The 72,089-nt window shown below is 35.3% G+C and overlaps 2 protein-coding genes across 2 annotated transcripts; one reads left to right on the top strand and one right to left on the bottom strand.

The window, feature by feature from the left end:
• Positions 1-24,950: 24,950 nt before the first annotated feature.
• Positions 24,951-54,568, bottom strand: LOC144439677 (beta-secretase 1-like). Its single transcript, XM_078128912.1, has 10 exons — positions 53,995-54,568; positions 40,984-41,072; positions 40,126-40,342; positions 38,649-38,774; positions 37,706-37,840; positions 35,806-35,907; positions 34,769-34,915; positions 34,074-34,245; positions 33,244-33,294; positions 24,951-32,773 (listed from the first exon to the last, which is right to left on the bottom strand). Exons 1-10 carry the CDS (start codon positions 54,256-54,258, stop codon positions 32,592-32,594), a joined length of 1,485 nt encoding a protein of 494 aa, XP_077985038.1. The 5' UTR covers positions 54,259-54,568; the 3' UTR covers positions 24,951-32,591.
• Positions 54,569-57,379: 2,811 nt separating this feature from the next.
• LOC144439814 (uncharacterized) lies at positions 57,380-61,416 on the top strand. The gene is made up of 5 exons (XM_078129047.1): positions 57,380-57,512; positions 57,895-58,059; positions 58,907-59,059; positions 60,168-60,416; positions 61,061-61,416. The coding sequence occupies exons 1-5, from the start codon at positions 57,380-57,382 to the stop codon at positions 61,348-61,350; spliced, it is 990 nt and encodes a 329-aa protein (XP_077985173.1). The 3' UTR covers positions 61,351-61,416.
• The last annotated feature ends 10,673 nt before the right edge of the window (positions 61,417-72,089 follow it).

The following is a 72,089-nucleotide window of genomic DNA, read 5'->3' as shown; positions in this document are numbered from 1 at the left end:
ACACAATTCTTACAAAACCCGTTTATACGTGTAACTATTTTGTCGTTTTTTTGACGGGATTAAGGAGTACTCCAAATCATTTGTTAGATAAGACGTAATAGCAGAAATGTCCACCCAACTTTCGCGATGCATACGAGTTTGTGTAGTTGGAAAAGTAGTACGCTTAAGTTTTGAGTGCAAACCCTGCAAGAAATTCTTTAAAAAATCAAAATAGAATGCTATCATTATTGCGGCTATCTTTATACGTACTATTTGAAGTAATATGTTGAGTAAACAGGTGGTCTGCTTTTTATCTATTTTAATTGGCCGATCAATGTACGCATTTAATCACTAAAATGAGCAGCAGATACAATTAATTTAGTCACTTCAGGGTTAAATACTCACGGCATTACCGATTTCTTTGTTTTGGGTTTATTTGCCCCAGGCGAAGTCGTTTTAATTTTTTAATCGCGCCACGGCCATAGGCACATTACGTTTGTGCCTATTACTGCAAATCATAATAAATACTTTGAGAGAGAGAGAGAGAGAGAGAGAGAGAGAGAGAGAGAGAGAGAGAGAGAGAGAGAGAGAGAGAGAGAGAGAGAGAGAGAGAGAGAGAGAGAGACAGACAGACAGACAGACAGACAGACAGACAGACTTACCTAATCTCGTTGGTGTCACGTGCAGTACTGTTCAGTAATTTCGACTCTGCTAGTTTATGTTTTGGTTGTCTGACGCATACAAAGAACACAATATGCAAATCTTTATGACAGGGTTGAAAGATAGGTTAACGAGGACAACGCTCTATTTTACGAGAGTGTGACTACAAATGTCAATCCAGCCTTGTGTGTAACTTTAAAGTGGGCAAATGCGTGGTATATGTGAAAGAAATGCTAAATGAAATACTGGCAACATGTGACATGGCAGCAGATGGTGGAACCCTGGGCCAGAAGCTGTCTTTGAATGATACCAGGACCAAGCCCGTGCACCTCGTTTCGTCACACTTCTGGCTGGGATGACGCAACTGTCCTAAAACCTTCTGGAGGAGCAGCTGATTACGCCAGTGCAGGAAAGAGGAATCGACCGAGTTGGTCTTATCAAGAATGCGTGGATAATTGGGACATGGAATGTTACATCAATGCACAAAGGCAAGTTGGAAATTATCACGAAGGAGATACACAGGCTGAATGTCAGCTAGCTTGTTAGGCATAGCGGTGCTGGAAAGACAAAGGGCATGCAGCGTTACTTGATGGCTACAACATTTTCTACTCGGAAAGTACTACAAAGAAAAATGGTGTTGCATCGATGCTAAACCTACCAATTTGTCGATTATTCAAGTTTATGCTCCAACCACAGCAGCAAGCGATGACGAAATAGACGTGTTCTACGGACAACTACAGGAAACGTACGATCAGATCTCGAAACAATGGGTAAGCTCACAAAAAATCTGGAGAAGCCATGACATCTGCAAAGTCAGGAGAAAAACTCCTGATACGTACACTAGTCTTCTCCATCGTTTTATACGGAGCTGAAGCTTGGACCCTGAAAGTGAAATCAAGAAAGCGCATTGAATCATGCGAATTATGGGCCTGGTGACGGATGCTCAATATCAGCCAGACGAACGAACGAAAGCATCCTCGAGGATATAGACCGACCACCCACCCTTTTAAATATGATACATAAAGCGCAGCTGACATATTTCGGGAATATCGCCAGAAGAGATGCGGAGAATTTAGAAAAAATAGTGCTGTTTGGAAAGACGGAAGGTGTTTGCAGAAGAGAAAGGCCATCAAACAAATGGTTCAATAACATCAAAGGCCTGACCAATATGAGCCTTCACGATGCCTACCAATTCAAGTGGCGCAAATTCGTGCAACATGGAAGTCACAAGCAGCCGAATCGGGTGAATGAACGACGACGAAGCCAGATTTGGACAGTTATGACGTCACTCCAGGAAAACAATTGGCTTCTTCAGTGTACATGGAAAATCGCTACTTCCGAGTCAGAAGGTCAACTTTACAACAGGTTTTCGACAGAATTCTATGTTAACTATTCAGCAGATACCTCAAGCATAGAGGAATAATGTCCAACTTTAACATATGGTGCTGTAATTCAATCATATTCCTTTGAACCAGACACTAGCAGTAATGATAGTTCGTCTGGTGGTGAATCGAGTGAGGAAGATGATGGTCAACAAAGACTGAATGATACTGCCTGATATTTTTTTTCTATGTAGATTGCACAAAAAATGTATTAATGGTTAGTATAAACTATATGTACTAATGGTATACCTGTGTTTAAATGTCCAAGTTTAATGTTAGTTTTCTGACTATGCCTTTCTCAGTCTTGTACGTCAACCTTGACCATTCAGCGTATTGTTTACGTCCTTGGACAGGTATTGTTTACGTAAAGACATAATTATTCAATGCCTTGGTGAGAGTGGCAAACAGCTCCCACAGACTGTTACTGTTACAACAACACAAAAACTGAATAACAGGACTTTGTATTTTTTATTGCATGAATGTAATTGTCAGTGTAAATTGCAGGTGACAATAACGTTAGTTGTAACATATACTTGTATTAAGTTTTGTTACTTTTGTGCGCAGGGCTTGGGAATCCCATGTGATATGTTATGCTCCTCAATAAGTGAAAGCGCGAAATTGTACATTATTGACACAGTTTTATATATTTCAGAAATATGTGTAGGGTGATCGTGTCATTCACTGCAGGTGCTGCTGCACCCACCGACAAAACAAAGAAGAACCATTGTTGCAGGACTGAGATGGTTAAAATTAAAATCGAAAGCGGTAATGTTTTTACACGTAAATCCCCAAAGTTGACAGCTAAAGCCCCAATGAATCACAATAGAAAGTCTGATGAAGGGATAAGTTAATTGTGTTTACTAAGAAATACAACGATCCGCAAAAGGAATGTTGAAACCTGAATGTATTGTTGCAAATTTTTATTGTCTCTCCAGACTAATAAAGACATTATAACAAAGTATCGGTGTTTATAAATGTTACACAATTTCCAAGTTGAATGTATTTGGTGATCGAAATCAATATAAAACAATAGTTTCGTTCGTTTATAAGCCCAAGGGGATATGCCAGAAGTAAATAGATGGACCAATGTAATGAGTGAGACGCATGTCTACTGCATGTCAATACTTCTAATACATGATATGTGTTGTAATGACAACACTTTGACCAGGACCCGTCATTTGTAAGTCATACCAAGAGACACCGGTCTTAAGAACAAGAGAAGAAAATAGACCAACACTTTCACTCATAAACAATCAAACAAATTGTAAAAACAAACTCTTCACACACACACACACACACACACACACACACATACACACACATACATACATACATACATACATACATCCATCCATCCATCCATACATACATACATCCATACATACATACATACATACATACATCCATCCATACATTCATACATACATACATACATACATACATACATACATACATACAGACAGACAGACAGACAGACAGACAGACAGACAGACAGACAATGACAGCACCTCTAAATTTATTACGAGAATAAACACCGAACATAACATTTCACTATATCAAAATTCGCAATGCTCTTATTCTTTTGTATGTCACCATGGCAACTAGAAAGTGTTATAGAAGAGTGTTTTTCTTGCATATAAAATCTATAATTAACCTAGTTTGTAAGGTACGCCGTGACGGGACGCCCTCAAACATCTAGCAACCCATGCCAGAGGAGACCGGTGAGGGCGACACGTCACGACGTAGCTTACAGTCTATCTATAACCTTGAGTACTCTGATACTTTCGGAAATATTTCCCTACCATGATATTTAAATCAACCAATGAAAGTTAAGTTAATAAGACAAAATAACAAAAATTGTGTTTTTCAGTATCGTAACATTGTTCGGTTATTCTTGTGCATTTTACACTCTTGGTCCTAAGACCCTTTGTTTTGCAAGCCTCGAGTGACCAGTTACCAGTTGGGGGAATTTTGCGTATGTTTCTTTTACGCTAGTCATCGATCTGCTACGTCTGCTGTGTCACATTTGTTCTACGGGATTTTCCTGCATCAGATACGAACAAAGCAGTAACTTTTTTTTCAATTCAAACCAGTTATAGGTAAAAAGTGTTTTTGTTAAGAATCATCCTTTGAAAAACTCTAAAAAAAAAAAAACCTATTGTAAATTAGTATAAATCAAATTCACAGATACCACCCAATGAAAACATGGTTTTGATCATTGCATTTCAAATTCACAGACACCACCCAATGAAAACATCGTTTGATCATTGCATTTCATTAAAATTCAATTACTAAGATATAAAGATCAAATGAAATAAAAACAACAGAGAAAATGTTAGAACAAACTCTAAAATTTCTGTCTGTAATACATTATTTACTGAAAGAAATATTGACATACACCTTGTATAATGCACGAGTAAGTTACCTATGCAAACTCTGCAAATATTTTTCCTTTTGTCGGTAATAAATATCCCTAGCAATATCATAGAGTAAAAAATCCCATATATTTCGACGACGTAACTCGTTGTATTCAAATTCTGTTAAGTCGTATATATGGTTATTTGCATTGGCATGTATTTGGTTCTTCTGTAAGCGTATTCCAAAAAGACGACTCAGCATGTCTTGTGACGTCTTGAAATCTTCAGTCAGGCCAACGAATGCCATGTTCTCTTCCAGATTTCTCTTGGCTACTAGGAAGTGTTTTTCTTCTATTGGAGGTATGTTTGTTGCGTTTTTAAGGCCAACTCCACCAACTTTGACGCCATCTTCGAATGTGAAATCGATTTCCGGATAATCTCCAAATTGTAGAAGTCGTGAGTAGTGATTATTCATGTCTTGGAAATGGATATTTTTAGTTTTCATGAGGTAGTCCGTAATATTGGAACTTCTAGCGACGTATTTGACGCATATCTCATGAACACCAGCACACTTCCTTTTCTTGTTATAAAAATATGACGAAACAAGACGTTTGATTGGATCCCGAAACCAGGTGACATAAGCAAATGGTCTTTCCGGATCCGCGTAATCGTGGATGCCATAAACCCTCTTTGAGTAAAAGAACTGTCGTTGTTTATTGTTTCTCATTGCTTTTCCAGTTTTGTAGAGTTCTGTACAATGACTTACAATAATCCTTCTCATCTTGTTCTTCTTTGCCATTTCTTTGAGCAAGTTATCTACTGATGTACCACCTGACTTAGGTAAATGTACATGGGCAATGTTTGCTGCACGATACTCGTTGTAATCCGAGGAATCACTCGCATTTCTGGTGAGATAAAAATTTGGAAGTGGATTTCTTCCCACCTTTACGTCATTTTGACAAAATCTTAGCGCAGTCATCAGTATTTCGCATGATATTGTATTATTAATGCTCGTTTGATTTATAGCTTCGCAAAAGGAAGGTGGAGGAGTTAATGTTAGAGCTTTTGAAACACTGAATCGTGAGGTCTTTTGAAGTTGATCTGTAGCCGTTCCATGATAGTAGTATAATATGTTATCTGTTCTTACTATGTAGACAAGAAGTGACGTCATACTAATAACAGAGATCATCAGTGTGATGAGTACCAATAATTTACGATTTGTCACAAGTTTCAACATCTCCATTATTGGACTTTCACGTTCACAAGGATAGCCGCTAGCAGTTTTTTCTACATAATGAAGAAAAATCACGAAGTTTATTAATGTATCTGCAAATTATGCACATAATACACACAGATTTCTCTAATATTGTCGTGTACTGGTAAATGCATGAAGTAAAAATTATCATCAAGTACTTTTTCATTTTTTTCGTTTCAAATTCCTCTTTGGATATGAATTTTTAAAATTAACAATTTTCGTTTTTCGATACTTATGTTCACAGATTTCACACGAAAATAGATAAGCTCAGGACACGACCACAAAGAAAACGTGTATGAAATAATATCTCATTTCAAGCAACCGTTTTTGTCAGTCGAGTAACAAGGATGATGATGATGATGATGATGATGATGATGATAATGATGATGATGATGATGATAGGGGTGGTGGTGGTGGTTATTGTAACGATGGTGCTGGTAATGGAGGTGGTGGGTGGTGATATATGATGGTGATGATGATGGTGGAGGTGATAGTGGTGCTGGTGGTTGGTGGTGCTGGTGGTAATGAAATGTGATGGTGATGGTGGTGGCGACTCAAAGTTATACTGAAGTCATGCATCTCGTTCGATTCTTCTACTGCTAGTAATTATTCATCATTCAACTGATCTATATATCAAAATACAGTCTTTACTTTGTAGCTATTTTGTATGTACAGTTACGGTTGATTGCGATTCACTTCGTCCCAATTTCAACTCGCCCCATTTTCAACTCGCATCAACTTTTAACTTTCTTTCATTTCACTGAATCGTATACACACCCATGTAGATACCTGTACATTTTCCTTCAACGGGATGATGTAATAATGTTGGAGAAAATAACAGCTCTGTTTTGCGAGAATGGTGAGTCTAGGCAACCAAGACTAACATATACGTTGCATCAATGGTCATTGAAAGTTGGCACAACAAATCAGGTCAGGTGATGGGTACATTCTATGCTTTGTAATTTCCATCATTGGGTGTGCATCTAACCATTTATACTCACTTCTTGTGTATTAAATGTAACAAACAGGCCAAATGATTTCTACTTGCCTACTACACACCCTATGACACATCTAAATGCGCATGCTCCATGTGAGCAATATTTAAAATTGACAATTAAGGGTCCAGTTATCAAGAGAGATATTGCTTGAGCAGTTCCGGGTATTTATCATAGATGTTTTCAACAGAAGGTGAACATATTCGAGTAGCATTTATAAAAGAGGTAAATTTTACCATTAAAACTAATATATATTGGAAATAAAAACAGATGACGGCGCTTTGGATCCGAATGTGAATGTGAATACAAAAAAATCTGTCTTTACCTGGCCTGGCCTGTATCTGTTTTATGTACCCCGACCGACTGTAACTATGGAATTTGTCATTCTGATCAAAAGCTCAATGCTAAAAAACGCTGAACGACTTCATGCTGTGTTATAACCACTGTAAATCATTTGATCTACCAAGCCGATGAACATTTTTGGTCATTTAGAGTATAATCCGATTAGAAAGGTGCTAATGGAAAAGTACAGAAACGTCAACCTCATAAACTTAATAGTACAGAATTGAACTCAACCTGAAATAAAGTTCCGAAACTGTCTTTTTTGGAACTTTTCTTGCTACTAGTGAGAGAAAGAGCGTGCACACTTATCTAAGCTCTTGGTGATACGTGCAGTAATGTTCGACTGTGCTAGTTTACGTTGTCGGTCTGACGGATAAATATAACACAATATGCAAATCACTTTGACAGGGTTGAAAGAAGGGTCCTATTTTACGACGTGCTGGCGTTGTCTAAAACGAGTATTCCAAAAAAAAATTAAATGTTATCTTCCCTGTGTTACTTAAATGAGGACAAATGCGTAATATATGTGAATGAACTGACAAATAGTACACCAGTCATAGCAACCGTTTGTTGATACGTATACAGAATGCATATCTATTATTTGCCTACATAATAGACACAGCTTTGGAATTTCACCTTTCTAACCTTTTGACTTTCTTTCATTTCACTCGACCATATACACACCAACGTAGATACCACGAGATGATGTAATAATGTTGGGTAGTTTGTTGGTGTTACTTGACATTATTAAACACAGTGCATTTGTCATATCAGGCCATTTTTTAATACACTGTTTACATCATTCTAACAGTTTGTGTTTACTTGTTTGTATGGACACATGTACAGTTTGGTTCATGATTTCTCAATGAGCTAAACGGGGAGACGAAATTCGAAGCCATGGATAGCAACCATACAATCATTTATGAAATCTGAATTTTACTGAAAAACAAGAAAAACCTGCTTTGCTCTGAGTTTCCATGCCACGGTAGCAGCTAAAGCAAAATATTATGGTTAAGTCACGATTTGAGGTGAATTGAGTGAATTATATCTACTGGATTGAATACAAACCGATGATGCATGTCTACCTTAGTAGTTTCCTTTTAGTACCAGTCATACTGTCGTCAAATTTTTTGTCACAAATCAATCGAACTTATTCATGTTGTTCAACACCCATGTCTCAGAAGACATGTATAATAATACATAATGATTTCCTGTCGTTGATGGCGTAGTACCAGGGTTCCAGTTGAGATGATTGTGTGGGCTTTTGATGTTACATGCATTAAATCAGGATTAAAATCTAAATGACCAAAAATGTTCATCGGCTTGGTGGATCATATGATTTCCGCTGGTTATAACACAGCATGAAGTCGTTCAGCGTTGTTCTTGCATTGAGCTTTTGATCAGAATGACAAATTCCATAGCTACAGCCGGGCGGTACATAAAACAGGTAAAAGGCCAGGCCAGGTAAAGATAGATTTTCACTTTTCTTGCTACTAGTGAGATAAAGAGCATGCACACTTACCTAAGCTCTTGGTGATACGTGCAGTGATATTTCGACTGTGTTAGTTTACGTTGTCGGTCTGACGGGTTGAAATAAGTTATCGAGCATCAGAGTCGAGTCAAATGTGAAATGCATTAGAATACTTTTCAGTAGGCTAGAGGTACCGTTGTATCATGACCCGGAAATACATCAGACGGTATGCATACCACTCAAAAACCATACGTTGCTGCTCGAGAGTATCAAAAATCTCAATATACAAGATACATCGTTATTATCCATATTTATATCAATAATCAGATATCGATCTGTGGAATATCCTAGAGGCATACAATCAATTTGTGTCAGGATGGGTGAAAGAAGTGTTTACCTTAGTATGTCCAGAATGAACTACGACTCGTACGACTAATACGAGTATGCGAGGCACTGTCACAGGTAGGATTTTCGCCTATGTTTTCAATTGAAAACTAATTTGAAGTGCAGTGGTTATATTTACATAAGCTATAGAATGTATATACTATTCCTCATATATGTAGCATCATTTCACAATGTCAACGAAGGTGCTGACACCATTTTTTTAAGGACCACCCTTCTCCACCTTCCCACGCCACATCCCAATCAAGTGTTATGGTAAATTTACATGTGACTGACATAATCACATTGTGCCAGCAGTTTTGAAGTTGAAAGAAGCATCATTGCTATGTAGCACACATTTATTTAACGAACTCACTTAGTTGTTGTATCACACTGTTGTTTATCATTTAAAAAAACACACAGCATTGTTGATAAGATACATGTATACACAAACAGCTGGCACTGATTCAAAACACACTCATACATCCCATAATGATCACATCACTTTTTAATATTGAGGATAAAGCAGTTGTCCCTAATCTTGATTTTGAGATTCTCGTCCTAGAAATTATGAGGTAAAACAAACTGAGATTCACTGTGCCAGGTGTTTTCATGTGAAACAGAAATAAACATGCCATAGATGAATAGAAACAATATTTTACCATAGCTTGTTTTGATAAAGGCATAAAATATCTAATCAGTATTTTAGTAACCTGCTAACAAAATATCTATTTATTTTAGGTCCTGTATTGTCAGTACTTGATAAAGAAACCATTTGAATCCATGAGTGATTGTTGGGATTGGTGGAAAGATAGTAGCAGCTCACTGATGACATGGCTGGTCTTGGTGTATGTTGTGCTCATGGTGTTAAACGAGCCTTAGATGGACCAAAATTAATTAATTGCTTGATTAACTGCAACCACAGTTGCAGTTAATCAAGGTACAGACAATATTGCCATGGTCACAGTTACTCAGTCCACAGACAATCTTACCATGCCATGGTTACACATACTCAGTCTACAGACAATCTCACCAGGGTTGCAGTTACTCAGTGTACAGACAATTTTCAAGTTTTGCAATTCCAAAGTTTTATCGTTTTCTAGCTCACCGTTTTCAGTACCTTTCTGCCATTTTTCACTGTAACAGAAAGGTGGAGTGCTTTGTTTAATCAGTGCACTTACTTCTGATCTTGCTGGTTATTAAAGCACCCCATTTTGATGCAAAACCAGACATGTCTGTGACTTGTGTTTTGCATATTTTTGTGTGGTGATTATTTGTAAGAAGTTCTGTTTTTTGTGTGTAACAATTTAGCTGCACTATTATTTTAGCTTCAATTGAGGCATCTGTGAATATCAAAGACAGCTACATTTGTAGACTGCAACTGAGGACAAAGCCTACTGGTTACTTTATTAGTGACTCAGTGCAAGTCAGACAGTCACTGAACAATCATTGAAACTTAGTGTATGTCAGTCTCTGAATCCCAGTCTATGAATCCAGTTAAAAGAGTATGTGTTAGTTAATCAATGAAAATCGGTGTAAGACGGTTGCTGTATCCATTATGTAAAGAGTATATATTATAGTCAGTCATTGATAATCATTGAAACTCTACACATGTCAGTCACTGAACTGGATTAAAATGGCAATATGGATATGAGGATTGGTTATTTATTTTGGATTTTAAATATATAAAACAATGTGAAACAACATATGTTAAATCCTTGTTTGTAACTCAATAAATTGTGAAAGATTAATAAATGTATAACATGTTTGTTATTGTATGTACAATATCAAACTTTTTACACATTTTTTTTAGCTTTTTGCAATGTAATGACTTACGTAGACTTGGTCAGTATTATTTCACATTGAAGGAAGCCATGATAACATTGTTTTATAAATAAAAAAATCAAACTAAATCCTCATCCATGTATGGCCACTTTAAGGTAGTGTGCATTATAGTCAGTTAATGATTATAGACAAAAATAGCTTGACAGAAGAATTGAAGAGTCCTTTCTTGTGTATTTTAGACACATCACTATAAGGCTGATATGTGTGTATGCTTCTCTTTAGTGCAATCATACCGTTTCCATGCTATAAACAGTCTAGCATGTTGAAGGTAGTGGTAATCTGCTGTATTCTAAGAATTCTATAAGAAGAACCTATGGAAATCAAGATGGTGGACAATTTGAATTCATATGATTTATCCTTGATTAGTGTGAGCAGCACATTCTGCATTGTTGTTACAGTACTTTACTTGAGGATCTGTAGACTGAAAGATCCAGTCTTGTGTAAACTCCTTCAGCGTTTACTCACTTGCCTACCAGATGATGTTATTTGACCAAAATATACTGCCATTTGGCTGTTGCTAAGGGCGTGGTCATGGTTGCTAGGGCCAATTGAGTCAAAATATTTCGACCTAAGGAAAAGAACTTATTAGTTTATGAATGATCGAATGTTTGTCCAATGTGATAATCTCCCAGCAGATGAGAGATAAAGCAAACTGTAATTAATGTAAGTGATCTCTCGCCAATTATAAGATTAGGAATGTTTTAATTTAGATAAGATGGTAAGAATGGACAAGGCGTCTTTATTTAGTCAATAAAGAAAAGAGAGAATGACATACAGCCTCAGACTGCTAGTGGTCTGAGATATAGCTGAGAGCCAAGTAACAAGGGAAGAAAAAGAGATAGTTTTAAAACTCAATGAATGAATTGATCAATATCACACACAAAATAAGCTATATTGCACCACAAAAATTGATCATTCAATTGATCAATCATTCAAGCAAATAATAATCAATCAATCAATAAATCAACCGATCGATCGATCGATCAATCAGCTGCCCCCTGTGATGAAAAAGGATACTTTGCACAAACCATTCTAATTGTGCTTTAAGCTAATTGAAAGTTCAAGCCAAGTTTTGTCATTGCCAACAAATACTTATTGAAATTTAGTAAATACTGTACATGTCTCTATTAAAGAGATACCTTTCAACCAGACTATATAATACAGTCATTATTGTCGTGAAATTTAAGTCCGGTATAAAACTTCACCTTTTCATTATTAGCATCAAATGGTTTAGTAAAAACAGTAAACTGTTCCTGATCCTGTTGAGTCTGTCTCGGTGCATTTCTCAAATTGTTAATCTCTATATATAAAGTCTCATTATCTCTGCATGAGAAATATCTGTACCACTGCACTGTCTGTGTTGAAATGGTGCGATGTCCCTCTTTCAAAGTCTCGGTGTCTATTAAACTCGCTACTGAATCAGCTGGTTTAATTTTAATGCTGGAAAATATGTAGAAGGAACCTCCCTGATATCCACTGAGTTTTTTCTGACCTCTGCATGGTTTGTTCATATCTTTCCATTGTGCCTGTGGATGGGGATTGTGACACTGTATGTCTCATGTGTAGGGAAGGAACTCTGCCTGGATTTGTCCAGTTAGATAAAACTTTGAAGGCTGACCTGTCAACATAAACATCAAACAGAACAATGTTGAATCATAATTTTTAATCTCAAAATGAACATGAAAAAAACACTCAACATAGGAACCAATAGTAGACATTTGTGACAATAGCTATGTAATAGAGCCCTAAGAAATTACAAGGTGGTGGTGGTGGTAGTGGTGGTGGGTGGGTGGGGGGGGGGTTATTTTTTCAAATGGGTCCTCAAGGAGGGCCATATTTTAGAAAATGGAAATTGGTGTGAGGAGCAGAGTGGGTCTCACAGTAGTAATGGGGGAACAACAGCTGTAATGCTAGACTATAGTTGACCTTACATGACCTCATTAATTATTCATATAATACAGATACGCAGTTACGTTCATACACGTTGTCGTTGTCAGTGTCTCTTCTTTATCCACACATCCACTACACATCGAACCCCAACTCATTACATGGTGTCAGAAGCGGGATCGAAGTTAGACAACTCGGCAGTAACTTCAGGTGTGTATTTTACAGTGGATGATCGACACCAGGCCGGTGTTGTTTTGGTTCGTCTGAGAAAGTGTGTACGTGCAGACTGACAAGTTCAAGATGGCGGAACTCGCTGGCTTACCCGTCCCAACCATGGACTGGCACTCGAGTGATGCAGTGCAAGCCCTAAAGAAATTCAAACAAATGTGTGAGTTATACTTTAATGGCCCACTCACAGCCAAGACAGAGGCGGAGAAATGCAACTATCTCCAAATCTGGTCCGGTGAAGTTGGAATTGACATCGTCACCACATGGAATCTAACCACTGAGGAAAAGACAAAACTCGCTACATATTGGAACAAATTCGAGGAGTACGTCGCTCCTAAAAGCAACTTTCGTCTGGCAAGATACAAGCTACGCACACTAAAGCAACAGCCAGGTGAGCCTGTAGACACATTTTTAAAGAACATTAGAACAATTGTAGCTGAATGCAAGTATACCAACCCAAACGAGCATATTATTGATACTCTTATCTTTGGATCAAGTAACCAACGCGTGCAGTCGAAGCTCCTAGAACACGATGACACACTCACACTAGATAAAGCTGTCGACATCGCACGTACATTAGAGGCCACATGTACCCAACTAAGTGCCATACGTAACACTGTAGATAGCAGTACTGTCCATGCTATGCGATACACTTCACGTAATAGGCAGAGTGCACATACTAAAACTGGTAAATGTGGAAATTGTGGCACAGTACATGACCAATCTGACCGGTCCTCCTGCCCAGCACACGGATCTGAATGCAGAGCATGTGGCAAGCCAAATCACTGGAAGCGTGTATGCCGCTCACGTAAGGCTAAACCCGGTTCCAACCCAAGAACACAACAACAAGATAGGAGTAAACAGAAACCCAGTAAACAAGGTATGCATTCACTAGCAGTAAATGATACCAGAACCAGCTACAGCAACAGTGCAGCCAAACCTATACATGTCACTGATACAGAGGATACACAGATGTATTTTCATACAATCCACATAGACACCTTGAGAGCCAGCAAACAGGCCATGATACAAGTATATGTTGATGCAGAGAATGACTGTGTACCCCTAACATGTAAGGTAGACACTGGTGCTGAAGGAAATGTTATGACTGTAAGCACATATAAGCAGCTATTTCCATCCAAACCATGTAACACTGATGGTGTTCCCCAGGGATTATCTAAGTCTAATACTACCATCACAGCATATGGTGGACAGACTTTACATCACTATGGATGTTGTGTGTTGACACTCACACATCATGGAGAGTCCAAGTCGTGCTCATTTTTCGTTGTACAATGTGATGGTCCAACAATACTAGGCCTGCCTACTTGCCAGGATATGGGACTTGTTACTGTGAATTACAGCATCACTCAACATGATATATCGCCTTCCAAAGGTGACCCTGCAGCTAAAGAACAGATAATGCATGACTACAAGCAGTGCTTTGAAGGCATTGGCTGTTTCCAAGGAGAGTACCACATCACTCTCGACCCAAGTGTACCCCCAGTTGTGCACCCACCACGACGTGTACCACAGGCACTAAGTGAACCACTGAAACAGGAACTGAACTCGTTGGTAACCCAGGGCATTATTGCTAAAGTGGATGAGCCCACAGATTGGGTTAATTCCTTAGTATGTGCCACACGCAAAAATGTCAGTCTTCGATTATGCCTAGATCAAAAGGACCTTAATCATGCCATTAAAAGACCACACCACTGCACTCCCACAGTTGAAGAGATTCTTCCTAAACTCAGTGGAGCAAAGTACTTTTCCATTGTCGACGCACGTAGCGGATACTGGAACATCAAGCTTGATTATGAAAGCTCACTATACACAACCTTCAACTCACCCCATGGCAGATACAGATTTCTACGGCTTCCATTTGGCCTTATCTGCGCACAAGATGTATTTCAGAAGAAGGTTGATGAGACCTTTGGTCACCTCCCAGGTGTCACTGGTATTGCTGACGATATCATCGTATATGGCAGCACAACTGAGCAACATGACAGTAACCTTAAGGCAGTAATGGAACGCGCTAAGGAGACTGGCCTACGTTTCAATGCAGACAAGTGCAAAATACAATGCACAGAGATCTCTTTCTTCGGACACATCATTAGCGCTGACGGGCTCCGACCAGACCCATGCAAGGTACAAGCTATTAATGAAATGGATCCATCTTCAAGTCTGGAGGATCTACAAACATTCCTAGGCATGGTACAATTTCTTAGCAGGTATACTCCCAACCTTGCTTCACTATCAGCAAATTTGTGGGATCTGACCAAGAAAACAAGTGCATTTGTTTGGGGACCTGAGCACCAAGCTGCAGTTAACAAGATCAGGTACACGATCACATCACCTCAAACACTGCAGTACTTCGACAGTACCAAACCAGTCATAATTCAAGTCGACGCATCACAACGCGGACTAGGAGCTACCCTACTACAGGACAAAGGCCCAGTTGAATATCGCAGTAAGTTACTCACAGACACTGAAAGTCGATACTCCAACATTGAGAGAGAAATGCTGGCAATCGTACACGGTCTAGAGAAATTTCACTACTATGCATATGGTCGTCATGTCACAGTAGAGACAGACCACAAACCACTAGAGGCTATATTTAAGAAACACTTAGCCAGTGCACCACCTCGTATTGCCAGAATGATGCTTCGTATTCAGAAGTATGACATTAGCATCAAGTACGTACCAGGAAAGGACATTCCACTGGCAGATGCTCTTTCCAGAGTTACACCACGTCCAGGTGACGCCATTGAAGGCCTTGACGTATCTATTCACGAATTCCACCTACACATGAATGCAAGCACCACCCGCATCGAGCAGATCAAGAGCGAAACAGCAAAAGACGAAACTCTGAGTTTGCTCAAATCAGTGGTTATGCAAGGATGGCCCGACAGCAGGTCACAGTGCCCAAGGGACCTACTCTCATATTGGAATTACCGTGATGAATTAACCATTGCTGATGGTGTAGTACTGAAGGGAACACGTATCATCATCCCGAAAACCCTACAGTCAGCAGTGCTAGAGCAAATTCACTATGCTCACCAAGGTGCAGAGAAAAGCAAACTTCGAGCCAAGGGATCAGTATTTTGGCCCAACATAAACCGCGACATAGAGGAGATGGTGAAATCATGCGCCCCGTGTCAACACAACCAGAAGGCGAATGTTAAAGAACCACTCATGCCGCACGACGTACCATCAAGACCATGGCACACACTAGCAGCTGATCTATTTTTCTGGAACAATACACCATACCTGTTAGTATCAGACTACTACAGTAAGTTCCCCATTGTGAGAAGATTGAACAACATCCAGTCTAACACTACGATTGCACACATGAAGTCAATCTTCGAGGAACTTGGCATTCCTAGTAAGCTAGTGACAGGACATGGCACTCAGTTTACCTCCGCACAATTCCAGAAATTCAGTGCTATATACGGATTCGAACATGTGACAACCAGTCCTTACTATTCACAGGCTAACGGTCTTATAGAAAGAACTGTTCAAACTGTCAAGAACTTGCTACAGAAGTGCAAGGAGTCCGGTACAGACCCACACCTTGCAATGCTATGCTTGAGAAGCACACCACTAGATCACAACTTACCTTCTCCAGCAGAGCTTCTCAACTCAAGAGCCTACCAGACCAACCTGCCAACTATCAGGAAGCCTGACATTACAACACAAGCTGACGGTGATGTCAATGTAAAGCTTCAACACAGACAGGACACCCAAAAGTCATACTATGACAGACATGCAAGACCTCTTCCTAGCTTGAACACCGGTGAATCCACACGTGTCTACAACCATCAGAACTGTACGTGGGAACCTGGTGTAATTAAGACCATCCAACAGGAACCGCGTGCTTTCACTGTTCAGAAGGAGAATGGAAGCACACTTAGACGGAACAGACGTCATTTCAGGCGCACAGGTGAAAACTTCAATACCTCGCAATCTGTGGAAATGGATATGACCCCAGAAGGAAAGGTTACGTCTACACCCGAGACATCTACACCCTCTCCAATTGAGGATCCACCTCGTATACTCAGGAGATCAACCAGAAATGTGAAACCACCAGATAGATTGGACTTGTGAACTTTGAACCATATATACACTTGTTGAACTGTATAAGTATATTCATATGGACTGTGTTATCAGACTGTTAATGTTAGTCACATGGACTGTTTAAACTACCATGAACTATTTGAAGTGTTTCACTGTTAACTCTTATTCATACTGTGTTATTACCGCGAACTGTTATTCGTAACTATTTGGACACAAACTCTTTGATTTGCATGAACCGTTCAATTACTGTTAATTGTTGTTCTCAATCACAAACTGTTAAGATTGACTCGCTTAACTTTGAAAAGAGAGGGATGTCATGAGTTGTAATGCTAGACTATAGTTGACCTTACATGACCTCATTAATTATTCATATAATACAGATACGCAGTTACGTTCATACACGTTGTCGTTGTCAGTGTCTCTTCTTTATCCACACATCCACTACACATCGAACCCCAACTCATTTTGATCAGAATGACAAATTCCATAGCTACAGCCGGGCGGTACATAAAACAGGTAAAAGGCCGGGCCAGGTAAAGATAGATTTTCACTTTTCTTGCTACTAGTGAGAGAAAGAGCATGCACACTTACCTAAGCTCTTGGTGATACGTGTAGTGATATTCCGACTGTGTTAGTTTACGTTGTCGGTCTGACGGGTTGAAATAAGTTATCGAGCATCAGAAAAAGGAGTCGAGTCAAATGTGAAATGCATTAGAATACTTTTCAGTAGGCTAGAGGTACCGTTGTATCATGACCCGGAAATACATCAGACGGTATGCATACCACTCAAAAACCATACGTTGCTGCTCGAGAGTATCAAAAATCTCAATATACAAGATACATCGTTATTATCCATATTTATATCAATAATCAGATATCGATCTGTGGAATATCCTAGAGGCATACAATCAATTTGTGTCAGGATGGGTGAAAGAAGTGTTTACCTTAGTATGTCCAGAATGAACTACGACTCGTACGACTAATACGAGTATGCGAGGCACTGTCACAGGTAGGATTTTCGCCTATGTTTTCAATTGAAAACTAATTTGAAGTGCAGTGGTTATATTTACATAAGCTATAGAATGTATATACTATTCCTCATATATGTAGCATCATTTCACAATGTCAACGAAGGTGCTGACACCATTTTTTTAAGGACCACCCTTCTCCACCTTCCCACGCCACATCCCAATCAAGTGTTATGGTAAATTTACATGTGACTGACATAATCACATTGTGCCAGCAGTTTTGAAGTTGAAAGAAGCATCATTGCTATGTAGCACACATTTATTTAACGAACTCACTTAGTTGTTGTATCACACTGTTGTTTATCATTTAAAAAACACACAGCATTGTTGATAAGATACATGTATACACAAACAGCTGGCACTGATTCAAAACACACTCATACATCCCATAATGATCACATCACTTTTTAATATTGAGGATAAAGCAGTTGTCCCTAATCTTGATTTTGAGATTCTCGTCCTAGAAATTATGAGGTAAAACAAACTGAGATTCACTGTGCCAGGTGTTTTCATGTGAAACAGAAATAAACATGCCATAGATGAATAGAAACAATATTTTACCATAGCTTATTTTGATAAAGGCATAAAATATCTAATCAGTATTTTAGTAACCTGCTAACAAAATATCTATTTATTTTAGGTCCTGTATTGTCAGTACTTGATAAAGAAACCATTTGAATCCATGAGTGATTGTTGGGATTGGTGGAAAGATAGTAGCAGCTCACTGATTACATGGCTGGTCTTGGTGTATGCTGTGCTCATGGTGTTAAACGAGCCTTAGATGGACCAAAATTAATTAATTGCTTGATTAACTGCAACCACAGTTGCAGTTAATCAAGGTACAGACAATATTGCCATGGTCACAGTTACTCAGTCCACAGACAATCTTACCATGCCATGGTTACACATACTCAGTCTACAGACAATCTCACCAGGGTTGCAGTTACTCAGTGTACAGACAATTTTCAAGTTTTGCAATTCCAAAGTTTTATCGTTTTCTAGCTCACCGTTTTCAGTACCTTTCTGCCATTTTTCACTGTAACAGAAAGGTGGAGTGCTTTGTTTAATCAGTGCACTTACTTCTGATCTTGCTGGTTATTAAAGCACCCCATTTTGATGCAAAACCAGACATGTCTGTGACTTGTGTTTTGCATATTTTTGTGTGGTGATTATTTGTAAGAAGTTCTGTTTTTTGTGTGTAACAATTTAGCTGCACTATTATTTTAGCTTCAATTGAGGCATCTGTGAATATCAAAGACAGCTACATTTGTAGACTGCAACTGAGGACAAAGCCTACTGGTTACTTTATTAGTGACTCAGTGCAAGTCAGACAGTCACTGAACAATCATTGAAACTTAGTGTATGTCAGTCTCTGAATCCCAGTCTATGAATCCAGTTAAAAGAGTATGTGTTAGTTAATCAATGAAAATCGGTGTAAGACGGTTGCTGTATCCATTATGTAAAGAGTATATATTATAGTCAGTCATTGATAATCATTGAAACTCTACACATGTCAGTCACTGAACTGGATTAAAATGGCAATATGGATATGAGGATTGGTTATTTATTTTGGATTTTAAATATATAAAACAATGTGAAACAACATATGTTAAATCCTTGTTTGTAACTCAATAAATTGTGAAAGATTAATAAATGTATAACATGTTTGTTATTGTATGTACAATATCAAACTTTTTACACATTTTTTTTAGCTTTTTGCAATGTAATGACTTACGTAGACTTGGTCAGTATTATTTCACATTGAAGGAAGCCATGATAACATTGTTTTATAAATAAAAAAATCAAACTAAATCCTCATCCATGTATGGCCACTTTAAGGTAGTGTGCATTATAGTCAGTTAATGATTATAGACAAAAATAGCTTGACAGAAGAATTGAAGAGTCCTTTCTTGTGTATTTTAGACACATCACTATAAGGCTGATATGTGTGTATGCTTCTCTTTAGTGCAATCATACCGTTTCCATGCTATAAACAGTCTAGCATGTTGAAGGTAGTGGTAATCTGCTGTATTCTAAGAATTCTATAAGAAGAACCTATGGAAATCAAGATGGTGGACAATTTGAATTCATATGATTTATCCTTGATTAGTGTGAGCAGCACATTCTGCATTGTTGTTACAGTACTTTACTTGAGGATCTGTAGACTGAAAGATCCAGTCTTGTGTAAACTCCTTCAGCGTTTACTCACTTGCCTACCAGATGATGTTATTTGACCAAAATATACTGCCATTTGGCTGTTGCTAAGGGCGTGGTCATGGTTGCTAGGGCCAATTGAGTCAAAATATTTCGACCTAAGGAAAAGAACTTATTAGTTTATGAATGATCGAATGTTTGTCCAATGTGATAATCTCCCAGCAGATGAGAGATAAAGCAAACTGTAATTAATGTAAGTGATCTCTCGCCAATTATAAGATTAGGAATGTTTTAATTTAGATAAGATGGTAAGAATGGACAAGGCGTCTTTATTTAGTCAATAAAGAAAAGAGAGAATGACATACAACCTCAGACTGCTAGTGGTCTGAGATATAGCTGAGAGCCAAGTAACAAGGGAAGAAAAAGAGATAGTTTTAAAACTCAATGAATGAATTGATCAATATCACACACAAAATAAGCTATATTGCACCACAAAAATTGATCATTCAATTGATCAATCATTCAAGCAAATAATAATCAATCAATCAATAAATCAACCGATCGATCGATCGATCAATCAGCTGCCCCCTGTGATGAAAAAGGATACTTTGCACAAACCATTCTAATTGTGCTTTAAGCTAATTGAAAGTTCAAGCCAAGTTTTGTCATTGCCAACAAATACTTATTGAAATTTAGTAAATACTGTACATGTCTCTATTAAAGAGATACCTTTCAACCAGACTATATAATACAGTCATTATTGTCGTGAAATTTAAGTCCGGTATAAAACTTCACCTTTTCATTATTAGCATCAAATGGTTTAGTAAAAACAGTAAACTGTTCCTGATCCTGTTGAGTCTGTCTCGGTGCATTTCTCAAATTGTTAATCTCTATATATAAAGTCTCATTATCTCTGCATGAGAAATATCTGTACCACTGCACTGTCTGTGTTGAAATGGTGCGATGTCCCTCTTTCAAAGTCTCGGTGTCTATTAAACTCGCTACTGAATCAGCTGGTTTAATTTTAATGCTGGAAAATATGTAGAAGGAACCTCCCTGATATCCACTGAGTTTTTTCTGACCTCTGCATGGTTTGTTCATATCTTTCCATTGTGCCTGTGGATGGGGATTGTGACACTGTATGTCTCATGTGTAGGGAAGGAACTCTGCCTGGATTTGTCCAGTTAGATAAAACTTTGAAGGCTGACCTGTCAACATAAACATCAAACAGAACAATGTTGAATCATAATTTTTAATCTCAAAATGAACATGAAAAAAACACTCAACATAGGAACCAATAGTAGACATTTGTGACAATAGCTATGTAATAGAGCCCTAAGAAATTACAAGGTGGTGGTGGTGGTAGTGGTGGTGGGTGGGTGGGGGGGGGTTATTTTTTCAAATGGGTCCTCAAGGAGGGCCATATTTTAGAAAATGGAAATTGGTGTGAGGAGCAGAGTGGGTCTCACAGTAGTAATGGGGGAACAACATTACAAGATATTATATTGGTAATAATGTGGTGGAGTGGAGAGGTTGACCAATCAGCCCTGGGCCGGGTCGGGTTGTCAGTTGTGCACTCCATCTAGGCTTTGGCAGGCATTGATACAAACACAAACTCACTGTGATGCCTTTAAAAATTACCAATGTGGTGGGATCTTACTACAGAAAAATTATCTGTTTCTAGTGGGATTGAACCCAGGACCTCCTGACTACTAATCTTGAGCTCTAACAACTATACAACAGGGAGGCAGTTAAACATATTTTTCATTAAAATCTTTTTACAGGGCATGGTCATTTGTTAGAGAAAGGAAATTAGGGAGGGTCACTTTTTAACACCCTCCCCCCACCCCTGGCTAAAACGAACATAAGCAGAACCACATGTTTCTCACTTTGACAAATTTCAGTTTGGATATTATTGCTTGCATTAACCTGCAATGAATGTAAAAAAATTTGGATTTGAAAAATAAAAATAAACACTACTACAACTTTACACTCTACATAATGGAATGGGAAATAACAACTCCAGGTGTGTGACAATATATACAACATTGGCATTTATCACTCATCATCATCATGTCCCTGTAAACAGATTCACTTGGCAGCTCAGTATTGCATGTATTACGTTTTCACAGCTCGTTATCTGGGGACATGACCTTAAAAGTTCAAAAGGGTCAAGACTGATTTCAAAATTATTGGTTTCATGTATTAAAACTGAGTAAACGAAAAAACAAAAACTTCCAAACACTATTCCACTTTCAGTCACTGATGACATTTATCATAATAAAAGAAATATAAATAATATAAATAAAATAATTTGTGTTATTTATCACTCAAACGTTTGCCACTATTGCACTCTGTACTGAGCCTCAGTATAATACTCGTGTAATTACACTAAAGTATGTGCAGACTATTCAACCAGTTAGCTTGAAATCTCACCCAAAACATTCTGAACAATTATGGGAAAATTGTTGGGGCTAAAAACTAACAGTTAAACAAAACACACAATTTAGTCGACATCAGGAATGTGCTAAAGATTTAAGTCGCTTGTGAGCTTAATCCTATTCAAGAATGGTGATGGGTCATAAGTATTGGTGTTATTTGGTATTTACGATACTAGTATTCAAAACTATCGTCAATGCTGATGGTATATTTTGAATATGACCATGCTAACAAGTGACACTGACTGTGTTGTGTCACCGTGAACGTTCACGGAACGATCGTCAGACAGTAGTAATGGACAAGATCACAACAAATACATTAAATAATAAATATCTTATTGAATATTTAGATAAAGTTTAAATTTCTGTACCTGCGACAAAGTAAATGTAATCTCCACAGACTAGACACGCGTGTATCGGATACTCTGTTGTTTCCTTCTTGAGATAAAGCGGTAAGCCATAATTATGTCCTCTCTCCTCTCGGACAGCTCCGTTTGATTTCTTTCTCCAACATATTTAGAAGGTATACTTTGGTTAAAACATTTTTGCTTCCGTTTCTGGGGTAAACATCGTCAGAACCCATCAGTCACTCTTCAAAAAACTACACAAAACTTTGATGATGCTCTTTGACGTAACAGCAGATTTTGTATGACGCGAAATGACGTTTGTGCAAGAGAGCACATATTTACTGAAGGGGAGCTAGTGATGCTAAAATTGCGTACAAGAGAACGTCATACATGTTGACTTAAATAAGTTGTCGAGGAGCCAAAGAAGTTGTTGAGACGAGTCAAATAAGTTGTCGAGGAGCCAAAGAAGTTGTTGAGACGAGTCAAATAAGATGTTGAGGTGCCAAATAAATTGTTGAGACGAGTCAAATAAGATGTCGAGGAGCAAAATAATTTATCGAGGAGCCAAATAAGTTGTCGAGGAGCCAACTAAGTTGTTGAGACGAGTCAAATAAGTTATCGAGGAGCCAAATAAGTTGTTGAGACGAGTCAAATAAGTTATTGAGGAGCCAAAGAAGTTGTTGAGACGAGTCAAATAAGATGTCGAGGGGCCAAATAAATTGTTGAGACGAGTCAAATAAGATGTCGAGGAGCCAAAGAAGTTGTTGAGACGAGTCAAATAAGTTGTCGAGGAGCCAAATAAGCTATCGAGACGAGTCAAATAAGTTGTTAAGATGAGTCAAATAAGATGTCAAGATGCCAAATAAATTGTTGAGACGAGTCAAGTAAGATGTCGAGGAGCCAAAGAAGTTGTTGAGACGAGCCAAATAAGTTGTCGAGGAGCCAAATAAGTTATCGAGATGAGTCAAATAAGATGTCGAGGTGCCAAATAAATTGTTGAGATGAGTCAAATAAGTTGTCGAGGAGCCAAATAAGTTATCGAGACGAGTCAAATAAGATGTCAAGGTTCCAAATAAGTTATCGAGATGAGTCAAATAAGATGTCGAGGAGCCAAAGAAGTTGTTGAGACGAGTCAAATAAGTTGTCGAGGAGCCAAATAAGTTGTTAAGACGAGTCAAATAAGTTATCAAGGAGCCAAATAAGTTGTTGAGACGAGTCAAATAAGTTATCAAGGAGCCAAGTAAGTTGTTAAGATGAGTCAAATAAGTTATCAAGGAGCCAAATAAGTTATCGAGGAGCCAAATAAGTTGTTAAAATGAGTCAAATAAGTTATCAAGGAGTCAAATAAGTTGTTGAGACGAGTCAAATTAGTTATCAAGGAGCCAAATAAGTTGTTAAGATGAGTCAAATAAGTTATCAAGGAGCCAAAGAAGTTGTTGAGACGAGTCAAATAAGATGTCGAGGAGCCAAATAAGTTGTTGAGATGAGACAAATAAGTTGTACATAATAATAGCCCTAATACTCCGCTATACGAGCACGAAAGCTGAGTGAAGTCGAGGATGTCAAGCTTACCTGTGCTGAGAATAGGAGGCGAGGCGGGCATTTCAACAACATTTTTGACAACTAACTTTCATTGGGACTTGACGAATCACAGATATAGAGCTAAATTTCTTGCATAAATCATGAAATTGCAAGACTATACCCTTACGGAAGGCATTCAGTTTAAATCTGGTGCATCTTTATTTCTACTAAGCCCGGGTGCTTGTCTGCCCAACAGGCAACTTGAAAAGTGCAGCTACATACAGGGTTTCATCTTTAATGGCTTGTTCTTTATTTACTTCACGACGTTTTGATGAATACATTTAATTTTGTTATATAAAGATTTTTAGTTAATATTGTTCACTGACGTATCCGTGAGTAGTTGGAGGAATGAATGGACCATGCTTGTTTGGTCATGTTGCCTGAATAGATGTTTTGAATATTTAGTTTTGCATTTTCCTGTCTGTTGCTATTCAATCTGGTAACAGTGTCATATACTCTGTATAGATGATATGCGATAAAGCTAAAACTACCACAAACAAGAGATAAAGAGGACACATGAGATTTGGGTTGAATATTTGTTATGATTTTATTTTTTTCAAACTCACATATCACAAGCCCATCAAATCTAAAGATAATCTGACTATTCCCTGAAATTATTTAATGTATATTCGGAGTCCTGGAAATCTAGGTTGAGAAGTTCAATTCACTGGAGTATCACTTAGGGCATTTTGTCTAAGGGTGGTTGATAAAAGATATCATTAACATTCCAGCATTAATTACATAAGAAATACATTATTTTTTGTTATTTTGTCCTTTATACCAGTCTCCTAGAAAGGAACTAATACCAAATTATTTCATACAGTACCCAACACGAGATAAAGCAATAACCTTACTTTTGACCAGCAATCAACTTACACTTTTTCATTTGTCTATCTTTGTATTTAAAGTGTTCTCACTCAGAGAGAAGACGTTACTATCTTTGTAATCCTTATTTTATTTGTCATTGTGTTCCAAAAAGTTCTGTAATATTTATCCTCTTTTCGTCGAAAGATGGGCGGGTGGCCCTATTCTTTTGAAATAAACAAAATACACAGCAAGAATTCCTTCAAGTGATTGTTTTCCTTCAAAATACAATCCTGTCTATTGATTACATTATATATATATTTTAAGGCAAGCAGTTAATGACAATAAATGACTTTGATAATAATTATAAGAAGGCGAAGTAAGCATATTTGGTATATTCTCTTATTTCATAATTTAACAACAAATTAAGTGGCCATATGGATGAGGATTGGGTAGGTATTAATTTTGGATTTTTAATTTACAAAACAATTTTATCATGGCCTCCTACTAGAAAAATCAATGTGAAACACCAAAGACCAAGTCTGTGTTTATAACTGAATACATTGCAAAAAGCTAAACTATGTGTAAAAAGTTTGTTATTGCACGTACAATAAGCAACATTTTACACATTTATTAATCATCTGTAATTTATTGAGTTATGGACAAGGACTTGGCATATGTTGTTTCACAATGATTTTCTCAAGTAGGAAGCCATGATCAAATTGTTTTGTAAATTAAAAATCCAAAATAGATACCTATTTCTCATCCATATGGCCACTTTAAAGTAACGTTTCTCTACTTGTTTAGCAACTATATAGAAAAATCATACAATATTCCTATAAGCTTATAAAACATTTTTTTTCAAAGAAGTACATTCGTAGAAATTAATAAAACCACGCTCTTAAACAGACAACACAAAACAAATAATTATTATAACACAATATCCATGTAAATTAATACACTGCTCTAGTAAATATATGTTTGAGTTAAAATGAAGACACACACATAGCAAGTTAACACACATTTGTTTTAAAAGCGAATTTTGATTTCATTCAGTTTCATTGTTAACATGATTGCAGCAAGGCTATTGAATACACTAACTATTATGCACTCATCAACAATATTATGCTTTTAAAGACAGAATTATATATCAATGAACCATCAGATCAGACTAATACTTTCATTTGTTACTATAAAGCTTGTGACAAGGCTCAGAGAAGAAGGAACCATGTCATGCATTTGTAATTACTCTGTTTGGATTTGTGATAAAGAAAGTATTTGACACTGATTTCAGGACCATGAGTTCAGACATAATGCAGTTTTTACATGTCACCAAACATCTAGCTATTACAAACAATAATTCACATAGGTGTAAAGACAATAGGTAAAAATATGAGTGTCATAGAACATGAAACAAAGGATACCAAAACTTGAATGATGTCTGCAGACATATATGGTATAAGTACCTATTGTCTTGACACCTATGCGAACAATTACCATAAATATATTAATTTCTTTAACTAGGTGTTTGGTGACGTGTAAACCCGTCCTACATCTGAACTCAGATCCTCGTTCACGGTTTACATATATTTGAACCCCCCAATGGCCATAAAACTTTGCTACATTTCAGTAACTTTTGCCTATCAAAAGAAAACCAGAAATGCATCTTGACAGTCTCACAAGGGCAGCTATTTTTTAAATTTTGAATTACATATACTGAACACATTACATGACAAGGTTCTGTCTTTTTAATTCACTGAATAAATACCCCATTAGTTGTTGATAGGGCTATGTATGCTGGCTTGATGGCAGTGTGTAAACAGCCATGAAAGACATATGGATTATTAATCCATTTGTAACAAAACTGAAATTCGGTGGATGCTGACAGAGGTTATCACTACCTGACCATACATACCTCAGCGAGTACATACACATGAAGACATGAATTAAAAATACCGCCAATGGCGTTGTAGCACAACTGTACAGTATTTTAAAATGTTTATCCATATGCTAGTCCATGCTAACAATAGGTGTTCATTTGCTGAATAACTATCCAGTTGCCTATCCAACCATGTTGCTATCTTTACGATAAATGCTATCATTTGGCTGTTGCTATGGGCGTGGTCATGTTGTTAGATATATTTGCATACATTTATGTATGTTTTTGTTGCTTGGCAAATTTACATACATTTTTTGAATGTTTATTCAATTGTCTATCAAACCCCATTGTTATCTTTGTGAAATACACCACCGTTTGGCTGTTGCTATGGGCGTGGTCATGGTTACTAGGGTATTTGGATAATTTTTTGAATGTTTATTAATTTGTCTATTAAACCCCATTGTTATCTTTGTGAAATACACCACCGTTTGGCTGTTGCTATGGGCGTGGTCATGGTTACTAGGGTATTTGCATACATTTTTTGAATGTTTATTCATTTGTCTTTCTATTCCTGTTGTTATCTTTGCAATATACGTGATTATTTGGCTGTTGCTATGGGTGTGGTCTTGTTGCTAAGCAAATTTACATACATTTTTTGAATGTTTATTCAATTGTCTATTAAACCCCATTGTTATCTTTGTGAAATACACCACTGTTTGGCTGTTGCAATGGGCGTGGTCATGGTTGCTAGGGTATTTGCATACATTTTTTGAATGTTTACTCACTTGCCTACCAGATGATGTTGTTATTTGACCAAAATATACTGCCATTTGGTTGTTGCAAAAGGGCGTGGTCATGGTCGCTAGGGTCAATTTTGTCAAAATATTTTGAAGAAAATCTGCAGAATAACAGTTTCAGAAACATCTCGCCAAGTTTCAGACTCATTGACCAAGTACTTTTTGAGATATAAGTTTTTGACCAAAAATGAACATTCTTACATCTAATTTGCATATCACTCATGGAATCATTGTATGCTTAATATATCTTCGTCCATACATCCCTAGATGCATCCCCATCAAATTTCAGCCCAATCTGCTCAATAGTTTTGGAATTATAGATTTTTAACCAAAAAGACACATTTTTAGACCTAATTTGCATATCACTGATGGAATCATCATGTCATGAACAAATCTTACTTTACACCCCCTAAAGAATTCTGCCCAGTAGTTTCTGAGTTTAAATCTTTTGACAAAAAAATCACATTTTTTGACCCAAATCACACACCTGTGATGCGATCATTTTGATTTGAACAATTTCCCAACTAGACACCCAAGGTAATAGACCCACCAAATATCATGGCAATCGGTTCAGCAGTTTTTGACTTTATGTTGTTTACACACACACACACAGACAGACAGACAGACAGATGCCGGACGATCCCTATAGCACTACTGAACCTCAGTTCAGTTGTGCTAAAAACAAATACAGAAATGGTGAAATGAATACAGGTGACCGACCCAGTAATAGTACTGGTGCTTTAAGTTTGTTACAATGTCTGTGAAAAAAAATAACAGAACAATGTACCTAGTACTATATTAAGCCATACAATGAATAATAATAATTAAATTCACAAGTATGCAAATTATTACTACTATATGATAAAAACACACTATAGATACAACATATTATTAGCAAACAAATTGTGTTTCTTGTCCTTTGTTCATTAAAACCACAGATGTTTAACACCAGTGCAGCATATCTGTAAAAAGTCAGTTGTACAGTTTGATAAATTCATGTAAATACATGCAACATACTTTTAAAAAAATATGAAATGAAGCAAATTACAAATTATTACTGATATGATATGTAGCTAATATTGAGTATAGAGTGTCATACTGAAATATGAATAGATAACACCAATTTGCATAAAAATCTAACTTAACAAAATACTGAGAGTGGTGAAATAAAGTGATAAAAATACTAGTATTTCAACAATATTGGAAAGATGAAATATTGAGAGAGTTTGGCCATGGGGAGTGACAATCAGGGACATCTTTATAAAGCCTAAGAATAATTGTTTGGTTATGATTACCTGACCCCACCTAGTTTTTCAATGCCGACTCTAAATTCTTTTTACGAATTCAAAAAATAATCACAAAAATTGTGAAGTCTCACGAGAAATAGTGGATGCGAAAAATGAAATCAACTTAAGAAGACAATATAAATTTGTTCTTGGAATTTGTAATGGCTCTACATGTACAGCTGATGGGAAGAAACTAATAACACAGAGAAAATTTGGAAAACAATGGAAAACCTGAACTACACACTCACACATGAAAAACATATATGATAATAAAATAAAATATCTACCTACTCCCGACTATTCTAAAACTGAGCATAACTGGAACCATACAATTACTTTTATTAGGCCTGACTGGAAGTGTTCATCATAGTTGATGGGAACTGTAATGTGCATTAAAGAATTAATTTTGCTTGGTGTTCCATGGTTTGAATCAAACATACCAACTACACCTTCAAATATTTGTCTTTTTCTTAAGTTTGTTTGATCCAATCTTAGGAACCAACAAAGATTTTTATGTGCATTTTGTGAAATATTTGTGTATAATGCCAAGCAATTCACATCCATGGTTAGCCCTTCCAGCCTTCATTTCCCCTAGTTTGTACATGAAAATCCTGTGTTGCTGTACAGGTATGAGATTCCATATGTGGATGTAGATGATCTAAAGTGATTCTGGGCATGATCTGAAGTGAAAATCTCATTATATAGAAGTACATCTGAAAATTGATGAAATGAAAGCCAATAATTAAGAAGATCGAGGGAGAAATTCGAGTATACATAAACTGGAGACAATACAACATATAGTAGTATTGTGCATAGCCTAGAGACTTGTCTTGAGGGTACTCTCCAAGAAGCTTCAAGACTTGTCTTGTGTAGCTATCACATGAAGCTCTTCACACCAAGGCAGGGGGTAATGAAATACACCATTGTAAATCCTTGCAGTGTTAAATTCAAGTAGCCTGAGTAACTGATCAGTCAAGTTGACAACATGAAATAATGTACTACTCAACTCACTGTACCCACCCTACTTTAAGTCAAGTGGAAGGCAGTAACCTCAAAAGTGTTTAAATATGATATTCAGGTGTGGATTTAGTACAGCTGCTTTTGTTAATTTGAAATTCCACACAGGTTCATGTAGTCTTGTAATAAAGCCTTGGGTCTGTTTTCTGAAGGTTGTTGAACAAAAGCTGAATGATGAGAGTTACTTGGGGCACACAACTCGGGCATAAACACCCTTGATTGCACCTCTGGCGCAAAACAATCTTCAGTCATGTCAAAAGAAAGTTTGAAGGTTTAGCAACTAGACTCATGTTCAAAATACCACTACTCTTGGCTTTGGTGTGGAAAGGTTCTTGGGATATTAACACCAAGACCCATCTATTGGCTACATTGTGTAATGAGTTCATGGACAATGGTAGATGCCCCCAAAAATGACTGGTTTCATAATAAGTACATGCAAAGAGATGTTGAAGTGCACACAGCACAATATAACTGAAGAACACATAATATGGCAAATCTTAATTTGGCAGTGAGAACATTTTTCTGTAAATGTAAATTAGCAGCATTCATTCAGTTAAATTGTAATTGTACACTAAATCTACACATTTAGCATGCAAAACAGTGACTTTCCGATGTGAAAGAGGTCTCGATAAATGTACGTTACTCGAGTTTAGTTTACCAATATATATATATATGTATAAATTAACAAATACATATATACCAAATAGTTCACCCACAATTCAAGAAACACTTGAAGTGACTATCTGATAGAAAAATTCCATGACAACAAATTGACAAAAAAAAAAATTGCTTTCTGATGCTTTTAGTTGCTATCAATGTCAAAGAAACAATGATATACATGTAGAGCGTTAAAATGAATAAACCTGAGAAATGTACCTTTTTGCTTATTTTTTTCTAACCCTCTAGAGACAACCATATTTTAAACTCTAGCATGGTCTTCTAAAACTGATCCTAATTTTGAGCACCCTCGCAAAGACTTCTTGCCACAATGGTTGAAAAGTTGGCTAAATTTAACATTTTGCTCAGAGGGGAACAAGCTGAGTTTATATGTATTTGGGCTTAGTTTAGTTTTTGCTGTGTATTTACAAGGGATCACACTTAGCCATCACTTTGCAATTAACTGAAATCAAATCTGCTATCAGGACATAATTGATAAATGATCCGATGATGTAGAGTTACTGTATGTATCAAAAAAGATCAAGAAATCCATTCTATGCAATGACTTGTTTTAGCATCTCCAGAATACAACTGTAATGTTATAGAAAACATGCGCTGACATTAAAATCATTTTTAAAATAGTTTAACCAGTTTTATTATGCAAGTATTTTCACTTAAGTAAAAAGCTTATAAACTCAGCTTGTGCCACTTAAAATGTTGCCCAACCAATGGCAAACCTGTAAATGTAAAATATTAATTATATCTTATATAATAATTTATAAGGACATTTGATAATTCATATATTATTTTTTTCCAAATTACTACAAGATGGTTTAATTATGAAGCACATGACCTATGTATTAATCTTATCAATTGTACCATTGTACCATCTTAGTTAAAGTCACATGATTAAAATGAGACCCGTTCTCGGAGTTCTCAAATACTGACTACTGGTATAATGGATACCTTAAGAAATATATTCAATCCGATGAAATCTGCATTTTCTGTTATCCGCTATAAAAGCTTCGGTAGAAGATGATATTGCTATTGTCATGCTAACGTGGTCTAGTCCACATAGATAATTATTTTAACATCAGAATCAAAATGTCTCCATTTATGTTATTCAATTGTCATGGCAACAATAGACATCTTCATCAATAGGGAACTTGCAAACCCACCGTCTTGAATATCGTGAATGTTGCATCATGGGAAATATGATGATAATATGAATCAATCAGTATTGTAAGCAATTTTGTTACTTTGTTTGTAACCACTAATAATGTAGTCATGGTTACCAGGACCATTATAGGAGGTTTATTCTATAGGTAGTTCCAGGTTAGATATTACGATAACTATTATAGTTAATCCCATAGTCCTTTGCATCTGAACATGCTCAGTCTTGATCGCAATTTCCCTATTACAGTTACAAGGTCCTGTCTTGCAGCCTCACTGTATAGCGTCCCAACTTGTCTTAATTAAAGTTGTAACTGTATCCTTGCAATGAGAACCATTTTTGCAGCAAAAATACCACAACTATTACTTTGGTATTAATGTCATTCAAGTCTTCATAACCTGTGATGGACATCACAAACTGACTGCCTCCTATGTTTTTTTAGTGAAGTTGCCATGGCAATAGCACACTAGAGTTGACATTTTCTTCACAAAACACCTTTGGAGATGGATGTCTTCAGAAGATAAATAATTGCTATCTCTAGTTACAGTGGAGACTGTTTTTTTTTAAGTGTTATCCCATTAAATAATTACTATCAGTGCTTTTGTTATGTATATTTTTACAGTAGCACTGCACCAGCATAATAAGTAGTGGTATCATACACAGTGCACAGACAGATGCCATCACATAGGCTACAGCCATTAAAGTGTCTTCGTTAGTCTCTGGTCTATGGTATGCACAATCTGTTCTGTTATCTGCAATGTAAAATCATCAATATACAAGATAATGATCACGATAATTTTTAATACATGTATATCGTGTTTTCCCACGCTATACTCAAAGCGAAAAAAGAATTGTTTCATGGACATCACTTAAATACCCTAGCGTCGGTCTTTTTTGTGTGTGTTTATTCAGCCCATGCAGTTTGCAGATCTGAGGGGAAACACAAAAGTAACCCTCCCTACTTCAGTGAAGACAACTGCAGAGCCAATCATGAACAAGCAAATGACATCTGCTCCACACATACACACTTTCTCTAAAGTACTAAATAAAAAGAGCAGTAACTGCCATAAATAGTAGACTGAGTGACAGGTTTGTTGAGAATAATAATAATGATAAGAAAAAATGAAATTCTTCATTGGGATTAATACTGAATTTATATTTTTAATTGCAAGCAATCCATACTACAGAAGCCCTACAATATGCTTATACATATATAACTTACCAAACGGGAATGGTCCTTGTACTTGTGGTGTTAAATATGTAGCTTCCCTTTCTGGAAAGAAGAACAGAGGACAGAATTGAAGTATCACCAACATGTACTCGTACACTTACTGCTTTAAAAGTTTTTAACTGACAAAAAAAAAAAAAAAAAAAAAAAAAAACCTGACAAACTGATCAATTTTAAGGGTTTACAATTAGAAACAGAATTAAGTTTGGATGGCCTAAATGGTTTGAAACAGTTCTGTACTTTTACTTTTAGAGCTACACAAAATATTTAACAATTACAATTTAAAACATTTTTCAGTAAGTATAACTTGATAACGATTTCAGAAGAAAGGGACAAAACTTTGTCCCAAAATGTGATTGTGATGTAGTGTGTCACGGATAAAAAAATGTATATAAACAGACAAGTACTTCTTTTTGGTCAAAATACATGAATAAACACTGGACCAGGTTTATCTTGTGAGTCACAACATAGCAATTATTATAAATCCATTACTCGATCACAGATGACAGAAAATTGTTAAAATCTGGAGGAAATAAATAGGATATCTGTTTTTATTTGAATTCTTGTGATAATAGAGTAAGGGTGCAAATGTGATATAAAAATATGTTATTATTATTATTTATTTATTTCTTATAAAAAACGCACTACACATGTGTCTCGGTGCATTGTACAGACTGTAGATTGCAAAAGTAAATATACAAGGAAAGAAAATAATTTTATAAAATAGTGGTCAGATATACATTTTGTAGTTACCTTACATAGCGATAACCGTATTATAACTTTGTGATACTTAGCTTGCCACTGCTGTATACAAGAACACTTACCTGCACATGTAGATTTAGCAAACCCTACTCTTTTGTTTTGTCTATCAAATACGACATAAAATCCTTCCATAATTACTGCACCGATAACACTTCCTGATGAGGAGGTGGTAATAGCAAATTTATAACAATCGTCACTACTTTTACTGCCGTCATCAACTGCACGCATATATTGCTAGAAATAAAATAAATAAAAACACTATTACTCTCATCATTCTGGTGGTAGAAGTATGACATTGCGTACACGATAGTTAAAAGCTTTTCAGCTACTTGCCCCATTTTACTTAGAATGTTCATATTAGGTGTGAAATAACTTGAATTATCAACCCAGTAGTGGTCAGTCTAAAAGTACTCAATCTGTGTAGTAAATAAATGTCAGCCAGCAGCCGAAACCCTACTGTGTCACAGTTAGAATATAGACAAATTTGATTGACGCTTCATTCATTGATAGCAATCAGCTAGGATCTACCCTTTTTTCCAATTCCCAATGAGTAAACGTTGTTTACAGATTAGAAGTTGTTTGTTTGTTTGTTTGTTTGTTTGTTCGTTGGTTTGTTCGTTCGTTCGTTCGTTCGTTGGTTTGTTTGTTCATTCATTTGTTCATTCATTCACAATGTATTCTATGTGTGGTCTTTCTTGTGTAAATGTGATAATATTGAAATGAAATGATGGAAGAGAAATATTGTAATAAAATTTACCTTTGGAGAAATGACCAATTTGTATATTTTATTAGTATCTTCTGATAACAGGGATATTTTAACAGTTGGAAACCATTGCCATGGTGTTTGGTCTTCAGCCCAACACATTAACTCAGCACCTGTGTAAAACTCTGGGGTAACTGGAACCTAAGTATATCAAACAAGAGAGAATAATCATTTTCTGTTTAACATACATATAAAAAAAACAAAGGAATATATGAGAGCTGACAATGGTGGAGCTGTTACAACTGCATGTACAACGATGAAGACACGTGTTTGAATAAGGCCACGTTCATGTACATCATGAAGTGAACCTCTCATGCAATGAAAGCTGAATTTGACATGATCGTAATCTATTTGAAATATTTTCAGATGCCTATGTTCGACTGTTCAAGCCTATCAGGACATGAGTGCTGGCTGATGGCGTGGCATGAATGTCTGTATCATACAGACTATTAAATAAATCATATGGCTATGTCTGCAGACATTGATAATAAAATTAAATAGTATATGGTACTTAACACAGTGGAAATAAATCTTTGCAATTGCTGTTCAATGCTTACTATACCAAAATGAAAAGGATTTTTATATGGTATGTACATGTACCATCACAGGTAGACACAAATGTCACCCTGTTTATGTCCTGATCTTAAAATATCAGAAGCTATTAAAACTAAAAGCTGCATATACTTCTCTCTCATACCTCTTCTTCTGATCTCTTTCTCTGTCCAACTCTTGTCTGTGATCTCTATCATCTTATCTCTCTTTCTCTAATGTCATCTCTCAATTTCATGGCTTTCTGTCATTGCTCTGTGTTTCACTCTCTGACCACCTCTCTTCTCTCTGTCCATTGGTTTATCTATGTCGGTCTGTCTCTTGCTGTCTCTCTGTTTCTGTCTGTTTCTTTGTCTGTCTGTCTGTCTGTCTGTCTCTCTGTCTGTCTGTCTGTCTCTCTGTCTCTCTCTGTCTCTCTCTCTCTCTCTCTCTCTCTCTCTCTCTCTCTCTCTCATATTTGTAAATGTTTGTTTCAATCTTACCTCGGTAGCATCATCAATACTGTGTACAATTGCATCAAACACTGTGACAGGAACTCTGAAGTTTGTAGTACCACTATCGACAATGGTTTTGTCAAAATTATACTGAAATTAAATGAATTGATATCAGAATATATTTCAACATGATGATTGACAGTTTGAAGGTACAGGATTTTGAAATGTCAGGGACCTAATGTCAAGTTCTCACATTAATTTTTTTTTTTACTTAGGATTATTCTTTTGTTCTGGATGAACATTTTCTATATCTGTCAGACAATTGTTTTTTTTTTGTTTTTTTTTTGTTTTTTTTCACATCTATTTTTTAATCTCAATATAAACTGGCCCATAAAAGCATAAAATGCAATGTACACATAGATAACATGTTCAGGAATTAACCAAATTCCTCTACATGTAGGCATTCTCAGGTATTCATTGTTCACTCACGACTTTACCTGTGAATACAGATAATGTTGCCATGACAATGTTATGAATGTGACATGGGAATAATCTATGAATATAATGACATCAGTGTATTTAAAAATTCATTGCTCTAAGCTATTTCCAAACTATACTATGGTGGACCATCAATCTGAAATTAATAAGATTTTGCCTGAGTGATATCATAACACTATTGTCAATTATAATTATTAATCAATTTTATAAATATCCTGAAAATATGAAATTACTAAGGAAAGAAAGGAAATAGCAAAACAGTTCAGATTTCTCATGAGATCTGGTTAAATATAAGGTACGTGTAAGTACAACATTGATTTCAAAAAATGTATTACAGCAAATTCCTCTTTTGTTGAAGTATGTATTCACAACTACACAAAAGATGAAAAGAAATAGTGTCATGAAATACTTCGTTATTCCAATTACTAGATATCTGACTGACTAAGCATCTATAATATTGAACAAATGCAAATAGGATGTTAGCATATGTTGTACATTGTAGCAAATTTTCCAAAAAGATGAGATGAAAGGAAATAACAAGAACTGCATATAAATGATGATAAATTTGACTATTAATAAAAACCCAAGATGTTTAGCAAATGCAAAGAAGATGTTAAAATATTGTTATAACACTGAAAACAAGCATGAGAAGTGAAAATATAAATATATATTTTCAAAATCTAATGACTTTGAATGTTTTAATATGGTTAATTATAATATGCATTTCATGTGGTTAATTTTATGCATAACAAACATTACACAGTAAATATTTATGAGACACGTTTAAAGCTAAGCTAAGGTGTAAAACAAAAAAACCCCTGTGGTTTCTATTACATTCAATTTTATAATAGGTGGGGTAGGTAGATTTTTTATTTTATTTTCTTATCATTTTTTTTTCATGAGTGTCTAGTGAGTGTCTAGTTCAGGTTTTCCATTGCTTTCCAAATGGTCTCTGTGTTTTTTATTTCTTCCTATCACATGTACAGCGATTACAGATTGGAAGAATAGATTTATATTGTCTTTTTTAACTTGATGTCAGTTTCCTTACCCACTATTTCTTGCAAGACTTTACTATTTTCGCGATTTTATTATTATGTTTCTTGAATACATAAAAAAATGTTTAGGGTCGGCCTGAAAAACTAGGTGGGGTAACCGGAACCAAACAACTTTTTTTATTTGGCCTTATCTAACATTTAGTCAAGAAATTCTTAGCTAAACTATAAAGTATTGGGATTTATTTACAACCAATTAATGCAGCTAAATTAGGAGCAAATTTCAACCAAAGCTAAGCTGAACTAGAATTTATTGGATCATTTTGATATAGTACCAAAGTATGATTTATTTGTATCTTCTAGTCATGTTATCAGAATCGTAACACTGTATTTTAGCACTGTGGTGACAGATTCAAGGGTAATGAAACATATGATTTATAATAAAATAATCAATTTACCTCTTTGCAATCTAATCCTAGGGATAAATCATCTACTTCGATATCAGTAATGACGATCTCGTAGTACCACTCCTTCCTTATAGAACTGTAAGAGATATTTCCTGTATACAGACTACTGTCTATACCACCGACAGTCTAAAAATAAAGAAAAAAGAGAGATCCAGTTGTTTACTTTTCAATATCAATACAGAAACTAATAATTACATATTTATTCCCCAATACCAATATTTGTCTTCGTTCTGTCAAGGAAAATGTAATTGACCTAAGGGGCCCTAATGTCACTGTGAGTCGCAAGACAAGACTCAAGCAAACTCTGCACTCCATAATGGGCTTGGCTGTCGCCTCGCCCATTATGTCGTTCAAAGTTTGCTTTCATCCATTATGGGCTGGGAGGGCGTATATACATTATTGTTTAAATAATATAAAATTAATATACCTTTAGCAGTAATAATAATAATAAAAAAAAACCAAGGAAAGTAATGTCACTTTTGAGCATTTTGACTCATATTTCAAACATAGCAGAACCAATGACGTAGACAGGCGTCGTTGTGACATAAATTGGGGTATTTATAGTGGCATCACAAGAAGTTTCCCAAAACTCTAGCAAGAAATCCAAAAAAATGGCTGACTACATGACAAATGCAGTAGGGCTTCCTTAAAAAATGTAAAAATTTCAGTATTACTGGCATGTTATTTTACCACCCTAAGAGTTGACAGTATAGTAATCAATACATGTGTACTGAAGGCAGAAATAAATCTGACCGAACTTTTCCTTTATAGCAGAAATCAGTAATCAAGTATACTATACTATACAAGTATACTAAAGACAGAAATAAGTCTGACTGGACTTTTACTTTAAGTTGATAGCAGTAATCAATACAAGTGTACTAAAGGTAGAAATATATCTAACTAAATATTTTCTTCATAACATTTTTGAACTTACCATGGTCCCAGCCATCTCAATGGTGTCAGTGAAATCAATGTTGCCACAGAGTTGAAGTGTGAAAATATCGTCTATATTGGTTTCTTGGTGATAGGATTCAAAAAATGGTGTGATAGATGAATCAGGCTGTTTGAAAAAAGACAAAAATATGCACAGTTCAAGTTTCAAAGAGTTAACATTTGTATAAAGGCAAAACTGTTAATTTCCATTGTAATGCATGACTGCAGTCACAGACATGCAGGGATTTTAACTGACAGCTACTGTTATTTACATGTTTATGGCTGCAAAGGGAGGTTTTCTTGTGCAACGTCAGAGTCTAAAAGTACCAGCACAGATATATTTTTTTATATATATAATTGTTATATATATATATATATATATATATGTTGTCTGATGATCGCACCATGCGTGAAACTCCGAGTTACAACCAAGAAAGAGTTCCAGTACTACCAAAACTATTACGCTCTGCCACTGCAGTATAGAGCACTGTCTTAGCAGATTGATACTCACCGAGTTATATATATATATATATATTTATAATATACCTAGTGATAATGCTGTGCCATGATTCGCTAGAATCAGTCACGTGATAGGAAAATAGAATGACTACTTCCCTTGGGGAATAGTCCCATCAATTTTTACATAGTCACGTGACCACCGCGCGTTCACAGCAGGTCAAAATGGCAGCTTCTGACGATGTCGTCTGCCACCGCGAGTTCACAGCATGAGGTATATTATAAAACACATATTGCCTGGCCTATATTCAGGCTATAGCACCCGTTCATTACCCCCTCGTGACTGTGAGTTACCAGAATCACATGCTATTTCCCTCGGCCGTTGGCCTCGGGAAATAGCATGTGATTCTGGTAACTCACAGTCCCTCGGGTGTAATAAACGGGTGCTATAGCCCTCATGGCCAGGCAATATATGTGTTCAATATATATATATATATATATATATATATATATATATATATATATATATATATATATATATATACCAGTGATTTTGCATCAGAGCAAGCACATACACATACTCTTGGTATTTACACTGTTGTACAAAACAAGACATTATTGCATACCTGTATAATTACACATGTGAATGTGATTATGTGAGTGAACATTTGTATATTTTTTAAAATTGCTGATTGGATAATTTTGCATTTGCAGCTAGTGAGTGAAAGTATGGCTGTGGACATTAACCATTTGCACATTCAAGCACTCATGCACAAAAATAATGAATATGCCACAGTCATCGTATTACTAACTTACCCTTGCTATCTCAGAATATGTTTTAGTCCAGGAATGAGCCATTACTTAATAAAATAATCAACTTACCCTTACCATCTCAGATTCCAGAATATGCTAGTCCAGAAATGAGTCATTAATTAATAAACAATCAACTTGCCTTTGCCATCTCAGATTCCAGAATATGCTAGTCCAGAAATGAGTCATTAATTAATAAACAATCAACTTACCCTTGCTATCTCAGCATATGCTAATCCCAGAATACCTTCCCAATTAGAGCCATTAATAAAGAAATGATCTGAGTCTGTAATACAGGCTATATGTACATTGGCTGTAGCATTAGATATAGTTGACAATGCAACATAGTCAGTTCCTAATATTCCATCCCATCGTCCTTGTGTATATGGTACATGTACTTCAATTCCTTTGTCTTTGAATGAAGATGATCTGATAATGGAGGTAATGGAATTGTTAGGAAACATTTTTTTAGTATGTGAATAACATATTATATCTGTATAATACTGGATTAGAATGTCTTCATAGGAAAGGATGGTGTGAAATGATGATACAAACACAGACCAAATATAAAGTTATATTGAGTATACTGCTCTCAATATGTCTATCTATCTATCTGTCTGTCTGTCTGTCTATCTATCTATCTATCTATCTTTCTATCTATCTATCTGTCTATCTATCTGTATATCTATCTATGTATTTATCTATCTATATATCTATCTATCTATCTATCTATCTATCTATCTGTCTATCTATCTGTATATCTATCTATCTATCTATCTATCTAATATGTGAAGTACATTAGTATGTACTCTTTCAAATAAATAAATAAATAAATAAATATTAAATAAATAAATAAATAAATAAATAAATAAATAAATAAATAAATAAATAAATAAATAAATAAATAAATAGAAACATTGTTACACTAATGACTTTATATCACCAGATATATTTAGTAATTAATTGTACAAAGTTAACATAATTATATTTCCTCTAACAAAATATATAACATATCAAAGTAAAAAAAAGTTGGGCTGGATCAATATAAAATTCTTTTCAATAAAACTTACCTTTTTCTGTCAAAGTATGTGGTGATAAAACTGTGAGGTTCAGAGGCAACTGCAAAATTACTACTTCCTGTATCAACTAAGACATTTAACTGCAAGATAGAAATGTTACAACAATTGACAGATTATTCGATGTGTTGGCAGACATGATATTGGTAGGGGTAGCAATAGGGGTACAAAAGTGCATATACAATGAACAGAAAATAAAATTTTAATAGATTTCGATTAAAAAATATATTATTTTTTCCTATGAATTTTGGGGAAACCCCAGTATTAGGGACCCCATGTGATGAGGAAAACATCCTTGTACAGTCATGCACATGCACATAGGCAAAATTTGAATAGATTTGTATACACATGGTACAGTAAATTTTGTGGGGAGCCCTGCATACATATACATGTAGTACACCTGATGTCAATAAAATCACCCAGGCCTGTAAGCTGTAATAATGACAGCATGCACTGACAACTAAGCTGCTGTCACCAAAAATTAATGCACACTGAAATTCTTCACAAATTACAGGCTGTACTGACAGGTCTACATTGTGTACATGTACATGTTGGTGTTGGTCACCTGTGTGGTACATGTACATCTTCCTGATTGATGTCAAAGTCTGAGTAAACATTGTCAAATAAATAACAGAATTTCTTGTAGACACTCAGAACCAGTCCTGTACATCTATGTGTATGCGTACTGTGAGAATAAACATACATGTATCAACAAATATTGATACAAGTAGATATAGATGTGACCTTGTCAAAATTGTTTTTGTCTAAATGGCTTGTCAAAATTGATCTCCACCAAGTACTAAATCAATATATTCATTGTTATTCTTCTTACATTTCAATTTAATTTCCTGAAGTCTGCATTACATGTTTCAATATACAATAATACATCTCAATATTATTACAATTTATGTGATATTTCTGGTAAAATACCTTTTATACAAATAGTAAGGCTAGATCTATACATAGTGCTGTACCAGGAACTTTCATATTATCATAATCTATCTCAATCAACAATCCTTGTCACTGGTGTCTGTCATTACTGAACCATTGTGTCACTGACACACAACAATTATTTATGACACATCGAAATTTAAATATAAGGTTTTTAAAAACATACTTTACATGTGTTTGTGAGTTTACTATTAAGGTTTATGATGATTTTGTATGATATATGCGTGATAATACAATGTAAGCGACAATACAATGGAACCCCTATTTTTTTTAGGAGCTAGCCCCATATTTTGAGCAGTGATGGGTCACAGGAACTCACTAGTTTCAAAGTCTAGTGCAACCCTCAATCAGTGTTTTTGTTAATTGATAAGGGCAGTCGCAGTAATATGTAAAATCTAATAATTGAGTTCCATTGTCATTTTACCAGGGTTTACAATCAGTTTTTTTTTTTGTTAAGGGTGGTATGCAGTTACAAACTACCCGAGTTCCCCTGTCATTGTATCAGAGGTTCCCCACTAAAATTACGGTAAATGCATTGCATATAATGTATTAGAAACTATACCAGTTTTACAACAAATCCCCTGTTCTCTTACCAGGTTCCCCAACCTTAGCATAAACACTGTGTGTGCAGGTGACTCACAAGAAAACACATTTTTTAAAAATCATTTCGACTTTACATTGATTACATGTAGTTTCAGTTTGGAGCCATATTGCATTATACATCATGCTTCAAATTACATACATTACTGTTATCATTCTTTGATACATTTTTTTTCATAATCTCATATTAAAATTAATGTGAATTCTTAAATAAAAAAAAGACACCAGTCATATATTCATAATTGATAGCTGATCAAAAAACATTACTTTTTAATTTTGATTAATGTGTCTAGTGCTGCTACAGTACAGTAAATGTACATATTTCATAATTCATATCGTGTAGAGTGGAACAGCTGGTCATCCCATTTGTATCATTTTATTTCACAAATTCAAATTACCATATGACGTGCATACAGATGTCTGTATTAGTCAGTCACATGTGGGTATAGAAAGCAAACAGTGTACATTTCAAATAGGAATGGAAACATTATAAACACACTAACACAGTTGTTTTAAAAATGCAGCTAGTAATAATAATAATAATGTTTTCATGATATAGCAAAGCACTTTACAATTATTACCCCCCGGCACAGATCTATAGCAGCACAACTGTAACAGAATCTGTATGGTCCTGGGGAGCATACAATCCATTGCAACCTCTATAAGCGCATAGGACTAAAGCATTCACATTGCAACCTCTATCCTACCAGGTTCCCAATTATACAGCTAGGTGGACTTGGGCACAGTTTTGGTTCAAATCTTGTCTAAGGACTTTAGCCACTCAGAAACAAACAGCAATGATGGGGCGCGAACCTGCAACCTGCAAATTTAAAGCTGGCCACTCTAACCATTCACCCATCATGACTCCACAATGTACAATGTGCATATGTCCCACATATACATGGACATTGATGAGTTTGTAAATGTACACCCCTATTCATACAACATTTAGTTGAAATCACATATTAATAGTACTTGTATTTGTATTCTTTATAATGTTACAATTTACAAACCTAAGTGATTTTTAAAAGATTTCAGATAACCTGATTATAATTTGTTACAGTAGAATATGTGCCACGCATTTTTTTTTTTTTTTTTAAATTATAACACAAATTCTGAATTTTTTTTGGTTAGATTATTATTAAACACAAAAGTCCAGTATTTAAAGAGAGTTACAGGTAATTTATGCATATGTGGGAAATTCAAACTGCCATAAGAAGCACTGACTTTGAACTCATGTTTTCATCACATTTTGCACAGAAAAAAAGTTTTAAATGGTTCTCCTAATTATGTACTGTGTCTAATTATATGGTGAAAATAACTGAGTATAAATAACTGATGTTAACTATTAAGTTTGGTAAATATAGCAGGTTTCCATAGTGTGTATGCCTAGCCTGACTGGACCTTGAGTTTTAATTGCTGATCATAACACTCCATCATATAATCTGCAACAGGAATGAGCATTCAATACTTTATACAATATACAATGTAGCAGTGCAGTATTACAGTACAGCAAAAGAATTGCTGTCTGACTGGGCCAGCCTAGGATATCCCATCATGTGGGGATTTTACTCTCACTTTTCTACCATGCCTGGTATTTTCTTTACAGACCTTAACTGCTATTAATGAAGCAATGGCCTGAAAACAGGCACAGATGTATAATTTGGTACTTCCTGCTGTGAATGTGTGGCATCCATGGCATCATCACATGATTAGAATGAACTTGGAGGGTTGAGCTGTACAATGTAAACATGATTACCATATTTAACATCACTGTGTGAAATTGTAATCTAACTTTATGTTTGAATATACACATACGACCCGTTATAGTGAAATGCCAACATGGTAGGGGAAAAGCAAGAGCAAATTATTCCAAATGTGACTAAATTTCAGGCTTATATGTACAACTGGCCTATAGCATTGGATTAGAATATAGACTACATGTTTGTACATGACCATGTTAACACAATAGTGACATGTACATTGGAACAGCTGGTCTAACAATTCTTATTATTTCATTTTACAAGAGCTACATGGAATTAGCATATGTATGTATTTATTATATAAATGTGCGTTTAAAGTTAATAAATAATATAATATAAGCTGTATCAAGGCATGGACACAAGTGTATTAAGATTCTGCTCACAAATGTACATTCAAATTTTATACAAATAGTTGAAATTAAATATTAAAATTATTCATTTTATGCTTTGAAAAATGTTAAATTATATAAAATGTGTATGCAATTTTAGAGATTTTAGAGTATTTTATGTAAATTTGCCACTCTAAAATTTTCTAAATTATTTATCAAATTGAGTGATAACTTACGGTGGATTTCACCTGCTCCTAGCCAAAGGATTGAAACAAAACAACTTTGCATACATTTTGCATATTTCAAGCTTTCTATTACAAAAGCAATTAAAAATAAATACATATAAATAATAAAATATAAAGAAAGTGATGAATTCAAACTGAAAAGTATACAGTTGCTGAAAATATTTACTGTGTAGTAGAACTGTAGTCCTTCAAGTTGGAAGATGGTAGGACGATGTTGAACAATAATTACATGTACATGTATGTTATCTCGACAGATGGAATGCAAGGTTTAACCTGTAATCAAATCTGTGATTCCTTAAGACCTGAGTATTGCAATGGTGTGTACATGCTATTTAAATACTGACTGGTTATGAATTTCAATTAAGGTGAGTCATCACCATCTGACTGATTTTATAATACTGTCATCTAAGTCTTGGGCACATGTGTAAAATGTAATTTAACTAATTTGCATATATGTCAACTCTATTATCGTGCTAGAGTCATATGAATGGATGTAGTTTTGCCATGGTGGGGAAAGTCGCGCCCTAAGTTTACGTGTAAATTCTATCACCAAATAAATCTCGAAAGTCTACACCTTAGCATGTACTGTGTCACTTAGAAAACCTGAAATAGAAAACTAGATGTTATCAGTTGGTAACAGTGCATTAAAAAGTACATTATAGAAGTGGAAAAACAAGGTGTCTTTTGAGATAAGCACTGAAGTAGAATAGACAAAATCCCCAAGGGTTTTTCTACAACGTTCTTGTTCCACACACATTGTACAACTTCTGACATCAGACCATGAATGAATAGTATATGATACAGTGGAGAAAGTAAACACTTGAATTGGATTAATAACACTTAGCACAGCATGTTGGAAGTACTGAGACTTGTATTTACATTCCATCATTTAATGCGAACAGTTTTATAGCCACTTTAAATAACAGTTCACATTCACAATTTGAAGTTTCCCTGGCATTTCATGTACACATAAAGAGGCAATAAAACTGTTCTTATCAAACCATTGTGTGTAATACAAAATTCTGCTTTTCCAACATACCATACCAAGTGTTATTAATCCAATTCAGTTGTTTACTTTCCCTATTTGTAACAGGTTCTGTTCATCCATGGTCTGATGTCGGCAGTTGTAGTTAGATGTACATGTATGTACATGTAGGAAAAGTGAATATTTCAGGATATTAGAGATGTAGAGGGTATCAAGCCACTTTGAAAATACTGTTGATGTGGTACAAGAGAAAGTAATCATGGATATCTTGTACAGGTACATGTATAATATATTTAGCTGCATTAACTACAACTGAACTGGAATGTATTTTGAAGCTGTTTTGTAAGAAGCTGTTTTGACTTTGAATTGGTCGTAATATTGTACATGCTGAACAGTATTGAATCACATGAGGGTAAACATATTTACATGTATGTAGGTCCACACCTAAAAATCCATGCCACCAATGGATCACGTTTTCAAATTATTACTGTAGATAAAACAGACCTCTAATTGACACGTAAAAAATTGTTTAATTATTGGTAATTTAACAATTTTCAGTGAATGTATTTTTGGTTATCATAACAACAACAAAAAATATAGCCAGGTATGTAGTCACACTAGTTCATCTATAATGTATATAATAATCTATAATCCACATTCAAGCTAGTATATAAATATGATATATGTATGTCATCTCACTAGACATAAATGGTAGGAATTATTAGCAAACTGAGATTTTATTTGAACAATTTCACATTAATTGTTCTTTTCAAAATACACGTACTTATCCTAGTTACAATATTAGATATTTAAATTGAGTATATTTTATAAGCTGGAAATTATAGTAACGACTTTGTTTAAAAAAAAATATTTTATCGATAGTTGTGCTCACTTTCACTGAACAAACACATTTCCTCAGTTTTGAATGTTCTACTCATCGATAGTAATTTACATGAATGGTGCATTAGTCTATTTGGTGGACTTTTAGTTTAGAGTGGTGCAAAGTATACATTGTTTGTTTTGTATTGCATATTAGCTTTGTACAAGAACTGGCTTCTCCATGACTAGGTTGGCACGCTAGTCCAGGCTTTACATGTACTCTACAATGTACACTGGCATGAATACCTTACCAGCATTAGTCTGGCTGCCAATGTGGTCTCTATAACTACAGGAGGTGTAAATCATAACAATACAATGTAGGTATAGGAACTACATACCAACATGTGTTAGCAATTGGAAGGGTCAATGTCCACACAACGAAATGCTATATGTAACAAGAGCCTACATGTAGTCTGGTGTTAACATCAGGCAAACATTAAACTAGTAAATTCAACAAAACAAGACCACTGAGCAGTGTTCTACATTTATGCTTTGTACATGTACATTTGTATCTATTATCAACTTGTCATGCACATTTTCACAAGGTACAATTGTACGTGACCAGTCCTCTCAAATGCAATAATAATAATAATAATAATGTTTATTTTCGCCAGAAAAAAAAAAAGACACAATATCTCTTACAAAGAGCTCGACATTACAAATAAATTTAGAGCTTAATGTTATAAATTATTCAGATTAGAAAACACACACACACACACACACACACAATGGTTTTCCCGTCCACTGTCTATGGTTACACCTGAGTACAGAGACTTTGAAAGGTTGACCCAACTGTCCCAGACTGCATTGTGTTCATTGAATGACCAGAGTTCAACTCAGGTCAACACTTTATGTAAAGGGTCACATGCCAGTTTAGTCAACCACTGTATTTACATATGAATGTTGTACTAAGAATTCAGTGTTAACAATTCCATGAAAACGTCAACACAATAGAAACCTTCACATGTGATAAAGGAGTTTGTTTACCTCAAAGTTTTTTTTTTCTCAGTACTATAGACTTTATCAGATTTAACTGGCAGTCCCTAATTTTGCAGTTGAATAATCCAAAATATTTAGTAATAACATTTCTACTTGGAGTTAAAATATTTCTTTAAAGCGAACCCTAAATTTTTGCTGACATCTCGTCAGCATTATCAGGGTGTACTACAATAGGCTATTTGTCATATACAACTTAGAAGAGACATGTGATATAAGCTTGAGAGAAACAGCTGTAGCAATATTTTGACTCTGTGAGTAGAAATATTATTACTAAGTATGAACCCAGAGTCAATGAACATTTATTCTCGTGCTAAAATGTTTAGTTACTAAAAATCTATAGATTATTGGAATTTGTATATACATTGTATATCAATGTATGTGAAAATTATGTGTTTGTTTTTGGTATTGTTTTTTCAGTGTTTTTGGTAGTGTTTTTTCAGGGTTTGGGAAATTTATTAGGAACAGAAAAATCAGAAATGGGGAACTGGGTAAAACTTGCTTACAACTATGTGTGTATTTCCATATTTGTGCTATTGGTGAAGGAATCCCACAGGCGCTTGTGAAGTTGCTAGATCATAAAGAACTATGACAGTGAGCAGTTGTGAGCTAGACTGTTATTCGCTGTTCGGCCTGGTGGCCTCACCATCCCCTGTCGTAGTACTCTATGATCTAGCAACTTCACGAGCACCTGTGGGGAATCTTTTTTTCAACTTCTATATTTACACTGATTGTATTCACTTGCAACACTTCTATGAATGTTAACAGTCAGGGGGTCAAATCTGAATTTCCTTAATGTGTATATATTTCATGTATATGTACCAGGTACTATAAATTCCTACCTTTATACATAACAGCACTGTTATCAATTGTAATTGCCAGGTCAAATCTGAATTTCTCAATCTACGCATTTAACATACAACATGTACATGTACCTACAAATCACAGCAATTATATGTACATGTTCTTTGGCATTTCAATTACACACATGGTCAGTTATGTATATATTAATTTTCATTATTATTCACTGATTCACATATGAGATCAGGGAAATTACAAATAAGATACTTTTCATGGAACAAATCTCCTAAATTAAAGGAAAAATGAAGAAGCTATTAGTCAATTTCCTGTTAAAAGTCGAGCGACACAAGCTGAATTTATAAGCTACTTACTCGAGTGAAAATACTTATTATACATAAAATGATGATGAAAAATGAAGAAGCTATTAGTCGATTTCCTGTTAACAGTCGAGTGGCACAAGCTAAGTTTATCAGCTTCTTACTGGAGTGAAAATACTTACATAAAACGTTGATGAAACTACTGTTGTTTAATATTAATGTCGATGCATGCTTCCTGTGATATTACAATTGCCTCCTGGTATTATAAGAATAGTTGATTCCATGGTATGGAATTTTTGATATGTTTTTATATGTACAATTCTATTATAAATTACATCTGATTCATTGGGTTGTTTATATGTTATATCTTAATACCAGGTTCTAGTTCAGTCAATTGCAAGTGATAGCTACATGTACATATGCTTTGATGGAATACTATAAGTAACTTTTGAATACACAGTATAAATTTCGCCCAAAAATACAATAAACTTGGCTTGTTCCCCCATTAATACCAATTGATTTCTACCAATTTATGTACTTAATTTGCAGGAAATATCCCGATGTCAGGATAACTTCATATTCTATTTTCAATTTATCAAACTTTGAAATGATAGCAACAATCCTTCCCTTAAATAAGGAAATGAGATAAAATATAGCTTACATGTAACTTTTTCATTTTTTCATATTAATTATTGTAATGCAGCTAGGGTTACATGTATAGTAGGTATTAATAACATTATGATATTGAAGACCCTAATGCTTATGATTTTGGCAATCATCATATCCCTACTTTGTGGACATGCACTGTACATTGTACAATATATTTACACTTATATTCCATTTTGGCATGTTTCTTATCCTGTGCTTTTTCAATAAACCATAGTTATAGTTGAATAATTGTCAGTAAGATCATTTGTAATCTTAAAGACTTTAATGCTTATTTTTAAATTAATGGGGATCTACAAATACATCTACAGATTTTTCATGAATTATGCTTGAGGAGGTATAATTATATATATTATTCCCCAATATATTATTATTTAGCTGGAAAATACTCGTGTCCTAAGGGTTTGTCAGTAATTGTCTAGCGACTCATTGAGACAAGGACCCTTACATTTTTTTTGTAGGTCACTCGTATTTTCCTTGGCTGAATGAAGAAAAATATTAGGGAATACATATCTAAAAGTAATAGTACACTCTAAATATACAAATGAATATCTGTATTTGAGGCCATACCATGTACAGATATACTATGCATATTTTTACTTCCCCTAAAGACATGTTTCCTGTCCCTTGCACTTCCATCGAACCAATTCATATTACAACTCATAAACAGAAAAGTAAATCATTTTCTGTATATAGATGTACCACAATCATTTTGTTGGCTTCTATTATCAAGTGTAAAAGTACACCTATTTCATTTGCTAATTGACCAAATTAGAAAGGCAACATGCTCTAGTCTTGTAATTAAACCAATTGAAACAGTATACTTTTACACTTGATATGAATGCTAAAAAGGAGTGTAACACACGCATGTAGAGCAAGTGCCTTACTTCAGTGGTACCCCTTGCAATTCATGTAAATACAGATACCAGACATTTGAAAGTTGTAAATAACCCTACATGTACAAGTATGTCCTTTAAAGACCCTACACATATTTTTAAGTCATCAAAAGCTTATAAATGTATGTTTATTTATTAACATATTTCATACAAATCTACAAATGAATAATTTATATGTATTTTTGAGGCTATTACATTTACTTGTAGTTCCCCTAAGGTCATGTTTCATTTCCTTTTCTCTTCCATCAAAGCAATTCATATAATTCTTGTAATGCAGACAGACTTTTTAATAATCACTTATATGTAAAATTACATCCTTAACAAGTTACAAGACCACAAAAACTGGAATGCCTATGTTTATAGCAATTGTCCATGAGATGGATATGGATATGTATATGTATGTGTACATGTATATGTACATGTATATGTATAATTATGTATATGAATATGTTTATGTATATGAACATGTATAACTTATATGTATATGTATATAAATATGTATATGTATACATATACATTTTGTATGTATATGTATATGTATTATGTATATGTATATGTATATATGTATATATGTGTGTATATGTATAGCAGTATTCTGAAGCCATACAATATATTTAAGTCTGTTTTTGGCATGTTTCTTATTCCTTTCCTTGTTTTTAATCAACCCACTTTACAGGTATATGTACTTAGCGTAATACAGACAGACTTTGATATTTTTCCATTACACATGATGACATTGTATATATCTGTGTTTTGAAGCCATTGATTTAGTTTCCTGTTACTCATGTTTCATTTACTCTGCTTTTCCATTAAAGCAATTCATTTACTTAGTGTACATAATACAGAGAGATTTTAAATAGTTTTCCATGTCATTAGGATATTCAAGACTAACAGTCTTACAGGCTTATGTTTTCAGAAGTAGTAAAGCTCGACAACAGTCTGTGATTTAATGATAGCCAAATTCTGTTGTTGTGAGTCAAAATGAGAAAAAACTGGGATTTTTTGTGAGTCACCACATAGAGATAGGGGAACACCAAATTTTGGTGTGTCTCTACAAATTGTGTGTGTCAGTGACAAGTCAAATTGGCTTAGAGGACACACTGCTCTATAATGTACAAATGTAGTATCTGTGACTTGACGCCATAGCTGGTCTACATGTACTTGTAATGTAGTTCTCCTTTACACATATTTGCTTTTCCATCAAATCAATTCATTTGATGTCAGTATAAATGCAGACAGATTTTAATAGTTTTCAATAAAAATCACAACATTTAACGACCCAAGTCTGACATTATGTTTAACGTAATATACAACGTAACTCTACAAATATCTAAATGCATTATCCAGGTTTTTAAAGCCATAATATTAAGTTATCCTGTAGCTGGAGGCATGCTTCCTTTTCTTGAATTCTCCGTCAAACCACACTGCCACAAAATGTCACTGGTGATTTACTATGATACCACATTCAATTCCTATTTAAGTATTTCAAACACGTACATAATTACTAATTCTAACTTTACACGTTCTCTTCTCTGTGATAGTTACTCATGGGAACAGTTCCGCTTTTTTCCGTGTTTTTTTTTTTCGATTTGATCATAACAAAACAAAATTAACAAGTATTATTTTTATCATTTTTATTATCATTTTAACCATAGATGTAGCAGAATTCATACCTTATTTTCTTACATCAAGTTCAAAAACAGTGATTACGAAGAGTTTCGCTTTTTCCATTTTTTTTCTTCTGTTTTGAACATACTATAAATGCAAGTTTAATTTGGTCAATCTAATTCTAATTAGTTTGTATACACAACTTATGTTCATTTTTAAACCAAGTGAACAGAAAGTTATTTTTGTGAAATTTACGGATACAATGGGAAGTTACTAAGGAGGCAGATGTCCAATTTTAACAGTTAATACACGTATTTCCTTGTATCATATGACAAATTGGAAGAGACCAGTGTATTCCAACTACGAATACTAATGTGGGATTTCTATAACCAAAGGGGAAATGTACTTAAATAGGTTTTTTTTTCAAAATGTCAAGCTGACTCCAACATCAGGTCGCATGGCGAGTATAAAACCACATTAATAGAAGTGCAGATTTCATTATCTATATGATGGTAGAGCGGATTACAAAATAGCGTTCCTCGGTTCTGTAATATAATCAGTCACACAGAAACTAATAAGAAACTATACACATGCTAAACTTTAAGATAGCAAGATTGAATAAATACAGTTTCTTACAAATTTTGTCTAAATCATGAAATTAACAGATATGACACCGTACAGACATCAAATGCAAAAAAAAAAACATTGTCATCCATGTGACGGCACCTTGTTGTAGTACATATATATGTATATTAATTGGGTATATGTATATGTGCTGCCCTTTGGGGTAGGATTTTTTGCCCTTTGGTCTAAAATGGGTACTATCATTTTTAGAGCTAATGAGTCTAAAATGGGGTCCCCATTTTCACATTTGTTATGGAATGGTCTAAAATGGGGTATTGGTTTTGGGTCAAAATTGGTCTAAAATGGGGTCTGGGTTTAGCAGCATTGGTCGCACGCCCCTACCAAAGCTAGCCAGGGGTACAGGGGGGGGGGGGCTTATATCAACATACACATACAATGCCTGACAATAGTTCTAGTGTCTCGTCCATCTCCTCTGATAAATCCATGGTCTATCTTTATAGTCACTCAAGACCTTGATTTCAAGAGTAGTAAATTCTACCCATGTGTTTCACGCCAAGGCTGTTACTCAGTTAGTTAATGACCTCACATTAAATTATAAGAGAATGACCTACATTGTAATTTGTTTAACGACCTCCATGGAGATCTGTAAATGAGGACTGTTGGTAAGTTTATCCTGCATATACACATGTACATGTACATGTACATGAATATACAGGTGCAGTGTTTTTTCTAAGGTGGAGGAACCCAAGTAACAGAAAGGGAGAAAGGGGTAAAAAATGACCATGTTTTCCCATGGAGTCTATGGTAATTTTGGGGGGAACCCAGGTAAAATGAAATGGGAACTTCAGTAGATTTTACCTACATGTACTTATTGCCCTTAGTAAAAACATTGAGTTGAATCCTTTTGTACATGTAAGTAATACATTATATAATTGATAATATAATAAATGATGTGAATATTAATAACAGCTATAAATGTACATTACCAGTAATAATATTTTTTATAAGAAATATATGTATGTTTTTTGTTAGTTAATTGTTGACATATTATTTGTACAGATGCAACATTACATATTTACTTATGTTCACTTCTCTCATGAAAACTTTTATTTTGAAGTATTTCAAATTTCCATGCCGACACCTACATTATGTACAGCTAAGTACATGTAGCTCCCCCCCTCTCTCTCTCTCTCTGTCTCTCTCTCTGTCTCTCTGTCTCTCTGTCTCTCTCTGTCTCTGTCTCTGTCTCTGTCTCTCTCTCTCTCTCTCTCTCTCTCTCTCTCTCTCTCTCTCTCTCTCTCTCTCTCTCTCTCTCTCTCTCTCTCTCTCTCTCTCTCTCTCTCTCTCTCTCTCTCTCTCTCTCTCCATTTGAACATGGACGTACCTCTTGCTGTGGTGTTCCTATTCCAATTTGAATATAATACCCTTGACCCGGTTTGCCACGTAAATTATTTTCTAACGTGGGTTCGTCTGTTGTTCCAAACTCCGGTCTTGATAAATTATTGCTATTGGTATTATCCGTATCCTTCGCCGTCTCCTCGACTACGTTCCGTGTCCTTCTGAGGGGTATTTTAAACATATCGGCATTACAGAGTATCTGGAAGCCAGTTTGTACCACTAGGTACATAGATAAAATCCGTAGATCCATGTCGATGTGTTCGTGTACTCCGGCACTGAAATACTCCGTCCCAATGACCTTACTCACACTGTAACGTTGGAAATTTCACACACACACACAAGACTAGCGTACACTGTATGACTCAAAATGTCCATGATCGCGTCAATGCCGACGATTCGTAATTTCACCCACATCTGTGTGCGACTGGAGAAAAGGGTGTGTTGGACACACTAAGCGTCGTGTCTGCATTTACACATCGAAAAAACGGAACTTGTAAGTCTATAGTAGAGAGAGCGAACAAGACGTACGCTGATGGACTCTGCCAACGGACAGCCACAGTGAGACAGTATGCGGAAGCGTTTGGGCAAATAAAGCTCTGACGTCATGGCATGACCTCGTAGGGTCAGAGGTTACGTCAAGCGTATTTACGTTTCCTTTGTGACAACTCGGTTCTGACATTCAATACCACGGGCACTTAGCATATGAGATCTCAGAGAATTACAGTTGAAGAAATGATAAAGACAACATGTTCGCGTATTTTATTTTCTAAAGGTTTCTTCTTCTTTTCATATTTGTGTTAGATCTATATAGAGATCAAGTATTATTAATTTGCATACAATACATAGGTAAATCAATTTACAAGTGTCATTCACACCTTTCACGTTTGTCAATATTGATGTGTCTTCGTGGATTTTTGTGTCTGTCTGTCTGTCTGTCTGTCTGTCTGTCTGTCTGTCTGTCTGTCTGTCTGTCTGTTTGTTTGTTTGTGTGTTTGTTTGTTTGTTTTTCGTACACATAAATGATTTATTATATAAGATCGAACCCCCTTGGTAAAAATGGATCTAGAATTGTGTCTAGAGTGGAATTGAACAACAACACTAGTACTATAATAACTGCAATAATTGTGGCGTTAGTTTTAATTTTGATTTGCTGTCACGAACATAACTGTATATGTATACTAGCTATAGGCTACTGTTACACTGTACAACGAATACAATGTACAGCTTTTTGTGTATGTATGTATGTATGTATGTATGTATGTATGTATGTATGTATGTATGTATATGTATGTATGTATGTATGTATGTATGTGTGTGTGTGTGTGTGCGTGCGTGCGTGCGTGTGTATGTATGTATGTATGTATGTATGTATGTATGTATGTATGTATGTATGCAGAGTATTTGTGATAGTAGGCAAGATTTATAACGCGATCGATGACTAATCACGCCCTCATCGCCAAGTGTGGGGGATTGATGAATACTGTTATAGAGTTAATACAATCATTTTACAAACATGCTAAATTCGAATTCAATAGCGAGAACGTACAGTACACAGAGTAATTAGCTTATGTTGAAGCTGTCATTTTCATTTCATTTTCCCTCAGAGAATGACAAACTTTAGCGAACGTTCAAAAATTCAAAATGTCAGTTAGGATAGCTGAAATAGTGTAGTAGTGTTGGTCCTTCAAGTCTACAGGTTGGCTATAGTTAGGATAGCTGAAATAGTAGTGTTGGTCCTTCAAGACTACAGGTAGGCTAGAGTCAGTTAGGATAGAGGAAATAGTGTATTAGTGATAGTCATTCAAGTCTATAAGCCTTAACTAAAGTTAGACTTCTTGAATTTGTTCGTGAGATCAGCATTCTCGTAACTTGTCGTAAGGTAGAGTATTTATGCTTAGCGCCGCCGTAAAGAGGCTAGTGGGTTTTTATGACGTTGTAAATCCGCGGTAATGTAACGTGTAGGCCACTCATGATTTACAAGCATAGCTGTTACACTGTTGTGTCGATTACAGTCACTGGCACTGCAAACGAACCTGGTTGCAGACGGTAGTCTTTTTCCATCATTGAAGGTATTCTGTTGTGTGTATGGTTCCAATATTGAAGCACCATATATTCAATTGCAAGTGTTGGTCGAACGACTGATTAATATTAAAGCAAGTAAGAACGTTGGTTGATCTGGGTGCAGAGTGGGGATTTCTTTTCACAAGGCCCATGGCGGGATTTGCTGTCGTCTATATTTAATATTTGTATTTGGGTTAGGGGTGCAATCAGATCCAACAAAAAAAAATGTGATTTTATAAAAATGAGAACTAAAATGTCTCTACCCCCCCCCCGCCCCACAGTAAAATATATATTTTTTTAAATCCTACATTGAACTATTGATCTCGCCACTTACAATGTAAGTCTTGAACATGTATAATTATAGTAAAAGTCGACCCCATTACAAGCTCACCTGTGTGACGTCAGGGGTTCCCATGACTACGTATACGCATAGTCAACGCCGACATGTATTAGTGAATTTTACGCATGGGTAATGAACTTTGACACCCCAAATCAACGAATTCTACGCGACATTTAGAAGCGGGACTATTGTAAGATATTTATGTACTGTTATTGGTTCCTCCACCAAAAATATCGAAGGTAAATCATCATGGAGCTTTGTTACTAACCATGCCACAATGTAATGTCATTGATGTGGCCTTGTTAGCGTTGTATAGGGGCAGATGATATACTAGTATTTGTACTGGGGCCATGGCAGTGTGTCGGTATATGTTTGTTTACAGGCCATACCAATACAAAGGTGTGGTACCAAAACACATTCCATAAGACGAGTGATCAATTAAGACGGTATTAACAGTCATTAACAGGAGTCGTCAATGAGATATAACTAGTATGTTATTGTTAATATTGTTGGCGTTGATTTCAGTCATTGTTGTTGCCCCTACTCTGCTGCTTCTGTCGTTGTTTTTGTTGTTGTTGTTGTTGTTGTTGTTGTTGTTGTTGTTGTTGTTTGTTATTATTCTCTACATCTGCATCTACGCTAAAACTCATCATATCCTATTCAGCAATTGGACGAGGGTGTTACCGATTAAACACATCTACATCTATGTATATCTGTATTCTATGATCTATTAGTGTATCAAGTAAAGTGTTGTTGTTGTTGTTGTTGTTGTTGTTGTTGCTTTTGTTGCTACTCTTGGTGGTGGTCGTGGTGGTGGTGGTGGTGGTGGCGTCAGCGGTGTTATAGTAGACCTTACAATATCATACATTTAGCCAATATTTAATCCCTACCTAATTAATTCGTTTCACAACTTTTCTTTGTTGTGATTCCAGTTTAGTTTTGAAGCCACAGTTACAATCATATGAGAGAGATGGCTACCCATGGAACAGGATATATAATGTTATCATACCACTGTGATAATAAGACTATTGTAGAACTGGTGCAGAAGAAGTTACAAGATAAGGGATATAAAGTATGGATGATAGAGAATAGTGATACAACAAGTGAGAATCATTTTATAGGCTTCGTCTGTGATGATGATGATGATGATGATGATGATGATGATGATGATGATGATGATAAATTAAGGCATATTATTTTTTTGTGTATGTATGTATGTATGTATGTATGTATGTATGTATGTATGTATGTATTACGTACGCACGTACGTACGTACGTATGGATGGATGGATGGATGTAGGTATCTTTTCATTAGTGGCTCAACATTTTATTTTACATGGTATGGATGAATGGTCTAATTTAGACAATTTTAACATAACAATATTCTAATTACAAAGGTTTATCCACTTTCTTAAAAAAGTAATATCTCGTATTTCCAAATAACTTTAACACAGTACATGTTTGCATGGTTTATGTCTTTTTTAGGGGATAGCTACAACACGAGGAATTCAGCTGTAAACAAAGCATCTGTAGTGTGCTTATGTATCTCTGGAAAGTACAAAGCATCGACAAATTGCAGACTTGAAGGTCAGCATGCTGTAAACGAGGGAAAACTAATCATACCGCTCATAGTTGAACATACCAATCTAGGTAAAACTATTATTTAAACGATAGTTTAAACATGGAAACTTTCGCTAAAAAATTGTTTTCGCAAGGCTCAGCCGTCGTGGGCGCCCTTGTCATCCCTCTCTACAAATGAGGGATGATAAGGACGCTCCCTAGAAATCTCGGCCGTTGTGGGCGCTCTTCTCACCCCTTTCTACTCACGAGGGATGATAAGGAAGCGACGTTCTCAGATGAGAAAGATCAGCCGTTGTGGGCGCTCTTCTCACCCCTTTCTACTCACGAGGGATGATAAGGAAGCGACGTTCTCAGATGAGAAAGATCAGCCGTTGTGGGCGCTCTTCTCATCCCTTTCTACTCACGAGGGATGATAAGGACGCGACGCTCCCAGATGAGAAAGATCAGCCGTTGTGGGCGCTCTTCTCATCCCTTTCTACTCACGAGGGATGATAAGGACGCGACGCTCCCAGATGAGAAAGATCAACCGTTGTGGGCGCTCTTCTCATCCCTTTCTACTCACGACGGATGATAAGGACTCGACACTCCCAGATAAGAAAGATCAGCCGTTGTGGGCGCTCTTCTCGTCCCTTTCTACAATCCAACATCATCATCATTATCATCACCACCACCACCACAAACAACCACTATCACCATCACCACCACCACCACCACCACCATCATCATCATCATCATCATCATCATCATCATCATCATCATCATCATCATCATCATCATCATCATCATCATCATCATCATCATCATCATCATCATCATCATCGGCAATGCATAGATGTAAATGCTGAAATGTAAAATGCACGCATTTATAAAACGAATTACAAAGTAATTCTATGATATTCTCTAACATGTGTTGTAGATGGCTGGGTAGGCGATTTAAAGAAAGGCAAAACAGTATATCTATTATGGGAAAAGAACAAATTTGACGACTGTATCGATCGACTTGATGCGGAAATCAAGTCTCATATACCATTGAAAGGCCAGACTAGTTTGCCTACGTCAAACCCAAAAGGTAGGATTTTACGATATATATAGTCAAGCAACATTCTTCCGTTTCCAGTCACTCGATCAAAGCCCGCCCCCTCGCGGTCGAAATATGAGGATACATGCACCCTGCATTGTATGATTCTCAGCAATTACTGGGTTGTGTTTTTTTCTTTAATTTCATATTTGTTTTCGACTTGACGTTTACGATAAATCTATATAAGCCTTTATACTATTACGCCGTACACGTACACGTACATGCATACAAGCTACGTAAGCCCTTTACATTAAAGTCTGATGCCCTATATTTAGGGTGGAATTCTAGAAAGTTAAAGAAACCAGGACATTAAAAGGGTTAAAACATAGTTGGGTTACAAGTTTTATTAGATATTCTACTAGTCTGTTCGTTGCGGTGTGACGTCAGAAATATACGACTACGAGTGGAATGTGTACATGGCAGTCATTTCCTAAGGAGAACACGGGCGCAACTAGTTTCGGTTACCCATGACCAGACTCCCGAACTGTCATTTATACCGCCGTGAGAGGAGTCGTGGTGACCGAGAGAGAACCTGAAGCCCTTTTTGTTGTTGAAATCAAACACAACGTCAATGTAGACTATTACTACTATACCATACACGAGCCAAGTTTAACAAAAGATATCAAATATATACTTTGGTCGTTCTACGTCACGACAACGCGCGTCTACGTCACGACAACGCGGGTCTACGTCACTGGTTCTGCTGTGTTCGAAATATGAGTCAAAACTTGAGTCACTAATTTTCCTTTGATATTACTGGCACTGGTATAATTATGTTATCCTCCGATATTTTTCTTCATTCAGCCAGAAAATACTCTTGACCTAAGGGCTGCCATTACTCATCCATCGACTCGTAGTGATAAAGACCCCTTAGGTCACTCGTATTTTCCTTGACAGAAAGATGAAAAATGTTGGGGAAACAACACTGAAACATACAGTAGAGACAAACACTTTTGGAGTTAATACGATAAATTAGATAAATTAGATAAACAACAATCTTTGACTCAACATGGTCAGTTTAGTCTCTACCCTTTGTCACATATATTTGTTATTGAAGGAAATTATAATTTATTCATGAAAAGTATAATTATTCATGTAGGACTCTCAACAGCTGGAGTAGACGAGGTTTGTGATTGGTTGGAAACCATGAAGATTGGTAATCAGACGATTAACATATTTAAACAGAATAGCGTCACTGGAGCTGACCTTAACAACATGACGTGTGAAGATTTGATGAAAGATTTAGAAGTTAAACCATTTTTAGCCAAGAAGATTATCAGACTGCGAGATGAGGATTGTAGTTCATCGGATGTGGCTAGTGGCACAACACGTACTTTATCTTCAAGAAGTAAGAAACCAATGGCTGTTCTTGCAAATACATTGATTTTTCAAGTTGGACGCCATGATAAAATTGTTTTGTAAATTAAAATTCCAAAATAAATATCCAATCCTCATCCATATGTCAACTGTAAGACTAGTTTTAATGGTAATAATATCTGCAGGTAGTGTATTGCCTATATTTGAATATTTAGCGTTTTCACAACTTTTTTTTTTTAACCTGTCACCATGTTAAAACTATAAAATTACAGTATTTGTAACTGGAGTATCATTTTCCGATGAGACAGCCACAATATATTCACTGAAAATTGTTAAAATACCAATAATTAGAAATATCCATGCATGTTATAAGTATTGATTGATATTATCCATAAGTAATGTGCTGAGGACAGGTTGATATCTTGATGGACGTTGAGGGCGTCATTTTTTGGTTGCTGACCCAAAACATCAATTTGATTTGATTAATCGTGCTATACAAAATATATTAAAGGGTGATGAAATGCTGATAACGATGTACGATATTAAGAGTAGGTTATTGTACCAGTAAACGAGCAAACAAACAAACAAACAAACAAACAACAACAACATCAACAACAACAAACCATTCCAGTTGCAGCTAGTGCAGCCTTAATCTATTTGCATAATTTATTTCAGAAATCGGTAAGGGCATCAGCCAAGATGAAGAACGGGTTCTTCTCGATCTGTCATCACAGATTGGGAGAGAGTTTAGATCACTAGGAACATACCTTGGAGTACCCTCACCGGTGATGGATAGAATCAAGGCAGATAATCCTATGGATATGCAGATTCAAATATTCAAAATGCTTGAATACTGGAGAAAAAATATCCAGAATCCAGACGACAAGTATGAGATGTTATGTCATGCACTTGAAAGCTGTGGGAGAAGAGATTTAAGTTGTGACATGAGTGAAGTGGACTGGTAATAAAACTTTACAAAAAATTGGAAGTAATGTATTGTTAAAACAGACATTGTAATATACGAATCATAAACGGATGTTTCGAGCTATACAGCGCATGCTCAGTGCTTATATATGCATTTTGAATAAAATCATTACAAGACCGACACATGTACAGCTACATTACATTGTAAATAAAAAAAAATACATTAAAAAAGAAGATAAAATGCAACTTTGTTTTGGTATAAGAGGAATGATAGTTATATTTACGTATTCTAGCACCATCATACATGAGCCAAGTTTAAAAAAAATAAAAATATGGAACATATTGTCTGGTTGTCTACGTCACGACAACGCGTGTTTACATCATTGGTTTTGGTGTGTTCGAAATATGACACAATTGCTATTACTTTTCCCGATTTTTTTTTGATATTACGGGCGCTGGTATAATTATGTTATTATTCAATATTTTTCTTCATTCAGCCAGAAAATACTCTTGACCTAAGGGTTGTCACTACTCGTCTAGCAACTCGTAGTGACAGAGACCCCTAAGATCTCTCGTGTTTTCCTTGGCTGAATGAGGAAAAATGGTGGGGAATAACATCAAAATGTCCATCATGTCAAGATATTTCTTGACAACTGACATCACCTGCAAGATCGCAAAAGTCGTGATGATGATACATCTACTTTAAAAAATTAGAAATGTGATACTTTTGTTAGCACCCCCTCCCTGAGGCAGGGGCTATTATGATGTGCTCCGTCCGTCCCTCCGTGCATCCGTCCGTCTGTAATACGTCCGTCTGTAATCAATCAATCAATCAATCAATCAATCAATCAATCAATCAATTATTTAAAAAATCGAGCGAACGAGTAATCACACAAGCAAGCACGCAACCAACCAACCAACAAATCAGTTCACGCACTCGTTCGTTCGTTCGTTTATTCATTCATTATGCCTTCCTTCCTTCCTTCCTTCCTTCCTTCAGTTTGCCAACCAGCAATGATCCAAAATCACAATAACGAGGACACAATGTCTCTGCGCATTTTATTCATTTATTTCTACATTTAGAATCTCAAATTACAACGTAAATATTTCCATCAGTAGATGATTCTCAAAGTAACCCTTGTCAAAATATGATTTAAGGTGCATGCAACTTTTTTCATAGATGCTTAAATACTTAAATGGGACTATGAAATTACGTGTATTATTATAAGTGATGACGTCGACGTTCCATTTAAAAGACGAAGGAAGGACACCTGTAATAAATAAAAAGTAGTGGCAACAATAAATGAAATACGTACACAGACACTGAAACACGCTGCATAATGAAGTTTTAAAGTGTTTTTTGGGGATATTTATTTTGGATTTTTAACTTATAAAAAAATTTACTACGTTTGTCTACATTAAAAAATAATGTGAAATAACATATACCAAGACCTTGTTTCTAACTTAATAAATCTCAAAATATTAAAGAAATGTGTAAAATGGTTGTAATTGTACGTACAATAACATTGTTTTTCACTCTGTATTTTTTTGTGTGTGGTTTATCAAATTTCAAACAAGGTCTTGGTATGTTATTTCACATTTTTTTTCAATTAGACAACATGATAAAGTTGTTTTATTAATTAGAAATACAAAATAAATACCCAATTCTCATCCAAATGGCCACTTTAAGATTACATGACTGTCGACGTTATTTTTCAGAATGTCTCGTTCACTTCGAGGATTGACACAGTATGCGAAATTAGACATAACAACTGCATTTATTTTATGCATCTCGAAAATGAAATAGAAAGTGTCTACCTAGATCAAAACATTATCGTTGCTGGACTTCTGCTTATCTTCGATTTTCCTGTTTTGCCATTGCAGAATTACGAGAACAGAAAGTGAACAACGTATACGTAGTAAATAATAATATTTCGCAGATATTATCCACTTGTTTATTTGATAACTGTCCTGAATATGTGATCAAACTTAAAACGAGAGAAAAGTTTATCTTTATTAAATTAAATCATTTGATGACTTACGGCAAGTCCTTAACCTTCCAGCTTTCACCAAACTCATCGACGTCAGTAGTGATAGAGCCATCTGACTTGATGAAGTTTTTCTGACCTGCACCATGGCCAAGAAGACCACAAATAGATGTGAAGTCGTCAGGGTTACCAAGTTGAGTTGCAACACTGTGATGCTCTTCATTCCAGGTGATTGTCAAATCTATGTCACGCAGCTTAACTATGATTTGGTCATCTTCAGTACTCACGGCGAATCTTGTTGGTTCTGCAGGCACGTATTCACTATCGCCTTTCTAAGTGATGAACAAATAAACATATATCAGTTTCTTCATATCTCTAATTGTGACCATATCACTGATAATAAATATTCAGCAATAAATATTCATTTTATGTTTCAAGTTAATTTTGGTTGAAAACACTTTCACACATGCAAACTTTAGTGTTTGTCAAGTCAATCTTGAAAAAACAAAAAGAAAAAAGTAGTGACATTTGCAATGATGATTGACGTCTATGCTTCCTCAAATATTTGAAACCCTTCAAAACAAATGGTCATTGAAAAAAAGTCACTCAACATACAATAATATGATATATGTGAAACACGTGTGTGTACATATTATGTAGAACGTACCCAGGATTTCTTGGACACAATGAAAGTATTAGTACCATTCATCAGAACACGTTCGTCCGCCACATTCACTATTACAGCTGTGGTCCTCGTTTTCAAGGGATAGTAGTTCGGTCTTGGCTCAAACATACCAATGATTTCGAATGAAGGCAAATCACCGCACGCTGTCATAACAGTATACCAGCACAATCCCTGGAAACTATAGAAGCGACCATCAGCGGTGTGAAAGTGTGGGTCTCCAGCCACTAATAACAAACAATATGGCATCAGAGTTATGAAATAATAATTAAATAATATAATATGTTACATACTAATCACATCTATTTGCATATAATCCACACCACGTGGGGTAGTTTGTTATGCTGAGTTCAAGCAATTGTATAAACAGCATTTGTCATCTCCTCCATATGTAAATTTAGCACAAAATAAATTAAAACAAAAAAGTAAATAAACAATAGGGTTTGTCCATGGCAACATACATCAGGTATAAAAATGCCATGCTTGGTTTTAAAAAATATGACTCTAACAACATTATAAATGGTATGTGTTAGACAGTTTGATAGGTCAATACTGTTTGAAATTTATGCCCAAATATTTTCTACATAATTGGTACAGCATTTTATATAGAGGGGGGGGGGGGGGGGGGCGCTGGAGCATTTTAACAAATTGTTGCAGACCAAAAGAAAAAGAAACTGCTGACAAAACAATGACAAAATTATTTTTGTATGGTATGAGTTAAAATTAAATAATTGCCGACATTTGTTATAATATTGCCTATATTTGTAATAATATTGCCGACATTTGTTATAATGTTGCCGGAATTTGTAATAATATTGCCGACATTTGTAATAATATTGCAGACATTTGTAATAATATTGCCGACATTTGTAATAATATTGCAGACATTTGTAATAATATTGCCGGCATTTGTAATAATATTGCCGACATTTGTAATAATATTGCCTACATTTGTTATAATGTTGCCTACATTTGTTGTAATATTGCCTACATTTGTAATAATATTGCCTACATTTGTTATAATATTGCCTACATTTGTTATAATATTGCCTACATTTGTAATAATATTGCCGACATTTGTAATAATATTGCCAGCATTTGTAATAATATTGCCTACGTACATACATTTGTAATCATATTGCCTACATTTGTAATAATATTGCCTACATTTGTAATAATATTGCTGGCATTTGTAATAATATTGCCCACATTTGTAATAATATTGCCTACATTTGTAATAATATTGCCTACATTTGTTATAACATTGCCAACATTTGTTATAATATTGCCAAAATTTGTAATAACATTGCCAACATCTGTAGTAATATTGCCAACATTTATGATAACGTTGCCTACATTTTTATAGTTCACATTTTATAAAGAAAGACATTTTCTTCATATTGATTTTCTCGTTCTTGTAGTATTACAGTGACCAATAAATGTTCTCGGTAGTCCAATAACTTAAACACATAGTGACCCAAAGCAGGTCACAGTATTTGTTTTAGGACTAATCAATACATTGTTTGGTTCCAGTTAACCGATCCCACAAGACAAGACAATAAATAGTCGACGAGGAAACTGAATGAACGGTTGCTCTGTTTTTGTTGGTGCTTGGTGTGTATGTGCAGGCATGAACAGGGGCGATCATTAGAACACTTGTGTAAACATATTGGCTCCTCTTCCACATGTATATATATATATATATATATATATATATATATATATATATATATATATATATATATATATATATATATATATATATATATATATATATATATATATATATATATATATCAAGACGTTTTTGCTATGATTGAAGTAAAAATTTGCAAATTCTTAAAAAATATATATTCAAGCGAAGTGGGATGCTTTAGTGGTCAAAATGTTGGGTTTTATACAGTTATCATCTTGCAAATAGCGTTGGTGTTTCGATTTTTCGATTTTGTATTATTTTATTTACCAATCTCTTGTAAAATAGTCACAATTTAGAGATGGAGCAATTTTACAGATTGGCAAAATAAATAATTTCTTCGAAAGGTAGGTGAAAAAGTTATCGCTAGATATATCTGTCCTTCAGATTGACATATATATATATACAAGTATGAAATTGTACATTATTTTAGGCCATATTTGCCATTCATGAATTCGGGACATTCTACGTTATATCGTGAGGGATAAAGAGAAGTTTTGAGTATGTTCTTTGCGTTTTTTTCTTTCTTTTCAGGTATCGCAGTCTTCTCTCATAATGAAGTACGCCCTGGGTGGCTTAGCCGCAAGAAGTGAGAGACCAGTCCCTTTCATTTAGCGGCTAAACAGCTCGGCATACTTGCAGAGGGACTATCTTCTTCACTGCGATGCGTATCTTTCCCGAACAAAATGTGCCAACTGGAACGTGTTCGTGCTTTCGAAAAGGCGTATCCACAGTATACTGGTAACAAGCCAAAATTAACGTTAAATTCACCGATGTCGTACTATTTTTTTGGTTAGCATTCCCGTTTTAAGCTTCATAGCCCCAAAAGAACTCCATGACCAAAGAAATAACTGAATATGCCACCATTAGATGAAAATTCGAAGAGGGGAGAGCTCTGGCAATTAGTGTATTGGCCTAGAAATACAATTTGTTTGGTTCCTGTTACCCGACCCCACCTACATGTAGATTTTCACTGCCGACCCTAAACATTTTTTTTACATGTTCGAGTGAAAAAAAAATAAAATGTCCGAAAATTGTGAAGGCTTGGCAGAAATAGAAAAACTGATGAAAAGACAACAAAAAAATGTTCTTTCTATCTGTAATGGCTGTACATATGATGGTAACTAACCAATAACACAGCGACCATATGGAAAACAACAGAAAACATAACTACCTGACATAGAAACGCACCTGAAAAAAATCCCAATGAAATAGAATAAAAACTCTACCCCACCTTTTCTAAAATAAAGTGTAATCGGAACCGGAATCGGATGATAATGATAATTGATCGTTATCATCCGATCGTGTTATGTTATTTCTGTGAGCACACTTTTTATCAGTACAAATCTGTACCCGTGTGATGTTTTTTTTTAATGTATGTAACAGCAATGATACCTCAGTTATATATAAGTCTTTCTTCAAATTATCGCAAAAAATGAGAGGAGATTTGGAAAAAAGTAAAAGGTCACAAACTCCTCTGAGTGCTAGGTTAGACTGATATTAGATTTGTTGCGTTGTGCATGATGACTAGTGAAACTTATACTTACATGCATAGACAAATATTGAAACACAAATACAAGTATCAACTTACTGTTTCCGCCTCCGTTTCCGTTGTTTCCGCCCCCGTGGTTCCCGTTGTTGTTCCCACCGTTACCGTTGTTCCCACCATTACCGTTACCGTTGTTCCCACTGTTACCCTTGAGAGGTTTACGGATGAACATGATATGAATTAGAAATCCTTGAAAAAATATTCTTGAAAGAATGTTAAGAATTGTTACCATAACAAAGAAACAAAAAAAACCACAAAACACAAACAAACAAACCAGCAAACAAACAAACAAACAAACAAACAGCAGACATACATACATACATACATACATACAGACAGACAGACAGACAGACAGACAGACAGACAGACAGACAGACAGACAAAGAGTTAATGCGAGGCAGACAGAGACATACAAATAAACAGATATACGTAAAACATATGGGGAAAAAATCTAAACTAGTTAGAAAACCCTCCGTTATCTTATTTATTGAGACATTCAAAGTTGATGTATGGTAGCCAGGGTGAAACCAAGTGCTAGTCACTTAACCGACATCCAAAATTATCATGACATGACTTAGCTAGTGTCAACTGTAAGCGAAGATGACAAGACAAATAGACACAGCTTGTAAAGGTTTACCACTAAACAACTCTTTATAATTGACCCGACTTTGAATACATACAAGTGAAGTAATTAATTAAAGTGATTTCTGACAAGTTGTAAATATTATTTTGATAATAATCACACAGTATTAAAAAAACAGCAATATCATCTTGAAATGACCGAAATATGAATCTATTAGATGTTACCCCGCAAATAGCAACGCGGTAGATATATGTAAAGGCTACGATCAAATCAGACACTGACGGATTAACTCCTGTACACACAAGCTAGTCAATACTAGTCACGAGGAGAGCTGCATGTAACAATGCATGAACGATACTACTTATTAACTTGATGCAATTCCGTGATAAGTTATTGGCACGAAAGACAATTAATTGAAGACAAGGCAAACAACAAAGCAGCCAACCAGATAGCCAATTAGAAAAAAAGAGAACACACGGATAAACATAAATAAATCAGAACACACGTGTATTTAAAAAAAATAATGATAGAATTGAACTTACTTGGGCAACAGTTGAACCGATCACCAAAGCAATGGTGAGGATAGACAATGAGTTCAAATGCATTTTGGAATCTGATGAAGACAGAAAAAACAGACAATTGGAGTGCTTTAATTAGAATGAATGTCAGGCATGAGGGCATGATAAGTGTATCAAAAGTACTTCGCTGTGGGTTGGTCTTTTAAATACCTTAATTAGCAATTAAATTCAGAAATTTGCTCGTGAATTATACGATGAATTGTGAGAGAGTGGTTTGAGTTCCATCAAGGCGTTCACATTGAAAACAAACCCTATATATTGGACTAAAACGTACACGATTTGTTTTAGTGTGAATTTTGCAAAGGCAAAGAGTAGAAAGCTAAATTCCTGAAGAAGTACAATGTACATATTCCTGCTGCATAAAGAAGTGTTTTCTAACCTTCCTTAGCTTACCTTTGGATTTCCTGGATTCGTTCTTTCGAAATGTGTATATCTGTAGGAAGAACGAGATTTCAAACAGAGCACAATACGTTTCAGAATATTCTTCCAATCAAGGAATGGTTAATTTACATTTGGTATATTACAAATGTAGTTTTAATTGATACAATATAATTCTCATAATACTGGTTCACAGATAAGAAGTGTCCAAAATATTGATAATATAACACTATTTTATGCCCGTGTAAGTTAAAGTGGCCATCTGGGTGAGGATTGGATAATCATTTTGGATTTTTAATTTATAAAACAACATTACCATGGCTTCCTACTTGAAAAATAACGTGAAACAACATTTGTTCGTAACTCAATAAATTGCAAAAGACTGACAAATGTGTTTGTTATTGTACGTACAAAAACAAATATTTGTAATCATGTTTCTTTAGCATTTTGCAATGTATTGAATTACAAACACAGACTTGGGCTACATTATTTTACATTCATTTTTTTCAAGTAGGATGCATAAAAAATGATTTATAAATTAAAAATCCAAAATAAAAGTCTAATTCTCATTCATGTGTCCACTTTAAAATATCGCAACTGCTTAACCCTAATTAATTCAACATCTTTGTTGAGCATAGTCCTTAACGGATATCAAATTACGTTGAAAGTAACAATTGTGTTTTACATTAAAATTTTGTTCCATCATCATGGATGCCAATACAAGTGTCTTGTCAATAATACACATGTATTGAATTCCATACAGCAAAGTTTACATGGATTACTAATACAACGCCTTCACTCCAAAGAACGATGACTATATGTGTTAAAAATAAAATTATTTGAAATAAGGATAAACAAAACGTATTTTAAATATAGTAGAATCAGAAAGGGTCGAAAGAATAGGAAATTGCCTGTATAAACTCTTAGGCCCGCTTATTTCTGCCTGTACAGTATCGATCGAAGATGAAAATATATATTGGAGTTTAAAAAGTTTGTAGTTGTCATATATCTTTATCAATTTGAGACTTGAGAGATATAACGCACAAGGTGTGCTGTTCAAAATGAAATTGTCTTTTAGTCATATTTTTCTACGAAAAGCGCCATGCATCACTACAAACATTAACTTTAATATGTTCAAATGTTATGTCTATGTTATGTTAATATGTTTAAATATGTTATTCATCGTGTATTGATATGACTGTCTGTATGTATGTATAAACATGCATTTTTTTTCATTTCCGAATTTTTATCATGAAACTTGCAAGTGAGCGTTTCAATTCAGGAGCACGACTTTATATATCATCGTTATATACTGTGCAATACTTTTAACTTGTCTTGCAATACTTATAAGGTGTCTTATTGATATAGCAACATCTGCAAATTTATAAAGATAGCAAGGATGGGAAACTACAGACATCACAGGCTACTAGGAATTTGTCATACAATATTAACTTGAAAGCTAAATATGTATAAAAAAAAGATATTTCTTGTTTGAGAAATAGTGGAATTCTGCCTCGTTTGATATACAAACTGTTTGGATATTTCTTTTTCAAACATAATCAGACGCTCGTCTAGAATGACATAAAATGACAGTATTTAGATGTCTTCTGACATATCATTCTTTTCGTTTGAGTAGGCCACAGTCACATTAACAAAAAACTAATCTAAAATGAGAAATAGTGTAGTTTACTTAAGGATGTGTATATTCCATATCTAAACCCTTGAAGAACTAACCATTAACCCTTATGGTGGATACGACACTGGTACTAATGAATCATTTCGAACTAACAATTTAAAAAGATATCTCTTGCATGGATGTAAACGTGTACCAAGCACACCATCATCGGCACAGAATTGTAATTCACACAAACATAAAAAATATCGAGGACTGAAAAAGTTCATGTTAGTCGCATAACACTCCATGCTCATATTAAATCGTACCGAGGAAAACTAATATCCAATGTTGTGTTTTACATAAAAAGTGAGCTCTTATACTCAAAGTACATATCTTCTTTACGTCACATGAAAAGACTCCGAGAGTCCCTTATTTCATGCAGAAATAAAGTAAAGCAAAACTTACCAAACCTTCTCTGCAGCAAGAATGAAAAAAATATTGCGCAAAATAAACTTTATATAGAAGGTGGAAACCCTGGCAAAGTACAGCGTCATCAAGCATGTTATCACAAAGGGTTACATGGAATCAAAGGAATACAAAGTGGTCCCCTAGTGTCCATTTAGTTTATCTCTTACTTCACACAATAAAAGCTCTGACACAGTCAACACAAACCTCTTATAACCAAGCTGTTACTCAGCTTACATAAAGTGCTTATATTTCCATATGTCGCTATAAATACACATGTATTGAATTCTCTACAACTGCACACTGTCTGTCATTTGAGGTAATTGTTCGTCCTGTTTACGTAGTGTGCACAATCAATCAATCAATCAATCAGTGAATTTATAAAGCGCCAGTTTCCTCTACGATGTAGAGTCCATTCATAGATTTATAGGTGATCTGTAACAGCTTATATTTGATTATATCCTGTACTGGTAGCCATTGGAGCACTTTAAAGATTAGTGTTATGTGATCATATTTTTTTTACCTGCATGACGATCCTTGCTGCAGGGTTTTGTGCGTGTTGTAGTGGTTCCAAATGTTCATTAAGTAGGCCATAAAATAATGCATTTCCGTAGTCGAGTTTGGAAGAGAGTATTGCTTGAATCAGTTTCTGACAGGTAGATTTGGTGAGATAATGACGAATGTAGCCAAATTTGCGAAGATAGTGATAAATTGAACGACATGTAGTGGATATGTGTTTCCAAAATGAGTGGTAGCTATCAAATATGACTCCAATATTACGTGCGAATTGTGCCAGTTGAATGGTACTTGAGCCAATAGAGATGTTATTAATTGGGCATGGAAGGCGACTGAATTTAGATCTGCTATATAACACTTCCGTTTTGTTCAGTTTATTGTCGGTCATCCACAATTTTATGTCGCAAACCGCAGTTACCATAATATAAGGTGATGTGTCTGACGGAGAAAAGGAGAGGTACAGTTGGTTATCGTCTGCATACAGGTGGAATTTCAGATATAATACGAGAGATTGATGTTGTGTGATTTGAATAAGTAGTTTTGAAATACGAAAATCCTACTGTACTGTACTGTACCGTACTGTTACATGATAGCTTTGAATTAAATCACACTCTTTCCAACCAGAGAGTGGACATAAATACTTAAAATATAACACAGTCAGTGAGAGTGAAATAAAAACAGGGACACGATCTATCGTATGAATTCAATGCTTTCATTGGTACTAATCACTAAC

Source organism: Glandiceps talaboti, chromosome 9 (genome assembly GCF_964340395.1).
Source record: "Glandiceps talaboti chromosome 9, keGlaTala1.1, whole genome shotgun sequence".
Taxonomy (NCBI): domain Eukaryota; kingdom Metazoa; phylum Hemichordata; class Enteropneusta; family Spengelidae; genus Glandiceps; species Glandiceps talaboti.
Note: the sequence above shows the minus strand (reverse complement) of the source record. Positions and strands in the feature narration are given on the sequence as shown.

What these genes read in the sequence shown, in the direction of transcription:
- LOC144439677 (XM_078128912.1), bottom strand. Translation starts at nt 54,258, where the DNA reads ATGGATCTACGGATTTTATCTATGTACCTAGTGGTACAAACTGGCTTC. An exon ending in CATATGCTGAGATAGCAAGG is followed by an intron (nt 38,775 to 40,125) that starts GTAAGTTGATTG and finishes TTTTTCAAACAG; the next exon opens with CCTGATTCATCTATCACACC. An exon ending in AATTGGTCATTTCTCCAAAG is followed by an intron (nt 34,246 to 34,768) that starts GTAAATTTTATT and finishes TTTTATTTCTAG; the next exon opens with CAATATATGCGTGCAGTTGA.
- LOC144439814 (XM_078129047.1), top strand. Translation starts at nt 57,380, where the DNA reads ATGGCTACCCATGGAACAGGATATATAATGTTATCATACCACTGTGAT. An exon ending in AGTTGAACATACCAATCTAG is followed by an intron (nt 58,060 to 58,906) that starts GTAAAACTATTA and finishes CATGTGTTGTAG; the next exon opens with ATGGCTGGGTAGGCGATTTA. An exon ending in ACGTACTTTATCTTCAAGAA is followed by an intron (nt 60,417 to 61,060) that starts GTAAGAAACCAA and finishes AATTTATTTCAG; the next exon opens with AAATCGGTAAGGGCATCAGC.